The sequence below is a fragment of the Podarcis liolepis genome (assembly GCF_965112155.1).
Source record: "Podarcis liolepis genome assembly, chromosome: 16".
Classification (NCBI taxonomy): Eukaryota; Metazoa; Chordata; class Lepidosauria; order Squamata; family Lacertidae; genus Podarcis; species Podarcis liolepis.
In genome coordinates this window covers 17,022,164-17,094,252 of record NC_139567.1, presented here as the reverse complement: position 1 = coordinate 17,094,252, position 72,089 = coordinate 17,022,164, and the positions used below count along the sequence as shown (strand labels likewise).

At 45.1% G+C, this 72,089-nt stretch overlaps 1 long non-coding RNA gene across 1 annotated transcript; it reads right to left on the bottom strand.

The window, feature by feature from the left end:
- Window positions 1-44,039: 44,039 nt before the first annotated feature.
- LOC310696118 lies at window positions 44,040-69,569 on the bottom strand. The gene is made up of 3 exons (XR_014520440.1): window positions 69,505-69,569; window positions 45,411-45,480; window positions 44,040-44,150 (listed from the first exon to the last, which is right to left on the bottom strand). It is a non-coding gene; the product is annotated as an uncharacterized lncRNA (long non-coding RNA).
- Between the last annotated feature and the right edge of the window lie 2,520 nt (window positions 69,570-72,089).

Sequence of the window (72,089 nt, the reverse complement as noted above, 5' to 3'; positions counted from 1 at the left end):
GAAAACACTGCACCGTCTAACAACAACAAACGTTATACAGAGACAAAATTGCTCCTCAATTGAATGTTTTTCGCAAGGTTCTTTTCTCTTTCTTTCATGCTGTGACTGCAGTACTTTAGGATTATTCTCTGGGGTGGGTGGGGAGTGTTCATAAAAGCTGTAAAAGCATTGAATCGCTTTCACGGCCATCCTGACTACAGGCCCATTCGCAAGGAAATATATGCTAATGTTCACGCCATCATTATTCAGAAGACCTCTGCAGGAGAGTCTTTGTGTGTCTACAAAGAAAAGATTCCCCAGTCACTCCTGTTTTGCTAAAAGTTAAATAATAGGAAGCCTTGGGCTCCTCCTACAAGGAGGAAAATTCTAAACTGGGTTGGGAGAAGAAGAGTGACACAGATCTCCTGGGAAAGAAGGGAGGAAGAAGCCTCCTCTCCAAGGAGACAGTGAGATAGGTCCACTGCCGCAAGCTACCCTGCAGAGACACAAAGCCGAGCCAGTCCTTTTATTATTTATTTTATCTCCTACTTAATTTACAATCTTCTGCACATGCATCTCTAGGCAATGTCCAGGGTACTTACATAAACAGCTAAAAAACAACAACCCCAGTTTAAAACAGCAAAAGAATTAGCAGAAAATTAATTAAACAACAAACATGATATATGGCCCATTCACCCAGCTGGGGAGGCCTGAAACAGAATGGGTCTTCTGTTGTTTCTGAAAAGTGTAGATAGTGATTGCCTCTCGTATTTCAGGAGGAATACTATCCCACAGAACAGGGGAAGCCACAAATAATAATAATAATTTTGCATTGTTTTTATGTGATGATGAAGAGGGGCTGAAGAAAAGGTGAGTTTGGAGCTAAGCAAGGTTAGAGCATAAGGATTTTGGTTTGAAGTAGGAGTTAGGATATTTGATCAGAGGAACTGACTTTTCATTCTATTCTATTATTTTATTCATTCATTCATTCATTCCCCACCTTTTTCCCTGACAGGGACTCAAGGTGGCTTACAGATTAAAAATAAAACAGCTAAAAACATAGGGGGGGGACCATTTAAAAACAATTAAACACTGATAGAATTAAACCATGCAAGACTACTTATAAAAAGAGATCCCTGAAACTGGAATTAGCTATCATTACATTCTGCCATCGGACACGGGTGGCGCTGTGGGTTAAACCACAGAGCCTAGGACTTGCCAGTCAGAAGGTTGCTGCTTCGAATCCCCGCGAAGGGGTGAGCTCCTTTGCTCAGTCCCTGCTCCTGACAACCTAGCAGTTCCAAAGCACAAAGTGCAAGCAGATAAATAGGTACCACTCTGGCAGGAAGGTAAACGGCATTTCTGTGTGCTGCTCTGGTTCGCCAGAAGTGGTTTAGTCATGCTGGCCTCATGACCCAGAAGCTGTACATCGGCTCCCTTGGCCAATAAAGCGAGATGAGCGCCACAACCCCAGAGTCGGCCACGACTGGATCTATTGGTCAGGGGTCCCTTTACCTTTACATTCTGCCATACAAGTTCTGAATAAAGGCTTATACATATTATTTTACTATATATGACTCTTGATCTTTTTACTATTATTCCTATCTCCTGCTGATATATTTTTGTTTGAAGAGAAAAAATTGCAGAGGAAATGTCTACTGAAGACTACTAGCCATGATGGCTGTGCTCTGCTTCCACAGCTGGAAGAAGCAATGCTTCTGAACAGTGGCGTAGCGTGGGGGGTGCCAGCCGCACCGGGCGCAACATCTGGGGGGCGCACGCTTGCACTCGCAGCTCTCTGCCCCTACCTGGCTCACTCACTCTCTCTCACTGCAGTGCTGGCTGTGCGAATCTGATCCGAGCCGCTGGGTCGCCGCCCACTGTGGAGGGGGTAGGTGCCAGGCGTGCGGTGCGGAGAGAGAGCGAGGGACTATCTGGGGGAGGGACAGTGCAGCGGCCGCCCAGCGCAGTGCTGAGCGCGGGAGAGAACCACACGAGACCAGACCAGGCAGCAGCAAGAAGAAGCTGGCAGCGGCGGCAGGTTAGGGGTTAGGGGGCGCAAATTACTTGCCTTGCCCCGGGTGCTGACAACCCACGCTACGCCACTGCTTCTGAATACCAGTTGCTGGAAGCCACAGGAGGGAGAGTGGCTCTTGTGTTCGAATCCTGCTTGTGGGTTTTGCACAGGCATCTGGGGGCCCCTGTGAGAACAAGATGCTGGAATAGAACGGCCATGGGCTAGATCCAACAGGCTCTTCTTATGTTCTTGTGAAGAATCCCAAACCTTCTGTCGCTCAGGTCTGCTATGTAAAGAGACATTCTTTCATGGGGAAGGCTTCTACAGCTTTTGTTAAATCTGAGAGACATCTTGTTTTATTTGTGGGGTGGGAGAGGGGGCTCTCAAGTCCCAGCATCAGGTTTTTAGCCTTCCTGGTGAGTTCTGGCACCTCTTTTTCTAGGAAAATAGCATTGATTAACACTTTTCGCAATACGCTAAAAGACAAGCTAATCTTCACAAAGAATAATGAAAAGAAAAGAAAATAGAAGAGATAGAAGAATATAGAATCTTCTCTCGCAAATAAATTTTAACTTTGGTCCCGTACAGAGAAAGGTGTGTCTTGCCAGCTGTCACCTAGGGACACCCCTCTCTTCTCCTAGCCTCTCACCCTGAGAGATCTCTCCTTCCCTGTCTCTCACCAGGGTCCTTTATTCATCGGCATATTGATGATGTATGTCTAAATTAAGTACAATTTAGCAAGTAGCTTGTCTGGTAAAACAACGTAACTTGATTTTAAGTGGTGCACTGATGTGTGGCTAATGAAATATGTACCCAAAAACGAATTTTAATAAAATCATGACCAAATAGTTCAACACAATCACGTTCTCCTTTCTTGAGTCAGGGAGTGAGGGGTGATTTCCATATTTGATGAATTTTCACAAGTCCCTATTGATTTTTATTTATTTATTTTTAAATTCGACGCAGAGGGACCCTTTCAAAAACAGAACACAGTTAACTTGCCACAGTGATTATCACATGATTTAAAAATAAAAACCTAAATCCTAGTATTACCAATGCTAATATTGTATATGTGTGGGTGAGAGGGAAATTAATTACAGTCATACCTCGGGTTGAAGTAGCTTTGGCATAAGTATTTTTGGGTTGCGTGCTGCGGCGACCTGGAAGTAACGGAGTGCATGCGGAGACGGTCAAAATGACGTCATTGCGGACGCGGGTTGTGTTCGCTTCTGGATGCGTTTGCGTTCACCTCTGGATGCAAACGGGGCTCCAGAACGAATCCTGTTCGCATCCAGAGGTACCACTGTAGAGAACTATCCAGACCCAATTCACAATGCTAGATCTTACATTTAAAACCCTAGATGGTTGGGGCTTGGATACCTTGAGGATCATTAGCTCCCTCAGCTTATTGTCATAGCATATGCTTTCATAGAATCACAGAACTGTAGAGCATAGCTGTCAACGTTTCCCTTTTTTTAAGGGAAATTCCCTTATTCCGAATAGGATTCCTCACAAGAAAAGGGAAAATTTGACAGCTATGTTGTAGAGTTGGAAGGAACTATAAGAATCATCTAGTCCAACACCCTGCAATGCAGGAGTTTTGGTTTTTTCTCCCCAAATCCGGGGCTCGAACCCACAACCCTCAGATTAAGAGGTTCATGACTGGATAGCTCAGTTGGTTAGAGCATGGTGGTGACAATGCCAAGGTCGCAAGTTCGATCCCCATATGGGTCAGCTGCATATTCCTGCGTTGCATTGGGTTGGACTAGATGATCCCCAGGGTCCCTTCCAATTCTACAATTCTATGATTCTGTGCTCTACCGCAGGCATAGGCAAACTCGACCCTCCATATGTTTTGGGACTACAACTCCCATCATCCGTGACCACTGGTCCTGTTAGCTAGGGATGATGAGAGTTGTAGTCCCAAAACATCTGGAGGGCCGAGTTTGCCTACGCCTGCTCTACCGACTAAGCTATCCATCCCAGGCAGAATGTTCCAGGATCAATTCCAGTAGCATTTCTGGGTAGAGCCGGGAATGTCTCCTGCCTGAAACTCCAAAGAACTCCAAAACCTCTAAACTGCTAATATTGAGCTAAATGGACCAAGGGTCTGCCCGTGTCTCATCTCATTCCCAACAGGAAAGTTCTGGAGATGGAGGATTAATTAGAGGAAGAAACAGTGTGATTTAATAACACGAGGAGGGCAGAAGGAGGAGGGGGAGAGGCAAAGATGACTCCCCCTACAGAGACATAAACATACACAAAAGGATGCTGTGATCCTTCCGAGATAACTGCCCGTCTCTCAGAGGGAATGAGATGTCTGGGGTAGGAAAGGACTGAGCAGCATGTCAAATGGCAGAGAAACAGACAAATGCTCTTGCTTTTCAAACAGATCCCCATGTAAAAGGCCTTTCCAAGAATGTCGTGGCTTGCAACAAGCTCGTGATCACAGAAGCAAGCTGCTGGAGGGAGGCGTTTGTAATGTAATGTACCACCTGTGGGCTGCAAGAGCCCTTGAAAGATGGATTCAAAAACCCTGGGAGCTTCGGGACCCTTGCCTTTCATTCTGGCAAGGAAGAAGTAAGGCGGAGGAGTGAAGACTTCTGCGGGGAGCAGCCGGCTCTCAGATCCCCCTTTCCGGGGCAAAAATATCTGTAGCAGGCAAGGATGAGAGGAGAACTATCGATTCCCCCCTTTGCCTTTTGCTTCCGCTTGTGAAACAACAGCTTGGAGGTGTGTTTTCTCTGGCTTTCTCTGTACGTGTGAAAATGTCCAAAGTTTTTCCAGCCATCCCTAAGGATCAGCATGGTGGCAATAACCACCCTCCCCCTCCTCAAATGAGAGGATGCGTTTTCTCGGGGCCAGAAATCCTAGTGCAGAAACATTGGGAGCTGTTGAAGTGTTTTCTCAATCCCTGTGCACGAAGCAAGGGAAAGAGATGCTCTTTGAAAAGGTTGCAGTGCAACCCCCTTTGGCAATGTCCATGAACATTCCATCACCACCACCTCTGAGGACTGCAGGAGAGGTGGTGGTGATGGATCTCAATGGATCTTGCAATGTGCCATAAGAAAGGCCGTGAAAAGCTAGCCCAGGAGAGGTGCCCTCAGATCCCTTAGTCAAAGCTGGAACTAATCTGGTACGGTAACTGAGCAGGAGGAACCAGCTGAATCTGTGCCTGAGATCACATGCCCCTCAAATGTCCCGGTAAAAATGGACCATCCTCTTTGTTTTTACTCTTGAGACCACATCAACCATTTTGGGCACCGTGATGTCATGCAATTTTGCACTGCAATTTCACTCCGAAAATGTGCTTTTGGGGGCTACAAACTTGCATGGCATCTCAAAATGTGTGTTTTGGGGCACATAAAGCACTTTTTCGGGGTGGGGGGGTGGGATCATAGGACAAAATCATATGAGACCATAGTGCCTAAAATGGCTGCCTCGCTCTCAAGAGTAAAAATGGGAAGGTAGCACCCCAGAAGATGGCCTCCTGGTTTTTCCCTTCAACGTGTTGGGGGGGGGTATGTGATCAGTCTGCACTAGGCCATACGAAGACAAGACCTAGGCCAGAGTGACTGTTCATTAATTACAAGTTTTCTTTTCTGTAGTGGCCCGTGTGATGCCAACTGTCTCATCATTTCAACACCAGGCAACATTGCTTTTGTTTTCCTGAGAATTTGGCTAGGGTTTTTTTTTATTTTTGGTAACCCTATGTTTTAATATGTTTATTTTTATCATGTGGCAGCTAGACTGGTGACTGGGAGCTGCCAAGACCATATAACACCAGTCCTGAAAGACTTACATTGGCTCGCAGTACGTTTCCGAGCACAATTCAAAGTGCTGGTGCTGACCTTTAAAGTCCTAAATGGCCTCAGCCTAGTATAACTGAAGGAGCATCTCCACCTCCATTGTTCAGCCTGGACACTGAGGTCCAGCTCTGAGGGCCTTTTGGCAGTTCCCTCACTGCGAGAAGTGAGGTTACAGGGAACCAGACAGAGGGCCTTCTTGGTAGTGGCGCCAGCCTTCCCATCAGATGTCAAGGAAATAAACAAGTATCTGACTTTTAGAAAACATCTGAAGGGAGCCCTCTTTAGGGAAGTGTTTAATGTTTGATGTTCTATTGTGCTTTTAATTCTGTTGGGAGCCACCCAGAGTGGCTGGGGAAACCCAGCCAGATGGGTGGTGCAGAAATAAAATATCATCATCATCATCATTGCATTTATTCTTTTTGCAAATCTCTTCAGGACTTTTGTTGTGGAAAGCAACACATAAATCCAATAAAATGAACCTCTCAATTACCTTTTTTAAAAATCCCACTCTTTCCCTAAGGAGTCAGGAGTGGTGTTTTGGCCCTGTAACAACTCCGTGCAAGAGCAACTTGCAAAAGTCTATCCATTGCTGGAGTCCCCATATCCATACCCAACATTTTAGCCAGCAACTAACCTAGGCTAACTCATCCTACCAGAAAACCTTTTACCATCACCAGACTGGTCTAATTTGCTCCTTAGGCATTTGAGCATGTGGACTCTGCATCCTAGCCTTCTTGGAATTCTCAAGCTAGCAGAGTCAGGAGAATGAAGCCCCCAGCCTATTGCACTATGTCCCTCACGGGCCTCCCCAAATGTCTAAGCACTTCCTCAGCCTGCTGCCCTCCAGCTAGCTTTGCTGGCTGGGGCTGATGAGAACTGCTGTCCAGAGTATCGGAAGGGCATCAGGTTAGGGAAGGCTGAGCTAGATGAAGTTACCCAGCAAGTATTGATTTTTGTTTAACTTCTCATTTGTTAAAATGCTCCAGATAGAGATTAACTTTCTTTGCTGTGTATTTATTGTTTTGCCTGCCCTGAGATGGGAATAGAGAGGCACTTTGATAAATGGATGGAGAAATTTGTCTGGCTTTGACTCGGCAAGCAAAGTCAGAAGCAAGAAAAGGACAGTCCCCTGTATTGCAGGAGGAGTGGATGGATCTGTACGCAGCAAACCACATCCAAAATAGGGGAACCCTATTTTGCACGTGCACAAACAAATTGGGAATATTCAAGCATGCTCCTTAGGCATCACCACCTTTTTCTCTGCCTAGGAATAAGTCAGAGACCCAGGGAAGAGGCACTCACCTTCAGTTTTCATTTAAGGGCTCTCCCAGTCAAAACGATGGAATCAGATGAATGTGAATAAACAGGACCCTGGGTGAACAATGTAGGATGTAACCTAAGCAGTCAAATACAACATTTCCTGTTTGCCTAGAGTGGACATGCAGGGGAATGTAGGTCCAGCCAGTTGAACTTCCTGTTAAACCTGGTCTGGAGTATCCTTCCTTTGCATGTGACCAAGTAGGTGGGCATCACCCTTCCAGACTCCATACAAATGGTCCAGTCACGCAGCCACCTTCCTCTTTTGATGCCTTTTCTTCTCTTGGACTGCACTGTTGGCTCTTAGCCAGCAGCATGTGAGATGAGTTCCCATATGGGATGAACTCAAAACCTCTTCTGTAACTCTAAGCTAAAGCCTGCCTTCAGGGGTCCAACTGTGAACTGAATGTGAGTAAACTACTTATTACTTTTAAAAGAAGACTATTGTGTCTTTATTCTTTTAGGAAGGAATCAAAGGGGTCTTACCAGGAATAATAGAACTTAGGAGATTCTAACGAATCTGCATCTAGCTTCCTGATGTGTAAAAGGGGGAATGTACTCTGCTGTATGAATAAACTCACTAGCATGAGTTAGGAAGGAGAATATTTAATCAATATATCCTCTCCTGCTGCCCACAACATTCCCACAAACAATTCATTTGCTCTGGGTTAGTTTCATTTCCCCTGTTCCCCTGTAACATACAGCTTGGCCCATTTGCTTGAGCCATTGGGAGCTCTTTGCTCCACAAGCATCTTCTCCAGGGCTTCTGCATTCTCCTCTTGGCTCACTGTATTATGGATTCCATAAACTGACAGGCTTGGCGATGGTTATTCTGAAGGGAGGAGGCTTCAGCAACCTCCAAACTAGGCTACTGTAATGCGCTTCAAATGGACCTGCCCTTGAAAAGTGTCTGGAAAAAACGCATTGGTCCAGAATACCACAACCAGGCCTTTCAGCTGGAGCGTATAACCCATATACCATTTGTCAGGGGTTCAGGAGCAGAGACGCAGAGAAGGGAGGAGACAGAGAGCGAGGGGGAGGAATACGAAGGAAGGATGAGTGGGGATGACGACCCGAGATCACCGAGCCTGTCTAGCGAGTCCGAGGATTCCCAGAAGGGAGCGCCAGCAGCCAGAGCAAGGGGGGAGAGCAGGGGGACACCCCAGGAAGAAGGGTCCAGAGAGGAATCAGAAAGCAGCAGTTGGAGATCGGGACCCACGTTCCCAGCCGGGAGCAGCGGGGAGAAAGGGGACCAGATATCGGGCTCCGGAGACTTTCAGAAGGAGGGAGGGCATGAGTCAGGAGTAGTCACGCCCACCTCGGGGAGCGAGGAAACGATCAAGAGGAAAGTGGAGAGTTGGGCGCGCGCGCCAAGTTCAAATGTAACGGAAGCTGGCGCAGTCAGCAGCCCAGAGAGTGAACCGGGTCCCAAAGCCCGCCGCAAGGAGGCGGAAGGGTCAGGGGGGTCCGCGTCAGAAGAGAGTAGGAAGGGAGAGACCCAGGGGGGCAGGAGGACCCAGAGACGGAAGGAAAGGCGCAGGAGGTGGAGCAAGGCTAGGGTATTAAGCTGGTGCGCTAGAGGCGGAGACTCAGACGGGTCTTCGTCGTTCTGACCTAGAAGAAGTAGGGCTGCACGTTGCAGTTTGGAAATGGAACCTGTAATCCAATAAAGACTCTTTGAAACTGAACGCTGGCTGACTTGGTCCTATGTGAGCTGGGACTGGGCGGCAGCCCTGACACCATTTAATCTCCATTGGTTGGCTACCTGCTTGTTTTCAGATGGTAGTTCTTATCTTAATAAGCCTTAGATGGCTTAAGACCTGCATACCTTGAGGATTACAAGCTCCAATATGCCCTCTGCCATGCACTCAAGTCAATCAACACCAGGGGTCCTGTTCCGGGTCTCTCCTCCAATTGAGTGCAGCAGATGAAGCATTGAGGGGCTCATTCAGGCACGGTGCTCTGATTCTGGAATGATCCTTCCCCACTTGAGAATCCCCACATTGAAATTCACTTAGTCACCAGGTTAAATCAAGGGGGGGTCGGAGGGGAGGGTGGTACTGGGGGAAGCAGACTGCCACAGCATTTTTCCTGCGGCCATTCTGGGGAGCGGGGCATGCTCCACTTTTTTTGCCAATTGGTTTAACATTTTTCTGCTGCTACTGCTATATTTTCCTTCCGTTTGGGTTTTATTGATGTGTTGTTGTTAGCTGCCTTGAATTTCCTGAAGAGAAATCCCCTGAAGATGGGGGAGAAAAACTTTAAAACAATGTAACCAAACAAACACAATCCGCATTAGGCTGGTGGCTAGTTCAGCACCCCTGGCATTGCGGTGCTTTGAAACTCACATTCGAATATCTATATCTGTATCCATCCATAGACATCTATAGATATATTCAATAGATCATGGCCATTTTCTTGGGCGTACAAGAGGGTTCATAGTGCCATTAGGAATTCACTACAAGTGAGCCCAGCCAATGTGTGATGGAAGTGACTAATAAAGACTGTTGTTCCCCCCAAAAGGAAGTTGTTCCCAAAACAATATTCGCAAGTGCTGTACCTCTAATATTTTGAAAGGCAACCAAGTCATTCCCTAAAGAAAGAAAGAAAGAGTAGCTTGAAAGGGCAATTAATAGCTTCCAGCTCCCTCTACACAAAAAATGAGATCTCCACCCATCATTAGCTGTCAACTTTCCCCTTTATTTGCGAGGAATCCTATTCGGAATAAGGGAATTTCCCTTTAAAAAAGGAAAGCATTGACAGCTATGCCACCCACCCTACCTCCCCGTGTGGCTGTCTTCCCTTTTTCTCTGCAGTGTCCCTGATCGCAGAACAGGTCCTGAGGCATAGGGCACTCCAGGAGACTTCAGATTTTCAAGCTGAGAATGGGGGCTTCCCCGTGACTCACTCAATCACAAAAGCAGCCGAGAAGAAAGCCCAAGAAAAAGACGGCGGTGTCTCTTCTCCGCAATGGTTCATGCGTTGAAGTCAAATCATTAATATGCATTTCCGCGTCGTACTGGAAGTCACTTGTGGAGAAAAGAGCTGTAGCTAATTGATTTGAGATGCATCTGCCGAGCCACACGACCCAGTCCGCGTGTCTAATGCATCACGGCAGGAAAGAGAGGAATTACTCTTGACACCGGGATTGTACTTCTGCCAAAAGATTCAATCCAATATGTGTTACTTCAGATACGGAGGGGGTGATACAGCCCTGGTCTTGTGGGACCAGTGAAATGGTGAGCACAAATGAGGGGCAGATCACAACTTCTGGATTCAAAGTTAAGACCAACTATTCCAAATTATGATCATTATTTGCAATGAAATTACATTTAGAAGCAAACCCTAAACTTGAGCATGCAATAAAAAGAGATATCTGGCATTCAGATGATAATTCTTAAATGCAACATCTGTGTATTTTGAATAGCTAAACTGAATGACAGCAATAACTACCCTGCTTCTTTTTTCAAAGTTGATAGAGACACAGAGATAGAGGGACCTTTCTAAGTCAAACTCCTGCTTGGTGCAGAAAATTGAGAACCAGAAGACCCTCAATATATGACCATCCAGCCTCAGCTGCAAGGACTCTGGCAAGGAAGAGGTCTGTTCCTTCCAGTACAAAGCAAACACTTTCCAGCAATCTTAAGTGCCATCCCATTTAATTGCTTCGTTTTGTTTTTATAATGTGTCGGTTTATATATTCATACTGTCTGCAACATTTTCTTTTTTCCATCTGTCAATTGAGGGCACTTCCTGTTGTTTCTAGTGTCTGGTTCCAGTATCTTTACAGTAACTAACATTTCCAGTTAAGTTGTAATGTTTTTCCCAGCTAGGTCTTTTATATTCTGTGTTGAGGGTCCATCAGAAATGCCATATCACATCTCAAGAATCTATATCCACCCCTCTAGCCAGATGTAACAAAGCCAATGTAATGTTGTGCTTAAGAAATGAAACTGGGTTCAAATGTCCCCTCTGCCTTTGTACTGCCTGAATAATCATACTGAGCTATATTACAAGGCTGTGGCAAGAATGATCACAATGCTTTACATGCACTAAGAAAAAGTAAGACATGCATGTCTCTGTGTTTGTGTGGAGAATTTAATGGTGGAGAGGTCTGTAAGTTGCTACAAATATAGTTGACTATGCAATTTCCATCTCAGAATTACCAATGACTGGGGAGCATCAGCAGTGGAAAGCTCTTGCACTCATGACCTGCTTCAACCATGGTGAGAAGCAGGATGGTTGGTGTGCAGAAGCAGGACTCATTGTGTTATTAATTTAAGCAAAAGCTTCCTAAAGCACGTGAAGGAATGAGAAAGACAAGGATGACTGAACATGTGCAGAGTCCCCTTTCCTCACCAATGACATACGCATGGCCCTTGTTTTATCAAGATCTTCCATCATGTTAAATTGGGCAGAATATTAAGAGCTATGCATAAACTGCTATCTTATTACGGGGGCAGCAGCAAATGATAAGTTTTTATAGAGCTGTTCCTGTCATGGCACCTGACCAACGGCACCAAAACAAAGACGAGATATGGGCTGCTGCACTCAGAAACACCTTCTCCTGCACCTTCCTAGCCTGAGGATGTGGCCCTTCTGCCTTCCTCCCCAGCAACATCTCCCTCATCAAAGCCAGCAGTTACAGAACCAGGAAAGAGCCCTTTACAAAGCACAGCCAGTTCTTCCAGGGAGGCAGGGCCAGCTGCAGAATGGGCCTCACCCGCCTTCAGAAGGCTCCAGCTCTCTGCTGAGGCAACAGTCCTCTGTTAGCTGTTTACAAGAGGAGGAAAGCTACAGCCAAAGATGCTCACTGGGAGCTCTCCGTGGTCCTGATAAGGTATGCCTCCATTTAAACCTGCTCTGCCATGCCAGCTCTACTTGACCTTATCTGATGTGACCTTACCTAAGTCTATCACTTCCCCTGTGTGCTCCAAGCCTCAGCAGTATTTCTGTGTATATGAAATTCAGCATTTGCTCGCCCTCTGGGTATCGGGTGCAAGATGGCATTTTCCAATACAGAACTGAGCCCCTTTCCTTTAGAACAGTGTTCCCCAAACTTGGATCTCCAGCTGTTTCTGGACTACAACTCCCTAGCTAGCAAGACCAGTGGTCAAGGATGATGGGAATTGTAGTCCAAAAGCAGTTTGAGACCCGAGTTTGCGAAACACTGCAAAGTAAGCATAGCCTCCTAGCCCTTTCTCCATCTAAAAGTTGGTCTTCCATTCCTCAGGAAACTACCACTTACTTGCTTCTGCTGCTTGCATGGACTGCTCTGTGAGCATGTTGTTTCTGTTTGGGGCCCCAGGCTGCTAGAAATTAGTGAGCTCCAAAGTGCCTCCTCTTTCTCCACCCCATCCCAAGCTGGCAACTTGCCTCTGTGTGATATAATGAATTGTTTTGACCTAGTCATTCTGTAAAGCACAGGTCATGCGAGAGAAATTGATACCGAACTAGCTCTGCAAAAATCTTTCGGTAACTATAAATTTTGTTGGCATCAGGAGCAGACCTCTTCACGGTGGGGTGAAGGAAGGGCACATTTTGGCTGCAGATAAGCTTTTAGGAGAGATTCATGGGGCTCGGCCCTGTCTGCTGAGAAGAGGAGAAGGCAGGCAGGCGGGACAGAGAGAAAACAAGGTGGTGTGTATCCACCATCTGTGGAGATTATCTTTGGGATTGCCAAATAGAAGCTTCTGAGGAGGAGCTCTTGGGGTAACGCCACATGCATGAGAGGAAGATTAGCTGAGAGACAGCTTGAAATTGATTGGCGAGTGAACCTTTGATGTGTGTGCAAGGGGGAGGGAGTACCATTTCAAAACCCAGGATTTTGTTTCCCTCCCACCCTCTCTCCTGCAAAATTACACTGATAGTCTTGCAGTTGCAAAGGGAGATGCTTAAGATACTGGTTTTCATTTTTGCTGAAACAATGTCAGGCCAAAACCTCGTCCCTCAAATTATGTTTCCAGGTGATGGCAAACTGATTGGCACCTGCCAGTCTTAGGAGCACAGCCATTCCAACTGTGGTAAGGTGGAAGGGAGTGAGTCAAGCCTGTGTGTCAGAATCAATGCCAAGCCAACACATTTCAGCCTGGAGATGCTGCAGAACCTGGGCTTGCAGTTGTCTCTTGGTGGCCTGGATGTTTAAGGGTCACATAAAAGATGGTCTTGCTCCAAGGGAAGGGGAGAAGACACCGTTACAGCATCTCCCAAACAAACATTCATCTTTCAGTTTTACTGTATCATTTTTAAAAAAATCAATGCTTCTTGTAATAAAATTGCCATGTGAGGTCTGCATAGAAAGTGAAACGTCAGTGTGGTATATTGGTTAGAGTGTCAGACTTGGACCTGGGAGACCAAAGTTCAAATCCCAATTCAGCCATGAAGTTCACTTTAAGCTAAACACTGTCTCTCAGCCTAACCTATCTCACAAGGTTGTAGTAAATGAGAAGGACCTCCTTGGAGAAAAGAGCGTGTGTGTGTGTCTTCAATAAGCAAATAAACTGTGCAAATCCAGATGACCATGATCACTGCAATTACCACATCTCATCTTAGCCATTTGAACCTTGATGGAGGACTGATTCACACATACCTAACTCAGTCTCACTACACTTGGACGCTGGCAGCTGAATGTGTGAGCAGATTGTGTGAGACCACGACCCAGAAAAGCAGTCCATATGAGGTGGTATAGAAATTCTTCAAACGGTGTTGGTGCACCACATGAAGATGGCACATTTGCACAAAGAGGGCATCGCCGAATGCTGCAGTCATCATGTGATGATTGAGCATGCATGCATGGATCAGACCACCATTGTTTTATATCCTCAGCACAGTTGGAGAAGGAAACTTTTCAGCGATAGGGATGGAGTGAACATAGGAGTATCAGAACTAGAAAGCTGCTTATATGAAATCAGACCATTGGTTCATCTAGCTCACTGTTACCCACACTGACTGGCAACAGCTCTCCAGGATAGCTCTCTCAGCAGGACCTGCTCCCAGCCGTAGCTGAAGATGCTTAGGATTGAAGCTGGAATCTTCTCCATGCAAAACATGGCCCTTCCAAAGGCCTAATTCCATTGAATTATAATTTCACGGGTGCTCCATTATAGATTGTTCCATCCTATTTTGTGCAATTTTTTAAAAAGAATGCTGACCACTGGATCTTTGTGAGGCTTCCACATCAGGTCTCTCTCTCACACTTTCTTTCTCTGTTCCAAAGCCTTGTGCGTGAGAGAGTGGGGGTGTTGTTGCAGGGAAGATCTCAGATGAACTCCTCTGGCTTGATCAGCTCAGCCAAGTGCCACGCTAGCAAGTTGCAAGTCAATTTCTTTCTTTCCTTTTTGTCCTCCCCCCTAGCAGACTGAAATCACCGAAGAATATGCATGACATCCGTAGTCTTTGCTGGCCTCTGGCCGACCCATTATCTGAAGTGGATTTCTGCTTCCAGGCTCCAAGACAGCAGCACAGTGTTGCTGCTGCTGCTGCTCTTTCTCCCTTCCTAGTGGCATTTTGCCCAGTGCCGGAAGCCCAGTGTGGATTTGAGAGCAGCTATGGGTTGCCTGCAGCAGCAGACTTAATCCCGGAGTCCCTTTCTGAGCAGGCTCAGTGCCAGCTTCTCGAACAACCTGGAAAAGTGCCCAGCAGGTGGTTGTTACTTCATGGCTGGGAGGGAGGTTGGCAGCAAAACTCTGCAAAGTGTAGAACTATGACTTTAGATGCAAGAACTTCTAGCCCTCATGGTTTCCAGTTTGGTGGGTGGGTGGGTGAGGGAGACTCTGAAAATTCTCAGAACCCATAAGAAGAACCCTGCTGGTTCACAACATGAAAAGCCTGTTTCATCCAGCATGCAGTTGTTTCGCCTTTCTATAACTCTTCTTTCTTTCTTTCTTTCTTTCTTTCTTTCTTTCTTTCTTTCTTTCTTTCTTTCTTTCTTCCCTCCCTCCCTCCCTCCCTCCCTCCCTCCCTTCGTTTTCCAAAGGTCAATCAGTGTCAAACTGAGATGGTTGCTGGCTGGTGCAGACAACATTGTCCGTTGTCTTCTATAAGGCAGCTTTACATGCACAAGCAATGGCAAAGTTATGGGCTGCTTTTCCTGATCTCATTGTTAACACCAAGGGGATAATAATAATAATGATGATGATGATGATGATGATGAAAACCTCCTTATGATTACAAGTTTCATCAGTTAACTCCCTCCTTGACCAACTGTTTGATGCACAAATATTTTGCTTTGTGGCCTACGTTGCAAAGGCCATATTGTTTCAGAAAGTTCAAATTTAAATGCTCTAAATGTGAATGGAATCTAATTTCTCTCCCATCCCTACCCCAGTCTGAAGTGGGCAGTTTTCCAAAATGCCAAACCAAGGTTCAAACCAAATCTTGTGGCTGGTGAGGGGGTCACTAGGGGGCGCATTGGAAGATGGCCGACAATGCCATCTCTCCGACCCACATGGGGTAATTAAGAGGCTGTTATGGGAGTAGGCAGCCTCCCTTGTTGCCCCAAGGAAATGGGGAACACTGCCCTTGCCTGCTGTGCCCATAAATCACCCCCTAATTCAAAAGAAGGGGGTGAGGGCCCTAGGCAGAATGCCCCCGTGTGGACCTTGGCTCTCCTGGGCGCTGTCTCTGATTGCGCACTAGCTGCAGCAATTTGGAATAATTAATTACAAAAGAAGCAAATGCATATATTTCAAGTGAAGAAGGGGAGTGAAGTCTGCTAATTTAAGTGACCTCTGCGAAAGAAGACGATGGGTTGGAGAAACAGGAATATTTTACGATGAAGATACACCAAAGGCTGGGTATGTTGACAACGGGACTGAATGGGGGGGGGAACCTTTTTTACTTTCCTTCTATGTGATTTACAAGAACCCCTCCTCATTAGAATCGTCGGTTGAACTGACCCAAGCAGGATGATTAAGGTCTGTGTGGAGATAAACTTTAACCAAAGGTATGCTTTATGGAGATCGAGAAGCAATAAGAGCTTTTGGAATGGTGCAGCAATTAATTCGGAGTCGCCATCTTGCCAAAGGATTTATAGCTGGGAGGAAGAACGGACTTGTTTTCAGACTGCATTCCTGGTGAATCTCCTCAGAGGTTTTGAGAAAGGAGGCAGATTGGTGAAGATTAATGACGCTAAGACTGTTTTGATGTATGGAAGTGATGTTATATGGAAAACGTCTGGATATGGCTACTGGATAAAAAATAATAATATCCACGCAGGATTACAAAATGTTCTAACCAGCTTGTGGAGACTATCAAAGGTCACAAAGAGAAAGGAAAAATATATGAAAATAACAACAAGAGATGTGGAAAAACAATAAGAAAGGACTGGATAGTACTGTGAACATCATAAGGTTAGATTTGTGGACATTAAAACAGCAGTAAGAAGCAAGAAGTTGATTGGATCCCCTTCGGAACTTGAAATATGGGTACCCCCAACAAAAAATTAAAATTCGGCTGTGTAATTTGGAATTTATGTAATTTGGTTTGATTTGATGTGATTGGTTGGTTAATAAAAAATTATTCTTAAAAAAAAAATCTTGTGGCTGATGAATACTGGATATTACCCAATATAGCAAATTAGGCACATGGAAAGGGGAAACAGGAGTTAATTGCTTTCCTTGTGGCATTGAATACACTGCCTGTAATACTGAGAAATGTCAAGGGGTTTTAGGGCAAGTTTGGGACCGAGACAGCACAACAGATAGTGTCTGTGTACTGGGAATTGTTACATCATTGCTGCTGGAGGCTCCTTCTAAAAAAGTCCACCAGCATCATCTAGAGACTGCCGTTATCCTAAGAGCAACCCACGGTCTATTTGTTTTCATGCTTCTGCCAGCGGTCGCCAGGCATACATTTTTTAAACAAGATGAAACCAGATTCAAGACATTCAAGGAACCTGAGATTGAAACCATGGAGAGAAGCAGCCTCGCCCTCCGTTTGATCAATCTTGTCAAAACACAATCATTCAATTCCTTATAAATAAAAAGAAGATGTGATTTAGAATGTCATCCTTTGGGTCTACATGCTGGATTCCTATAAATCAATCACTCCAGGTAAACTGCAGTTATTTAGAAGCCATCTGACAGCAGACAAGTTAAAAACATAATTTTAAACGTATGCGCTGCATGGCGTTGTGATATAGAGCCTGTTGATCAACACACTCGGTTCCTTTGCATCGCAGATATCTGCTTCTTTTGCAAAGGTTCTGCCAGGCATTCACACAGCGAGGTGTGGTCCCCGCCTTGGAACGGAAAGGTCTGTGTGAGGGTGGAAACACAGAGAAAGATTCTACATCTCAGAGGAAACTTTCAGGCAGACGTAAATAGGCATAGTGTGTTTTCCCCTAATTATTCAGTTCTATGCACACGCCAAAAATGTGAGTGGTTGTTGTTTGAATTGCAGATTTAGCCAAAATAGAAATGGGTTTTATTCAGTTAAAATGTTTATAATCCTTACTCCCTCACTTCTCCTGCTTTTTGAGGATGGTGACAACATCACTGAACTACAACAGTAATAAATAATGAATATATATATATATATATATATATATATATATATATATATATATGTTGTTGTTGTTCAGTCGTTTAGTCATGTCCGACTCTTCATGACCCCATGGACCAGAGCACACCAGGCACTTCTGTCTTCCACTGCCTCCCGCAGTTTGGTCAAACTCATGCTGGTAGCTTCGAGAACACTGTCCAACCATCTCGTCCTCTGTCGTCCCCTTCTCCTTGTGCCCTCAATCTTTCCCAACATCAGGGTCTTTTCCAGGGAGTCTTCTCTTCTCATGAGGTGGCCACAGTACTGGAGCCTCAGCTTCAGGATCTGTCCTTCCAATGAGCACTCAGGGCTGATTTCCTTAAGAATGGATAGGTTTGATCTTCTTGCAGTCCATGGGACTCTAAAAAGTCTCCTCCAGCACCATAATTCAAAAGCATCAATTCTTTGGTGATCAGCCTTCTTTATGGTCCAGCTTTCACTTCCATACATCACTACTGGGAAAACCATAGCTTTAACTATACGGATCTTTGTTGGCAAGGTGATGTCTCTACTTTTTAAGATGCTATCTAGGTTTTCATTGCTTTTCTCCCAAGAAGCAGGCGTCTTTTAATTTTGTGGCTGCTGTCACCATCTGCAGTGATCATGGAGCCCAAGGAAGTAGAATCTCTCACTGCCTCCATTTCTTCCCCTTCTTTTTGCCAGGAGGTGATGGGACCAGTGGCCATGATCTTCGTTTTTTTATGTTTAGCTATATATTCTATCTAAAGTCAGTATTGATACCTACATCGTGCAGGCTAAATCTGCCTCCAGGACAACATCACCTGTCCTCCACTTTTCGTAGCCCTGCTAGGTTTTAGCTGAGAAAGAAGACACACCCAACCATTTCAACCTGGAGTTGCCACAGTAAGACCTGTCATTTTAGATCTCCTGCTCAGCTAGCAAATGCCTGCAATTGGGATAACCTGCTTTCCTTTTCCTTCCTTAACAAAATATGTACACATAGCTGAGAATTTGTGCCAAAGCCTCTACTTTGAACAGCTACAACCCAAACTAACTTGGGGGATGGGAGCGAGGGGTCATCAGTTCTTCATGCACACAAATCTTGACCACGATGCATAATATCAAAGAAAGAGAAACCAACATCATGGAATCCCACCTAAGTATCCAATCATGTGGTCCCGGAAACTCAGACTTTGCAGTACTTTGCCATCACACCTGTAAACACAACTTAGGACACCATAACTGTGGTGGACAAAGGTTACATTTGTTTAATCTATATTTAGTATAGAACAGGGTTCCTCAAACTCAGCCCTCCAGATGTTTTTGGCCTACAACTCCCATGATCCCTAAGCTAGCAGGACCAGTGGTCAGGGATAATGGGAACTGTAGTCTCAAAACATCTGGAGGGCTGAGTTTGAGGAAGCCTGATATAGAAGATATGGCTTGGAATCAATTTGATCCCCTTCCCCTCTTTCCTTTTTCCTTTCTCCTTCTGTGATGGAACTATTTAAGGACTCCCCTGGCTTTTTTCTGGTCCACGTAGGACCAGTCTGGATAGTTGGCCTTGGTGAAGATTTGATGTTTTCATCCCCAAAAAGTTTTTGATTTGAGTTTCTGCTGAAATGAGGCTGCATTTTAATGTAGTATTTTAATCTTGTTTTAAAGTTGTATTTTAATCAATTATTTTTATGCCTGGTGTTAGTCGCCCTGAGCCCGGTCTTGACTGGGGAGGGCAGGGTATGAATAATATTTATTATTATTATTATTATTATTATTATTATTATTATTATTATACAACCAATTAATCAGGATTCCCTAAGAAGAGAGGGGTCAACTTCCTCCAATCTCCTGGGTACATTTACCAGTGCCACCTGTGGCTCCATAGCAAAGGATGGAAGGAATTACTCTTCCTTGCTATGAGAGTCTTGGGTATGTGAACCCGGCAAGTGAGCCATGGCCCCATCAGTCAGTGTCGTCCCCCCCATGTTTATACCAAGCCTGAAGGGCACCCACAGGGTGTAGGGTGACCAGAGAGTGTCCTTAACCCATTACAGTTTCAGGAATTCACTCCACGAGATCTTAATTTTTTTTATTTCCTGCCCAGATTGAAGGCCAGATTAAACCACATTGCAACACCACTCCAATGAATGGATGCTCAACAGAGAGAAATCACTAGCCAATCGGGGCATCACCAAAAAAATAACCCACTCACCCCCAAACAGGCAACCAGCAAAGCTCACACTGCAAAGGGAGGAAGGTAGGGGAGGTGCTGTAGAGAAGAGTGGAGACTTTGGGGAGGAGCCAACTCTGGCTTCTTCCCCTTCCCGATTGGTCCGTTGGCCAGCACATGCCTACCTGAGCTCCTCCCCTGGGTCAAACCAACTTGACTCTTCTTCTTGGGGGAGTTGGGGAAAATTGGCCTCCACTCGAGGTTGGGAACAGTATACACCTGCAAGTTGGGGAAAGGTGCATACGTCAAAGGGAAGGTGGATTTCAAAAAACCAAGCAAGCCAAGCTGACAGGGTTGACAATGGACAGGGATTGGTTGGGATCTGTATTGGTTCTGAAGGTGCTTGTATTTAAAGCAATTTGTTAGGCACCGTGATTTACTGCCAAGGTGGAAAATGGGGCAGAGTATTGATTCTCGTCCTTCTTTCTATTGCAAATGAGTGTAATGTTTTATAGTATGTCAGAATAATACCGGCAGCCACTTCATCAATGTCAAATGTTAAAAATGATTGGCTATTGTGATGTAGGAGATTAAATATGAAAGCTTGATGGGTATATAAAAATGAAAGGGTGATGATAAAAAGAGTTTTTATGTCCAAGTTGCTGCTCTCCTGGCTCTACCTGGGAAGCCTTTAGAAGCGGTTATGCAATCGGTGCTGTTTCACAGATTCATGGAAGATAAGGTTATCAATGGCGAATGGTCATTCTCCAGAAGAAGCAGCTGGTTGGCCAATGAGGGGGAAAAGATGCTGGACTAAGTGGGTCCTCTTTAGTCTGACCCAGCAGTCAGTCTCTTCTTATCAGGGATTCACAGTCTTGGATTTGCCTTTGTTCTGCTCCCCGTTGGCTTCACCTCCCAAACTGAGACCTGATAGTTTTGAGTGGGGTGGTCTTTCCCACAAACATATGTTGCTGATCCCACATTAGAATGTATTGCGTGTAAGCTATGGCCTTTCCATAGGCCTAATTCCAATTGAATTTTAATTTCATTGAGGAAATTAATTTGATAATAATAATAATAAATAATAAATTTTATTTATACCCCGCCTTCCCCAACCAAGACCGGGCTCAGGGCAGCTAACACCCGATATAAAAACAAATTGATTGAAATACAACTTAAAAACAAGATTAAAATACAACATTAAAACATTAAAATACAGCCTCATTTCAATGGAAGCCATGGAATTTAATTCTGCTGCATTTTAGATTGTTCTTTTTTTAAAAATGCAGTTTTATTGAAGTTATACACAAAAACAGACATATAAGAAAATACAGAGAAAAAATTACAAAGAAAAAAGAGGGGGGGAAAGCAAAAAAAGAAAAACCACACATCCGTTTTTCTTTTTTCGCATTTTAGATTGTTCTATCCTATTTTGTGCAATTTTTAAAGGTGTGCTAACTACTGGATTTTGTGAGGTTTCCACAGTAGGTCCCCCCCTCTCTTTCTGTGTGTGTGTGTGTGTGTGTGTGTGTCATTTGCCATGACAACAGTCACCCTGGAGCATGGGTAGGCAAACTAAGGCCCAGGGGCTGGATCCGGCCCAATCGCCTTCTAATTCCAGCTTGCAGGCAGTCCAGGAATCAGCGTGTTTTTACATGTGTAGAATGTGTCCTTTTATTTAAAATTCATCTCTGGGTTATTTGTGGGGCCTTCTTGGTGTATTTACATGAGTAGAATGTGTCCTTTTATTTAAAAAGCATCTCTGGCTTATTTGTGGGGCATAGGAATTCCTTCTTCTTCTTCTTTTTTCAAAATATAGTCTGGCCCCCACAAGGTCTGAGGGACAGTGGACCGGCCCCCTGCTGAAAAAGTTTGCTGACCGCTGGGCCTGGAGTATCACCCACCAGAACAGAATTTCACATCTCTGATTGCTAACCTAGCCATCAGGGTAGTTTAGGTCCCTGAACCTCTGGCATGTTCTGGAGACACCAGCAGGTCGAAACTCCTGCCCAATGATCAGTTCTACCTGAGTGCTTGGTGCACCAGACTCTTAACCTGCCATCCCTGCTTCCTGGTCTGTAAGACTGTCTTCAGACTCTTCTACTTCTCTACCGCTGTTGGGATTTTTCCCTCCTCTAGTGTGCTGCTTTTGTGGCGATTGGTTAAATGCTGTGCAAATAAGCTTTGACTTCTAACAGTATTGTGGAAGACGGGTTCAATGGCAGAAGGTCCGAGCTCTGAGCAAATCAGCATTGCTTGCAAGTGTCTCCCATTATAAGCAAGGCCATCTTTGCAAGTCCTACTTGAAACTTGGGAGGCAAGACAGGCCTTGTATCAAAACTCTGTATTAAACTCACCGCTGTTCGTGCAAGAACATGTCTGTTGTGGAGACTGGTGTGCACTCCAAATGCTGTCACCCAGGGCAGTTATCAAAGGGGGAATGTTTGACTGGGGGTATATTTTAAATGCTGATTTCCGGCTGAGTGACAGCTTTCTGAGCTGGAAATGAAGTATGACTCCCACTTTCTCAGCTTTGCAGTTGTGAAAAAAAGGGGGGGGAATACTCACACAAACAGGTTTGGCACTGACACATCACCCGTAGACAGAAGATAAATCCCAAAGGGAACCTCTTGTAGCTCCTGCAGGGAGAGAGATCTCTCTTTGCTATTCAGTCTCCCCCTGGAGACTCTCGTTTCATTCACTACCCTTTGAACAGCAGAGAGTGGAAACAAAAAACTTTTAAAACTTGTTTTATCCCTCTTGATAGTTTTAATAAATTCCACACATGCTTCCTTAATGCTGGGTTTCATTAAAAAAAAAATACAGTACCAATAACTCTTGGAGGCCTTAGACTAATTATTTCCCTTTTAATTGTTGCAAGGAAGACTTAAAAAAAAATACAAGGCAGGACAAATGTTCTTTTAATTAGCCAAGGACTTTATTAGCTGGCACTAATTAAAGTATTTCTTCAAGTCTGAAAAATGTCTAGAATTATCCCATCTAGCATACTGTTGAGTCTCGAGTAATTTATTGACGCAAAGTTGATTCAAACATTTCATATGTTTCTCTCTCTGTGTGTGTCTCTTTTCTTCCTGCTAGAGATAGATGGACAGGAACAATCTGACAATGATTACTTACAGGGTGATATCATAGCCTGGGAGGCATTGACTGCCTTTCAAGGGTCCAGGCCCTAGGCAGAAGCTTTAAAAAAAGGAAAAGTTATTTTCCACTTAGGTAGGGTTGCCATATTTCAAAAAGTAAAAACCAGGACCCCTGAGTTGAGCTTTTCGTAGACAAATCCCCCCCAGATGTCAATTCTGCCTTTGAAATCCCTGTAATATCTGGGAAACTCCAGACATCTGGCAGGCTTACGGACTATGAATCAGGAACCTGATCTGAGGACTAAGATTTATTTGCTGGCCCAGTGCTACACAAAGGGGAGGGGGGATAATTGAGGAATGCATCCTCTTAGACCTTCCTTGCCAACAAAGGTCCGTATAGTTAAAGCCATGGTTTTCCCAGTAGTGATGTATGGAAGTGAGAGCTGGACCATCAAGAAGGCTGATCGCCGAAGAATTGATGCTTTTGAATTATGGTGCTGGAGGAGACTCTTGAGAGTCCCATGGACTGCAAGAAGATCAAACGTATCCATTCTTAAGGAAATCAGCCCTGAGTGCTCACTGGAAGGACAGATCGTGAAGCTGAGGCTCCAATACTTTGGCCACCTCATGAGAAGATAAGACTCCCTGGAAAAGACCCTGATGTTGGGAAAGATGGAGGGCACAAGGAGAAGGGGACAACAGAGGACGAGATGGCTGGATAGTGTTTGCGAAACTACAAACATGAGCCTGACCAAACTGCAGGAGGCAGTGGAAGACAGGAGTGCCTGGCATGCTCTAGTCCATGGGGACATGAAGAGTCGGACACGACTAAACAACTAAACAACAACAAGACCTTCATGACTAGCCTTCATTAGTGGAACTCACTACTGCTGCCTTGTAGTACGTCTTACAGGACTTTCAATGTGAGGCTGTCCAGAATGCTGCCTGAGGGGTTCTGAAGAGCTTTAGTCATTGTTAAGGCAAAGCAATGTAGGATTCATTGTTATTATTATTTTTAAAAAAACTTAGATGAAGCTTTAAACTTTTGTTTGTGTGTGTGTGCTTAACAACAAAAAGCCAAAGCTTTCGAGTGCTCTGCAGACCTTTTACCAACCCCATGAGAAACACAGAGATAAACAAAAAAAACAGATAGCTACTCTGTACCAAAGATTACATGAAGAGCAGCAGAGTACTCTGTGACTTTGTGGGGGTCCTGATTCAATTTGGAGTGATTCAACATCCCGTTTCAACATGGAAAGCAGGACAAGACCCCTAAATCGACCCCACAATGAGAAATATCCTTAGGAACAGGGAAATCAAAAGGCTTACCTAAACACCAACTTCACGCCCGTCCTTGTGTGGGTCTAGACTGGAGACATGGACTCCATGCTTTGGGTTAAATTAACCATTAATAAGGTTTTCAGACTGAGGTACAGAGACATTATTCATATTCTGAAATCGTACAAAGCAGGGCGAAAAGAAATTCAAAATTGGACCCTTGCAATATTAAAATATTTTCTTCTAAATTGGACAAAAGGTTGCAAGGTTGACAGGAATCCAGGAATTTGTGCCCCTACCTTTTTATTTTATGGAGCAAAACAAGACTCCTGCTCCTTACAACTGGGGGTTGGGGGGAGGGGCAGGCAATGGATTTTTGAGGGAAATAGGTGTGTGGGGTTACGGGGTCGCTGTTGCCTCCTCTGCTGATTCACCAATAAGCTGAAAGCTACAGAGACCATATCAGAAGTGCAACCTGACAACCTGAAATGGCAAGCCTTCCTGATATGAAAAAGATGTTGAAATATACATTTTTTAAAAAACCAGAAGCATTTTTACTTGGTATTGTAAGAGAGGATACCAATAGACAGGATAACAAACAGTTCTTATATGCAATAACAGCAGCAAGAGTATCATTGGCACAGAAATGGAAACAAGAAGAATTACCGATGAAAGAAGAATGGTAGATGAAATTAATGGACTATGCAGAATTAGACAAGATGACAGGAGGGATTCGAAACCTGCAAGACCAGAGATTCTCAGAGGACTGGAATAAATATGTGAACTATTTGAAAAGCAATTGTAATCAACAGATTACACTAGTAGGATTACAAGAAGTTTTGTAAGTAGGAATATATGAAATATTGCAAGGAAGATTATGAAGAGAGTTATTAGTTAAGATAATTAAAAGTAATAATATATATATATATTTTAAAAGGGCAAGTCTTCCACCATAGGACCCTGTATTGCACCCAGCAGCATGCTTGATTGCCCAGGATGCTTCATAAGAGATGGCTGTTCCTACCCCACATTTCATTTGCCAGGGTGGAGGAGTGGCTCAGAGCATCAAAGGAGCACTGGACTTGATCACTGCACCACTCCTCTTGCTAAAAGCACTTCAGAGTGTTTCATGCCAAGCAGCCTCTGCAGTCGACAAAGGTTTTGCCGGCCACTGACTCATGCCGAGCAAAATCATTGCGCTGCTCTTTGGGTTTGGAAAGAGCTGCCTGCCCCCTGCAAGAGCCGCAGTTGAGGTTTGCACATACAGAAGAACCGAGTGGGTGGGAGAGAAGCTTCCTCTTCACGCCTCCTCCCTCCAGAGGGAGGAAGAGTCCCAGCGGTTTCTTTTGATGAGCAACTAGGTCACCAAGACTTATTTGTAGCTCACTTCCAACAACTTCATTCAGATTTGCACACAAAAAAGGCCAAGGCACTTGGAGTCTCCTTGCAGCTGCAGATTTCCCCCCCAACCAGTGTTCCCAGAACATTTTCCACCCATAAAGCAGGTAGAATTGTGTACCATTCCACTCACTGCTGCATTTCCAGTTCTGCAAACTTGCTGGATCTAGGGTTGCCATACATCCTCTTTTTCCAGGACACGCCCTCTTTTTCAGGGGTGAAATTTCAGTCCAGGTAGATTTTTTAAAATTTGCCAAAATGTCTTTGGCTATACTTTTTGGATGAGACATAGACATAACTGGTGGCTGATGACTTGTTTTCCTCTTCTCTTCTCTTCACCTGCCCCCCCCCCTTCAGCAATATACCAGTCGCGGGGATTCGAACCGCCGACCTTCTGATCAGCAAGTCAAGTCCTAGGCTCTGTGGTTTAACCCACAGCGCCACCTGCGCCCCAAACCTCTTACTATTATGCAATAGTAAGAACCTCTTACTATTATGCAATTCGATCTCCCTCAGATTGAATTGTATGTTCCCGGTAAGATTCCCTTTTTAAATCCCTCCTAAAAGAATAAAGACATCACAGTCTTATTCATAAGCAATAAAAAGGAAGTTTACTCATGATCAGGCAGAGCACAGTGTGATCGCTGAAGGCAGGCTTTAGGCTTAAAGTTACAAACTTATACTAACAGGTTTATCCCATAAGGGAGATGACCTGTGGGACTGGTTGGCTGGCAGCCAGCAATTCATAACAGGAAGTTCGCAGGACAAAAAGAAGATGGAAAAGAGAGAAAGAGGCAGCATGCCTTGACCTTTTTCCAGGTCTTTAAAAGTCACGCCCACCCGCTAGTCACATGCAAGGAAGGATGCTCCAGGCCAGGAGGAACAGGAAGTTTTGACTGGCTGGACCGAATATTCGCTTGCATGTCCACTCTAGCAAAACAAGGAATGTTGTATTTGACTGCTCCCAGTGGATTAAATCTCATACCGTGTCCCAGGAAAATGTGGAAACTCATTGTAGCTCCCCCCCCCTTAAGTCAAAAAACCACAAGATTACGTGAGATTACGGCCATAGAGTGCAAACAAGCTTACCCAAAACTCAAAAGGTTTTTGGCTGTTTCACGAATGCAAAACATTTGATTACTGTACAGTAGATGACTGGAAGCTGAATGTGTGACCTGAGTCCTCTGAAGAATGTGTCATTCTGAGCTGACATGAAAATCCTCTCCTTATAACTGCAATGGCTCATTCACACAAGCAGCTCATCCGTGGCTGCTGCCACCATCCAGGGAACTACTTCAGTCGATGGAGAGACTGCCTTGCTGCAAATGATGGAGAGCAGAATCCTGGTCTCTCAGGTCTCCAGCACATCAACCAAATTACTTTTCCAGAACAGAAAATGGGCACCGTAGATCTGATACCTGAACGATTATATGCCTCCTACCTCTGCGTGGCTTTCACCCTCCTAATTGGCATTGCTTTGTGCTTTTCGTCAATGGGTTGGAAGACGCCATCACTCTCTTTTCTCTTTCTTTTTCTCTCTCTCTCACACTTTTCTTTAAAATGAGCTGAGCAAGGCCCTTGAAGCATCCGCTCGCTTTGGAGGTTAAAGGGGGGGGGGAGGAGGTTTGACAGCTATGCTAATGCTCCGCTCTTTAGAATGGGGAGGATGACATGAAAGGGTCCTGGTTCAAGGCACAACTTGGTGTCGGAGCAATTTAATGAGGTGTGACATGGATCTTGACCTTTGTAAGGGGAGCGTGATAAAGGGGACCATTGCCAGCTGCCCTGGACATTCAGCTCGACATCAAGAGAGCTTGCCAATGTCACCGAGGGGCCTGGTCATACCAGCCACAAACACCATTCGGAATTTATTTGTTTATTTTTAAATTGCTCAGGGAAAGGGACTTGGCAGGATGAAAGCCTCAACATACACAGCTACCAAACACGCCTACAAAATGAATCTCATGCTTGGTTTTGCCTTCCATGTTATCCTGGGGAACGTGGACAACAGCAGAGGATGTGGGACAAAGAAGAGCTCTGATGCAGAGTCTGCAACATGCCCCCTTCAGGTCCAGAGGACCTGTACAAAATGGATTTGTGAACATCTCCATGTTGAAGATGGTCAGGTTACAGCAAGCCAAAAAGCACAAAAGACTTAGCTAAAGAACCTGACTGTGGCTATTTATAGACTTCCTCATTCCTTGGAATCTCTCACTGCTCGGATATTGGGGTGGCGTGTGATAATATTCTGTAAGGAGCTGGCTATATTCGTGGCTGTGATGGCTGGTTGTTCTGGAAGGGCACATCTGGTATGTCAACCGACAACTGGTAAAGCAAACTGTTGAAGTGTGTTGGAGAAACTTACACAATATCAACGAGTGCCCCCGAGGTCAATTGCAAGTAGACTCATATATATTTTTTGAAACCTGGAAAAGCTGATTTTATTCATGAACAGGACTGCCATAGGCGGACACTTTCCCTCCCCAGTATGAACGCATTTGGAAGGCTCAAAGGAAATGGTTGCACTCTGATAATTCCACACACAGAGTACTTCCTGGTGACTTGTAGTCTACTCTGTGAACATGATACCTGTTGTCATATGCTACTGATGTATCCTAAGTGTGTCTGTTATGATGTATCAAACTGTTGGCATTCTTCTAGGTTCCGCCAAATGAACAAAACAGGCTGCTCCCCACCATAATGTCTTGCCACCAAGTTAAAACATTTCCATTTAATTTCATTCTCTCTTTTCTTCCTCCATTTATTATCTTATTTATTCATTTATTTACATCCCATCATTTTCTCCATGGAGCTCAATGGGGTTGTACATTAGTCCCCGCCTGCTCATTTAAACCTCGCAACAACCCAGAGAGATAGGCTTGATTGGAAGGCAGTGATGGGCCCAGAGTCACTCAATGATCATCATACCCAAGAGCAGATTTCAACCCTGATCTCCCAGGTCTTTAGTCCAACAGTCTAACCGTTACACTACACTGGCTTGCATAAGGTGATCTGTGTTATTGCCAGGAGGAGACAGATAGACAGACAGACAGACAGACAAGCAGGCAGGGAGGGAGTGAGGGAAGCAGACAGATGGTGTTCCACCAGGCTGACATTTTCCCGCTTTCCTCATTTAACACCTCCTCCTCCCCCCACCCTTCTTTTTTATGACTGCTTGGGTTTGCTTTGTTTCATTAGGGAATTTCTCCCTTCTCACACATTTCTTCTTTTATAATAGGACATTTTCCTCTAGACAAAGCCGGTGATTTTTTCACCAGTTAAAATAATGTGTGGATTTAAAGCATTTAGAAAGTTTAAGGATCCCACTGATGGGCATATAAATCTGCCTTCATTCCCGCCAGAGTCCTTGTGTCAAACTGAACTCTTTCCCGCCCCGCCCCCCCACTGTCTCCGGCTAGAAAGACAAAAGGGAGAGAAGAAAAGGGAGAGAGGATGGCATATTTTTAACTCATTTAAAAGTCGAAAGAACCCAAACTGTCAATTCTCTAAGTAATTTATTAGCATCTGCTCACACTTCCCCAGTGCGTTATGTGCCTTATGCCAGTGTTAGACAGTACATGCAATTCTTCAAGCATGTACCAGTTTAATAGAAAATAAAGTGGTGGTTGATTTGGTTCATTGTTATTTACTACATAAAAATCAGACTCTGCTCAGACATTGGAATAAATGCGTTGTGGCAGTTTCCAGTAATGCATCTGTGAATTACCCCTTCCCCCTTCCAAGAAAGGACTGATAATATAGGGAAGTCTATTACCCAAGTGCCGTGTGGTCTGAGCTTGATCATGCCATGGTGTCCTGAGGGAAGAGGGCCATAGTTTGGTGGCATGCAGGAGGTCACAGGTTCAACTCCCAGCATCCCTTCATCCCCTCCAGAATAAGATCTCAAACAACAGGGCTGATCATGACCCTGAAAAGTCATCAGCTGCTTGATGGATGTTCTCAAACAGCTTAGCATGAAGATTTGTATTAGAGATGAGGAAGGGCACTGCATGTTCAAGGTGCTGTCTTCAAGTCCTGAACATCTCCCACCAAAAAAAGAGCTTAGATGACAAAGCTAGCAGAGCTTGAAGAGGTCTGTTGGCCATGGAAAGCAACACAGAGACAAAGCCTAGCATAAGGCAGCTCTATATAGCCATAACATGTGGTCCATGGAGAGCTCACACAATGGTGAGGGCCAGTATGATCTCATAGAGGAGAAGGTGTTAGACTTGCTGCCCCAAGATCAGACACCTCCTCAGCCAGGGATTTACCACCTCTCAACCTCAGTTTCCCCATCTGTAAACAGGGCAAAAACAAGATTCAGTCACAGCTTTCTCACCGCAGTTCACTGACTTAGGACCAAACCAGAGAAGACAGAAGAAGTTAACTGGGAAAGAAATAGGTTGCTGAAAGAGAGAAGGGCTTCTTCCTGATGTTGCACCCTTAAATAATACTATTATCTTTCTCATCAGTCCAACAGTGGCAGCAGAGTCTTGCGTCACCTCAAAGACTGAACAGATTTATTACAGCATCTGTTTCCATGGACTAGAGTCCCCTTCATCAGCCAAAGGATAACAATCAAGTTGTCTCCAATGTAGAGCTAAGTTAAATTCATGTACTGAAATATTTGTTGCACCAGCAAGATGTTGCTGCATAAGGGAAAACATAAAAGATGGTTGTGCAATGGATTGCACAACTCTTGCATTAGTGAACATTGGGTTTGGCCCATGGTGATTTGCATAAAGACAAGTATGTTTGCCCCAGGAATGGATAAAGTGAATAGGGAAAAAAAGGTTTTCTCCCTCTCTCAAGGGACACTGGTCCCTTTCTCCTCTGGTCAAGGGACACTGGGGTTCTCAATTGCCATGCAGTCATCCTCTGTCACTATGCACTGGGGACAGAGAAGTGGCTATCTGCAGCTTACACATTGTACCTCCCAAATGTCCTTTCCGAATGCCCCTAAACATCTTCAGAACCTCATTTCTCCTAGTCCTGTTCTGTGGGGGCCTCTCTCCTTCCTTCTCTTTGCAAAGTTGTTCCCTTACATAAGATCACGTAACAAATCAAAGAAGGGACAGGACCTATTGTTTGGAAAGAAGAAAGGGGAGAAAGTAATCAAGAAAGCCAGACACTTTAAAAGGAGCAGAATTATTTCTCCAATAAAAAGAACATTCTTTTCTTTTCTTTTCTTTCTTTTTTTTTAAAAAAATAAACCTAACATGCCTTATCGCTACTGAGAACAAGGCTCTGTGCAAATGTGTGTGGGCCGGTGACTGACACACAGGTTGTTTTGAATAGACATATGACATTGTCAAAGAACCTGCTATTGTGTTAGCAAAAGGCACTCACAACACTGCATAGAAATCAGGCTCTCGTGTCACCCTGAGATGAAGCAAAAACTGCGCTGATTTCCACCCCTTCAGGAAATGTCACCAGAATAAGACCTTTAGTACCAAATAAAGCTCAGCTCTAAAAGGGAGGGAGGAGAAAAGGGCAAAAAATCAAAGCTTCTAGGCAAAGAAAGTATGGGAACATTTTGTAAAATCATCCCTTTGCATTCATTTGACCTTATCTCTGATCCATTTGAAAAGCACTGGCAGGACTGTGCAAACTTAGCAGACATTAGCCCATCCTCCTTCAACGATCCATTGGCTTCTGTCAATGATTCCTTGAGATCGTGGAATGCTCCTGAACATTCGAACCACTCAGGCACACATGTCAGCTACAGAATGTTGACAGTCAGTCAGTGCAGGGAAGTGAAAGATCAGCTCGGCTGGGGAAAACTTTACATGGGGTCTAGGAGGAAGTGTGCACTAGAGGAGTGAAGAGTGAACAGAGAGATGAGCTGCTGAGCAGTCATGTTACAGAGACCTTTGAAGATTTTGGTGGTAAGAGAAACGGGCTCTGAATCAGGCTGAATGGTACCAGAGGAAAGAGCTTTGCTACCAGTCTGTCACTTATCATATAGGCCAGACAATGTTTCACTTACATGTCTGATTGACCCTTCCAAGCTCTTTCCAGACAGCCTAGCTCTAGGTTGCTTTCTCCTGCGAAGTTCAGAGGAAGCATCCCTTTTCTCAGTCCTAGTTATTACTCTATTGTTTTGGAATTTAGATAAGATGTCATTTTACTATGTTATTGTTGTAACAAACAGGTTTTTAAATGGCCCTTTTTATACAGTTACACTGCATTTGCTTTTTGTCAAGCTTTGTGATATAGAGCATTGAACATCATGCATTTTGAAAAGCTTTGGACAAATCAAGTGACTACGACTATGATTATCGCTGGGGAGAATTAGGGAGTTATTGAGGAACACTGGAAGCTGTTTGATGCTGAGTTAGGCCACTGGATGATGTAGTCTCCACCTTGACTGGCAGTAATTTTGGTGGCAGGGTTTCAGGTGGGGAGCCTTCTTTCCCAGCCCTACCTGAAGATGTCATTGGGGATTAGACCAGGAGCCCTCTGGATGCAAAACACGTACTCTGTCACTGAATTAAAGCCCTTCCCTAATGGGGAAAGTGGTCGGAGGAGTCCAGGAATGAAATCAATGAGAAAAGTGGGTGTTGTGCAAGCCTTTACGGGGTGCAGCTGCCTGCAGATTGCATGCAATGACAGGGGTTATCGTTTGTATAGAGCAGTCAGCCAAAAATGGCGAAGAGTTCTGCAAATGCTACATATACAGGTATGGAATGAACCTTGGGAAGGTGAGCAATTGGGATTTGATTTTGCTACAAAGTCCCGAAGCTTGATCTGCAGTACAACAGGGTCTTTCGGGACATCACATGGTTGCCACCCAAACTCCCCCCTCCTCAGTCAGAGGTTGACGGGTGGTCCTGTCCCCTCCTGTCAAAAGAAACAAGGCACTCAGATCCATTGTGCACCCCAATTGTTATTCCATCTTGCCTAATAGCATTTTTGACAGCTCGGTGAAAGCACAAAATTATTATTTTCCCTTCTTTAATAGTAACAAAAAAGAGAGATTGCATATGTTCTCACAGGCCTCCTTTTATGTTCAGTGCTTTTTAATTAGGCTTCCATAAAATAGTTATAAGTGTGAATCATATATCCATTGTGCTTTTGATAGTTAATCCTACACACTGGCTCGCGTTTTTGACTAGGGAGTTGTTATTTATCTTCTCTTCTCAACCCCTCCTCCACCTTTTCTTTTCTTTTGGCAATACAAGAATCGCTGCATGAGTGAAGAAATGAAAAAGAAAAACTGCTGTGCTTTCCTCACAAAGAAAACAGACAAGCAGAGCTGCTGATGGGACAGCTCTAAAGGGTTGGGCATACTGTGGATGAATCCCATCTTTACAAACTCCAGGTTGCGATGGATTCTGGATCCCTTCAATGAGACACAGAGTGAAATGTCCGGATCTGGTGGGTTTTCCCTGGCTTGAGAGAACATAAGAACATGAGAAGAGCCTGCTAGATGAGGCCAAAGGGGCCCATCTATCCCAGCATCCTGGTCTGACAGGGGCAAACCCAATGCCTGTGAGAAACCTACAAGCAGGATCCGGGCACAAGAGGACTCTCTCCTCTTGTGCTTTCCAACAACTGGTATTCAGAAACCTTACTTTCTCCAACTGTGGAGGCAGAGCACAGCCATCACGGCTAATAGCCATCAATAGCTTTATCCTCCTTGAATTTGTCCAGTCCTCTTTTAAAGCCATCTACGTTGCAGAAAGTGAGGAGGAATTAAAGAAACTTTTAATGAGGGTGAAAGAAGAGAGAGCAAAATATGGTCTGAAGCTCAACATCAAAAAGCCGAAGATCCTGGCCACTGGTCCCATCACTTCCTGGCAAATAGGTGGTGAAGAAATGGAGGCAGTGAGAGATTTTACTTTCTTGGACTCCAGGATCACTGCAGATGGTGACAGCCGTCATGAAATTAAAAGACGCCTGCTTCTTGGGAGAAAAGCAGTGACAAACCTAGACAGCATCTTCAAAAGCAGAGACATCACCTTGCCAACAAAGGTCCATATGGTTAAAGCTATGGTTTTCCGAGTAGTGATATATGGAAGTGAAAGCTGGACAATAAAGAAGGCTGATCGCCAAAGAATTGATGCTTTTGAATTATGGTGCTGGAGGAGACTCTTGAGAGTCCCATGGACTGCAAGAAGACCAAACCTATCCATTCTGAAGGAAATCAGCCCTGAGTGCTCACTGAAGAACAGATCCTGAAGCTGAGGCTCTAATACTTTGGCCACCTCATGAGAAGACTCCTTGGAAAAGACCCTGATGTTGGGAAAGATTGAGGGCACACGGAGAAGGGGACGACAGAGGACAAGATGGTTGGACAGTGTTCTCAAAGCTACCAGCATGAGTTTGACCAAACTGTGGGAGGCAGTGGAAGACAGGAGTGCCTGGCGTGCTCTGGTCCATGGGGTCACGAAGAGTCGGACACGACTAAACGACTAAACAACAACAACAAGTTGGTGGCCACCCCTGCCTGCTGTGAGAGCAAGTTCCATAGCTTAACTAGGTGCTGTGTGAAGGACTAGCTTTCATCTGTCCTACATCCAGCGGCAGAGGAAGACGCTCGGGTGCCTGGGGTGGAGCACCCAGGGGCAGGATGAGCCTCCCATAAGGTGGGGCACACTGGAGGGGGGGCTCCAGAATCTGCCTGCCTCCTCCCACTCAGCTGCCCTACAGCTGGGGGGGGGAGCAGCGGGTGTAGTGTTCAAGAGCAGTGGACTCGTAATCTGAGGAACTGGGTTCACTTCCCCGCTCCTCCACCTGCAGCTGCTGGGTGACCTTGGGCTAGTCACACTTCTTTGAAGTCTCTCAGCCTCACTCACCTCACAGAGTGTTGTGGGGGAGGTAGGGAAAGGAGAATGTTAGCCATTTTGAGACTCCTTTGGGTAGTGATAAAGCCGGATATCAAATCCAAACTACTACTACTACTACTACTACTACTCTTCTTCTTCTTCTTCTTCTTCTTCTTCTTCTCCAGCCACTGTGTCTCTCCCAGGAGAGACGCATGGCTCGGGCGCGCTGCAGGCCCCATGGTGAGTGCCGTCCAGCATTTTGTCACACACCCCCCTCAGTGATGACACCCAGGGCAGCCCACACCTACCACACACCCCTTCCTCTGCCCCTGCCTCCGTCTGCCAACATTCAGCCTTATACTGGATGTCTATGATGTCTACTATTCCGAGATAGGAAGAAAACACTCTCTATCCACTTTCTCTATGACATCTATAATCACATGCACCTCTATCATGTCACCTTTTATTCACCCTTTCTCTAAACCAAGCATAGACAAACTTGGCCCTCCAGCTGTTTTGGGATTACAACTCCCATCATCCTTGACTACTGGTCCTGTTAGCTAGGGATGATGGGAGATGTAGTCCCAAAACAGCAGGAGGGCCGAGTTTGCCTATGCCTGCTCTAAACTAAAGAAAAGCCCCAAATGTTGCAACATTTCCTTATAAGGGAGTTGTTCCATTGCCTTCATCATTTTGGTTTCTCTTTTCTGAACTTTTTCCAACTCTACAATATCCTTTTTGAGGTGAGGTGGCCAGAGAGGCTGGCTTCAGCTGTCCTGGAAGATGACTGCTGTCGGCAAACCAAGTTGATGGACTATGCTGAAATGGCAAAATTAACTGGGAAGCTCAAAAATCAAGTAGACAAGAAATTTAATAAGGAAAGGGGAAAAAAAATTAATTTATTTACGAGACCACTGTAAGCAGGTTAAAACATTAGCAGGATTTTAACCGCACTTGTAAAGTAATGGAAAGTATGGATAATTTAGAAGGATAAAAAAATTGCATAAGTATTGATATGCAGTTGTAAATAATATCATTAGGACCCATGGAAGGGATGGGGCAAGTCAGGAGATTCAGAGTAATCTCAGTATTTGGATTTGGAACTGTTTTTGATTGTATGTTTATATTTTTTAAAAATCAAATAAAAAATAATATAATAAAAAAGGAAGGTGACTGCTGTCCAGACTGTAGGAATCAAGTCTAACTTCCCACTTGGGATACTGGAAGGGGGTAAATTTGAGAGACAACCCCTTGTTCGCTAATGTCTGAAGCTTCCCTGTCTAGGGAAATCTGTCCACAAGGCATCGCTCTTGTGAAGGCATCATGCTGATTACCATTTATTTTACTTTGGATTTTTTCATATCTTGCTTTTCCAAATATCACTCAAACCAGCCTACATAAATACACAAAATGTCAAACACACTGACAAATGTTGACCTGCCACTGAGAATATCATGGAACGCCAAACCCTGATGTTGAATACTGAATATTCTTTGGATATTTGCATTTCTTAGAGCATAGTCGGAGAATGACCACTACCGAGATTTGCAAAGGAAAACATATTGTTACACACTACCCCAGTGGCAAGAGACTCCAGGGGTTTCTGTGCTTACTTGGGATTTGGTTTCCTTGGAAGGAAGGTAAATTGAAACTGTGGTTTATTTTATGATATATATGGTTTTATTTACACATATATACAACCTGAGCATAGGACGGAGGGGCTCACAGCATTAACACTCCCATAGAACTTGCTTCCCCATTTGGTTTCCACACATCCAAAGTCCTGCACAGAAACAGACATGCCACTGTGTCTCCAGCTTCCAGCATCAGTCAACTCACACTCAAAACTCACACATACACAGACCACCACTTGGCCAACTGTTTTTCAGTCCAAGACAATGTGGCGCCCAGTTATTTGCCCACCTATTCTGTTGAGAGCACTTACCTGGGCATCTATGGCCATTACCTTGACAAAGGAAGCGGGTTACTGGTTTCTTCTTAGAGATTCAGGGAGCGGGAATATGAATCTCTGTGACCCATGTATTTGGAACCAATAACCAAAGAATCAGCTGAGGGCCTAGATTCAAAATGTGGGGCTAAATTCACTCCCCAGCAGGAGAGAGACCTGCTTGTAAGTTTAAACTCACAAGAAGTTCAGTGAAGTTTGAGGAATGTAAGCTGCTAAACCTTTTGCATACAGGTGGTCACCATTTTGTGCATGTTCGATAGCTGCATGTCAGCTGATGTGCATGCCATTTTCAGCCTTGGAAGCGGGTCGGGTGGACTTATATCCACCAACACGTGTGATAACCCTGAACACAACCCCTGTGCAAATGGGAAGTTGCCTGTATCTCATTTTGTCTGCTTGGAAAGCGCTGCCCTCTTTCTACCCCTCTTGCAATGGACAGACCACACACTGTTGAGTAAGTTTAAAATGTTTTACTTACAAAACATCCCTCTCATAGAATCATAGAATTGGAAGGGACCATGGGGAGTCACCTAGTCCAACCCTCTGAAATGCAGAGAGGTTTTTTTTTGCCCAACTTGGGGCTTGAACCCATGATCTTGAGAGTCTTATGCACTACCAACTGAGCTATCACACAGGTCAAAGGTCAGATTCAAGCAGCAGCAAGACCACAGGCAGAATGCTCTTGGGTAGAAAATACAGAGAGATAGCTTCAGACACATGCTCTAAGCTTGGAGCTTGTTTAGTCTTCCTTGGTCTGTTACATAGAGACAGTGAGAAAGGAAGAGAAGCATCATTACTTCCTCCCTCACAGAGGTATGGGGGCATGACCTAGCTGAGCCTAGCAATACAACTCTATGGTCTTAACCCCTTTATGCACTAACTAGTACTCATGCATAATGATCTTTGTCTACAATTTCCCACAGATTCTACCCCACATACACAGGATTACATGTTTGGAAGGGACCCAAGGTATCCTCCAGACTGCCCCCCCCCCCTCAAATTCATAGCAACATATATTTTGCAGGGACGGGGCAAATAATTTCAGCTATATCCATATCAAAAAACCTAGTGTGCCAGAATTTCAAATGGAAAGGGATTTGCTGCTGCGACAGAGTCAAAAGCTCTACCTTTCTTGCAGCTTTAGCAGCCAATTCAAGCGGCTAGAGAGAACAATCCTTTTTTTTCCCAAAGAGAGGGGGGTTGAGAAGGTGTGGTGGGGCGTAGAGGGACCCAAAATTGCTAAGAGGAAAAGGTGCTCACATAAATGGTACAGACAAAGCCAGCAGCCTGGGCTCTCTCCGGCGCTCCGAATTGCCAGGGGGGAGTGCAAGGAAGTGTCTCATTGTCTCCAACTGTCATCCTTCACTCTGACGAGCACTCAGGAGAGCGTGACCCCTTTCAGCAGCTCCACGCAGGCAATCAGCTCCGCACATCGGTCACTGCGGTTTGCCTGCTGCATCTCCAGCTTATTATAGGGATGCGTTCAGAGAAGAGTATTATATAATAGAGAAACAGTGCATGTGGGTGGGCTGTGGCTGTCTGGGCTGTTCCAGGTGGGGCGGAGAGTGTTACTACCTTTACTGAAAGCCCCTTGCACAAATGATATATCTCCTCCACAGTGGGAGGGGAGAGAGCGTCGTGGGGATGTGGGAAAGGCCATGCATGTGTGTGCCTTGTTTTCCCCCAAACAGGATCTGAGCTCTCCGTAGAGGATGGTAGGTGGTTGCATGACTGACAGATGGCTTTTGCATAATGCTGCTCATAAGCGCCACATATGGACATGCTACTCCTTGCATGTGCAATCTGCATATGAAACTTGCAATTTGCAACTCTTTATTTTCAGTTGGACAACAAAACTCTGAGGCCATCATACTCGTTGGACATATGAGGTCTATCTAGCCATATCCTGTCTACAACAGCTGTCAGGGATTAGAGGCAGGAGTCTTTCCCAGTCCTACCTTAAGATGTTTCCAGGTGTGAGATATCCAAAATGCAATCAAACCAACAATTCGTTTTTTGCTAGATAGGCACATGTTAGGAGCTGAAGCTCACAGATTTTTTCTGTAGGTTTGCTAGAGAGGGCTCTGTGAGACACACTCCCACTGTGCCCCAACAGGGGTGGGGGGCTAGCTATATATTTTCCTACCTGCCTAGGCACACCCTCTTCCACTTTCCCTTTTTCCCAGCAATATGAGAGCATCTGCAAAGTCTGAGCTCCATGCTCATACTACATTTTAAGCTGGACTTAAGCAGGGCTTCTTCTTTGCCCCCCAGCGGGAACTCAGTTCTGGCACTTCTCAGGTTGGTGCCATTATAACAGAACAAGGGCGGCATTCATGGTGAGTTCCAGCACCTCTTTTTTTAGGGGAAAAAAAGCACAGGACTTAAGTATGTCTTTGTAACTGAATTACCATTTAAAGCCTGCATGAACAAAGCTGTTGTATTGGTTACTCTTCAAGAAGCATACTGAAGGGGTACATGCCGTTTTTACCTATTACAAGAATTTTTGTGTGTGATTGTTATTTTAGGGGGGAGAAAAGGGGGTAATACTAGGAAAATGCAGTATGCCTTGAAGCATTCTGGATTACTTACACTAAAAGATGAATGCTAGCCTATCTAAGCTCCCCTTTAAGCTGCACTCTGCTGAACTCACAAACGTGAGGAAGAAAGGATAATATCTAATAGATATAGCCTTTCCTGGCATCTCTTCACATCCCAACACCGGGGACCGAACCTGGTACCTTCTGCATTCAGAGCAGGTGCTCCACCATTGAGCTATCCCCGCAAATCTATTTAATATCCTTAGGGTTAACATATATTATTAGTAAATGTAAAGAAAGGTGAAGGACCCCTGGACGGTTAATTCCAGTCAAAGGGGTTGTGTCACTCATCTCACTTTCAGGCTGAGGCAGCTGGTGTTTGTCCACAGACAGCTTTCCGAGTCATGTGGCCAGCATGACTAAACTGCTTCTGGCGCAATAGAGCACCATGACAGAAACCAGAGTGCAAGGAAACACCCTTTACCTTCCCGCCACAGTGGTACCTATTTATCTACTTGCACTCGTGTGCTTTTAAACTGCTGGCTGGCAGGAGCTGGGACAGAGCAACAGGAGCTCACCCTGTCATGGGGATTCGAACCGCCGACCTTCTGATCAGCAAGCCCAAGAAGCTCTGGTTTAGACCACAGCGCCACCTGTGTCCCATATTATTAGTATGATTACTTGGCACATATAGAGTAGTGCATTCCAAGTGTCCGAGACATGTGCTTCAGTAATCATTACAACAGCTCTTTGAGGTAGCTCCAGGGATTATTAGGCCAATACTACCTTGAGACCAAGGCAAGACTGAACCAGGGGCTTCTCTTTGCCTCTGTAGTCCATCAGAAGCATATTTCTGTGCTCTCTCAACAAGGTGACTGCCTTACTTCGATGCTTTGACCTTGTCTTGTAATCATCAGCCACCCTTTTTCCAAATTATGCAGAGCATTCAGCATATTATCCAAAATGGCAGCCCATGTTGTACCCAGGTTCCAGGCTACCACAGCAGGAAAGCCAACCAGGCATTTCTTAGGGTTGGCACGTGGCAGGATCTAAATTTGGCTTGATAGGGCACAGCTCAGCAGTAGAGGATCTGACTTTGCATACAAATGGTCACAGTTTCAATTTCTGCATCTTCAGCCAGAGCTGGAAGGAGCCCCTGTCTGATATCCTGGGCAGCTGCTTCCAGTCAGTGCAGACACTGCTGAACCAGACGGACCAAGAGTCTGACTCAGTTATGTGGCAGCTTCGTAAGAAATCAGTGCTTTCTTTAAAGTGTCACTCAAGTGAGCCTGTCTTATTGGGAAGAGCAATCTGGTGTGCTTTCCACCGCCATCCCCCAATTGCAACAACGACCAATTCCTTTGTGAAGTTGGTGCAACAAAAAATACATCACCTTATCTGTGTTTTTCTCCTTCAGCAGTGACACACACATGTTTTTCACAATGACAGATGATTCCCAGGCACGGAGCGTCTGAATGAATGAGTTTGTCATGGAACAGCGAACTGGGATCATTAACATTCGGGGAAAGAACAGCTCCAGTTGTGCATTGTGCTCATTTGGCTTTGTTTCCTGCACCCCAAATACTATTTTTCACACTGAGCACTCACTCATTCTGCTGGGCTATTTGCTTATGGTGAACAGCCAGCACAGAACAGGAAATATTTCACTGGAATAACATCTAACATAATTAACCCCAGAAAGATTCTGCACTGTACTCTGAAGTTAAGATACAATGTTGATTTATTCAAGATAATAGCAAGTTGTTTAAAACATTAATTAAAAAAAAGGAAGATCGAGAACTGCCCTACACTGAGTGAGACTATTTGGTCCATCTAGTTCAGTCATATTGCAGTTTGCAAACACTGCCCCTACCCCCCACTTGGAGGCAATTCGAATCTCAATACAGACAAGTGACTATTATTTACAAGCCAGCTCTAGAATAACTCAACTCAACAATTTACGCACAGTCAGACCATCTAGGTCAGTATTGCTTACACAGACTGGCAGCAGCTCTCCATGATTTCAGGCAGGAGGTCTATCCCAGCACAACCTGAAGGTGGTGGTGGTGATTTGATTCACTGGAAGGTCCAAGGGTGAGTCACAGCAATGCAAAATACAGCATTAAAAACAGTTTAAAACAAATGTTAATCACAACTATAGCATGTCAAAGGACCAGGGTACATAGGTGCATCTTCAGCATATGATGAAAGCTATACACCAAGGATTGGACCTAGGGCTTTCTGCATGTAAAACAGATGCTGTACCCAATAATTAAACATCTATTAAAAACACCAAAGACAACAGTGATAGAAAGCATTTAAGGATGCCACAGCCTTAGACTGGCCAAATACTTACATAATCAACATTCTGGTGTACATATGTTGATTTGCAAGTGAGTACAAATAGAAAAGTTGGTGTACAACTCCCACCCAAAGCTGGTTGTGCACAAATGACACTTATGCACTGAAATTTCAAAACAGCCTTCCTTCTTCAGCTATTTCTCAACTGCTTTTCTCACCAGGTACCTGTAACATTGCCGGTATTCAAAAGAAACACTCTTTGATTCCATTGTCGCTGCAGGCTTTCCTTTTGTAAACTATAGCATGCCCACAAATTTTTAAAGCCCTGTTTACTTTTTAAAAACCCTGCTATGTCTAGTTTTGGAAATGCCAGCACATTTTGAAGACCCTCTTCAAATGTACCAATATCATTTTCCTATTTCAGCAGCTGAACTAGAGCGGAAATGTGTTTCTGAAGCAGTGATGTGTTATGCTATATGGAGGGCTCATCCAGACTTCCTTTTGCACCACGTTTTGTAGGTCCATGTTTTACAGCTCCACAAAAGCCCACTCTTGACTGCTGAATCGGAGCAAATGGCAATTCACGGAGAACCCATTGCCATTGTTCTGATTCAGCATTAAAGAGCAGGTTTTCTTGCAGAAAGGGACGCGGGTGGCACTGTAGGTTAAACCACAGAGCCTAGGACTTGCCGATCAGAAGGTTGGCGGTTCGAATCCCCACGACGGGGTGAGCTCCCGTTGCTCGGTCCCTGCTCCTGCCAACCTAGCAGTTCGAAAGCACGTCAAAAGTGCAAGTAGATAAATAGGTACCGCTCCGGCGGGAACGTAAACAGTGTTTCCGTGCGCTGCTCTGGTTCACCAGAAGTGGCTTAGTCATGCTGGCCACATGACCCGGAAGCTGTACGCCGGCTCCCTCAGCCAATAAAGCGAGATGAGTGCCGCAATCCCAGAGCCGGCCACGACTGGACCTAATGGTCTGGGGTCCCTTTACCTTTACCTTTCTTGCAGAAAGTGGTGAAGGGGGGGGGAGTGTTTAGATGTGGACTGGGAAATCACAGACCTGTGGTTAGTAAGCACAGGGTGGGGGAAGGTAAGTGTGGATGAGCCCTCAGTTTACTTTGAATGGTCCTGGCTCCATTCTTTAGTCTTTTTTTGTGAGCAAACTTTAAAAGGGGAGAACATAAGAACCACCTGCTGGATCAGAACAATGGCCTGTCTAGTCCAGCATTCTGTTCTCACTGCAGTCAACCAGGTGCCCATGGCAAGCATGCAAGCAGGACCTGAACACAAGAACACTTTCCCATTCTGTGGTTTCAAGTAACTGGCACCCAGAAGCATACTGCCTCTGACTATCATAGCTGTCGTGGTTAGTAAACCATTGGCAGCCTTCTACTCTATGAATTTTTGTAATCCTCTTTTAAAGCCTCCAAGTTGCTGGCCATCACTGTCTCCTGTGGGGGTGAGTTCCACAGTTTATTTGGGCACTGCCTTAATAACTAGGGGAGAAGGCTGTGTGCTTCACAAAGGCATCTGGGTGACCACTGTGGGATGCAGTAGCTTGGCCTGGACTGATATAGTCTGATCTTATATGTCCCCTCTTATTCTTCTCAAGCTCCATGCCACACCATGGCCAACTTCATTTAACTTTCATGAGACTCCTTACCAGTTTTTGCAGTCCAGGCTGCTCACACATTGCATTGCACAAGGAAAAACATTGGTCAGTTGGGCAAGGTTTGGATGGGCAAGGTGATCCACTATGCCTAAGCATCAGTTGTCATTCCTCAGTTTTGAATGCCCTGCATTCAGGGTTGAGGGAGGATTTGCAAAGGATCTGTGCCAGCAAGAGAGGTTCAAGTCTGGGTTTACTATGATAGAAGATTACTCTTATTATCCTTGGTTGATTTTCTGCTGGTGATTGCCAGGAGAGGATTCCTCTTCTGTGTCATCTCTCGCAAGCAAAAATGACCCACTCCATGGTAATTCTTGCTGTTCATTCCAAGCCAATCTGTTGCTATGGCATCCTCCTCCCCATCTCCCTTTCCTCCTCCCCTTAGCCAAAAATATCAGAACAAAGGAAGCTGCCTTATCTTGAGTCAGACAATTGGTTCCATCTAGCTTTGGGTTGTCTACACTCACTGACCATGGCTCTCTATGGGGTTTAGAAGAGGAGGATCTTCTTGTCTTACCTGGAGATGCAATTGGAGGTGAACATAGGACCTCTTGTACACAAGGCTCTGCCACTGAGCTATGGCTCTTCCTAGTCCTAGCTTTGCCAGCTTCTCTCAAAGGAGGCAAGATATGCTCCAACTTCCATTTATGTACATTTTGCTGCATATTCATTCAGTGTCGCTTGCTTGCTGCATTATTTAATGGGACTGATGGTGTAATTAAGGCACAGGCAGGCATCAACTACCAGGCCGTGGCAGAGTATCAGGATCCAATACTGCTCCGCTCCTTGGTTTTTCTAGACAGTGTTGCATTGTGTGATCAACGCTCTCACTGAAGGGTTAAGAGAGTGCAGGTGACTCTATCGGCACAGACAGAATGCAAAAGCCAGCCATCTCAATCAATGCAAGGCCTTCCCAGAAGGGCTTCCTCATGTCTCCTCTTCCCTTGGTTTGTTTTAATCTCGCTCACTTGCCTTCATGCTCTTTGGCCTGAGGTCGATTCCACAATTGCAGTTCACGCTGCAACTCCTCAGAGTAAAGCAAAGTCCAAGTCTGGACAAATTGCAGTGGGCTGCAGGGGCGGGGGGAGAAAGCAGGGGAGGTTCAGAAAAACTCCCCAGTCTTTTTGGGGGGTGGGGGTGGGGTAACACCGATGGCCATTTCACTGCAGGTTTACACCAGAGCCCCATTAAGGCTGATGGCAGAGAAGTGGCGAGGTGGCATCTGGGATACAGTCCAATTATTCGTATGACTTGCATCGCGCCAAATGTGCAGGAGTGTCATAATAACAAAAGAAGACAGCAGGTCTCTGTCTTGAGGAGTTTTCAGTCTAAATGTCAACAAAACAGGAGAGAAGGGAATGGGGAGGTTAAGGGGACACCACCAGGGATGTGTCTGAGCAAGCCCATTTACACCGGAGTAGGTCTCATTTTGACTGGGGTCAGAGGCAGGAGCCCTTTCCCACACTGGTTTAGTTCCCGATCATTTTTTAGGGTGGTGGGGTTTTGAGATCAGCTGCCCTCCAGGCTAGATGCACCCCTCCAGGCCTCCCCTCTCTCTTTTCAGCCTCTGGGATCCTCTGCAGGTCACACTCCTCACCTGCCCTGCTCTGCTTGAGTGTTTTTGCCTGGCTGGAATCATGCCTCTGGCTTGCCTGAAGGGAGAGGCGTGTATGTAACAGGGAGCACACAATGTCCGTGGTACAGCAGCTCCACACACTACCAGTCTGTTTCCAGGCTCAATTCAAAGTGCGGGTTATGACTTATAAATTTCTAGATGGCTTGGAGACAGGCTAACTGAGTGACTGTATTCTCCCATATGAATGTGCCCGGGCTCTGAGATCTTCAGGGAAGACCCTTCTCTCTGCTCCGCCCATTTCTGTTGACCCACCCACTTTTGCCTTTGGCGGCAGCAATGGCATGTGGCCCCTGGAAGGTTGCTCTAAAGGGGATGTGGCCCCTAGGGCTGAAAAGGTTCCCCCATGCCTTAGGTGAGTGGGCAGGACCTGCCCTACCCCATGGCTTCACTTCTGACTCAAGCCTGTAGGATCTGTCCCCAATGCTATCCCTTCACACACACAAAAACAAAGTTCAAGAATTGATAACCCTAATAATAATAACATGTGGAAAACACACAAAGAGAAAGAACAGGGGTGGTGAAGTTTCACACAGATAACTAAGTACCTGTAGTTATCAAATGTACATCTTAAACTTACATTTCAGCACTTCACAAGGCATGTTCTTCTGATCCACTCCACACACACACACACACACACACACACACACACACACACACACTATCCCAGGCTTCAAACAAGTGGCTCATCCGTTGATCACTTTGATGAGCTGCTACTGAGCACGAAATGTGTGTCTTTATTTCCACCTGACACCAGTTGGAGAGGCTGCTGAAGAGATCAGTTCCAGGCTCCTTATCTATCTGGCAGTATCAGCACAAAGGATCTTATCAAACGGCAATTACCCGGCCCAGCTTTGAACTAATTGGCTCACTGGAGTCCAGTCATGTTACCTCCAACCTGCATGTTGTGGGTGTTCAGAGCAGGAAGAAGAGATCAGGGAGCCAGCCCACTTACCTGCAATTGCACACCCCGGGGAACCCCAGGAGAGAGCGGGGAGCTGTGGAACGTCCCAGGCAAAGGAGACCTGCAATTCACAGAGATGGAAAAACAACTAGCTAGCTAGCTGAGAGGCCATTTTCTTGTAGCCACTGTATGACTTGGGGTGTGGGCAGCAACACCAGCAAGGGGGATGGATCCAGGAGGCTTCAAGCATTCCTATCTCCCCAGTGCCTCCAACAGACACAGGTTCTAAGGTTTCTACAGACTGGGGTCCACTGATACCACCTGTCCATAAGCATTTTTTCACTGGGTGGTGGATCTGACCCCAGAGACCTCTCTGGGGTCACTTTCCTCACCTTTGAGGAAGTGCACAGCCAGAAGTCACAGGAACTGGTGGACTTCAGCCCAGGTTTGTTCAGTACCAGCAAAATCACCAAGTATTCCCAAGGCAGTTTACTTGAAGAGTCTCTCTAGTTTTGAGATGGAATTTTCTCAGACCAACAGGAGAACCAATACCTAGAAAGTATCTTTAACCTGTAGATTGGCTGTATCTTTAGCCTATGGATCGGGTTTTATTTTGGTGATTGTCTTGGAGAACCGTTATGGTTGTGGAGCAAGATACGAGGCTGGCAAAACAAATAATTCCATGGCTCTGCAGCAAGGATGGTGGAAGAGAGACATCTATTTAAATTAAATCCTGCTTTTCCTGTAAGGGGTTCAGGGCAGTTCTTGCCCCTCCTGCATTTTATTCTTACATCAACCCCTGAGGTAAGTTGTGCTGAGAGATGGCTGAATGATTTGAACTCAGATGTCCCTCCTTCTAGTTCAATGCTCTGATGTAGACTTCCGCAACCTGGAGGCTTCTCGATGTTGTGTGACTACAGCTCCCATCATCCATGACCATTGGGCATGTTGGTTGTGGGTTACAGTCCAACAAAGGGCACTAGGTTTAGAAAGGTTGCTCTAACGTTTGGCTCCACAGTCTCTGTTTATGCAAAATTTACTACTACCATAACTGAGGAAATGCACTCACCAGTCATACTGAAGATGGCAGACCTTTCCAGGTTTGAAATGGTTAATTCACTACTGGGGTATCTATACAAGCCATGCCAAATGGAGTAAGGTATTCTCTCTTCTCTCTCCAGCAGAAACTATTAGGGGATATGGATTACAAAGACTCTGATTTATCCAAACAAAATGTTGACTTTTTTGTTCAACTTGAATATTTTCCGCCAAATTGATCATGGCATGCTGTGACATCACAGTAGCTTGGCCAATAGCTAGGGAAATCTCCCATGTGCCAGACAAAGGAAGCCTAACACCGCCATGTGGACAGACTCGTTACTACTACCAACAAGCTGTTGATTAATACTGTACCACCAAAGTGTTGTGCAGAACATAAAGGTAGCAAGACTGTTGTCTGGATGGTTTAATCATGAAAGTCCTTCGTCTCCAAAATATTATGGGCAGGAGATTACTCTCTAGATCCAACTATGCCACAATAAATGCAAGTACACAATGAGAGGAGTGGGGAGGAATGTTTGTATAAAAAGACTCCGGCCACTTTATGTGAAACAGGGTACATCACTCTGCACCCTCACCTTTAATATACAGTGGTACCTCAGGTTACATACGCTTTGGAGAACAGAAATTGTGCTCCAGCTGCACAGTGGCAGCAGGAGGCCCCATTTGCTAAAGTGGTGCTTCAGGTTAAGAACAGTTTCAGGTTAAGAACAGACCTCCAGAATGAATTAAGTACTTAACCCGAGGTACAACTGTACATACAAAAGGGATCCTGTTTGGCAAGCACAGCTCCTCACAATTGCCGCACTGAGAGGGCTACAGAATTTTTCTCCATCAGGACCAGACAGTGGTGCCATCATCACAGGACTTTAGGGCAGATGCCGGGGGAGGGGGGGCACACAACAGAATGAGCAGGAAGAACATGGCAAGACTGGCTTCCCATAATCTTAAGTAAATGAAGAAATGCATACAATATCTAAAGAGCACATACACTAGATCATTAAATCCAGAGTCAGTATCATCAGTATAAAAACACCTGGGATCACTGCCCTGTATGAACTAGGTTGCCTTCGTTTCATAACCAAGCATCCATCACCCAAAAAGATAAGTGAGGCATCTCCTTCCCACCTACTGCAATTAGTGCCTGTTTGTCTCTGTGACTTCAGATAATGTTTAGAAAGAGATTGGGACTTAGGTTCCCCCCCCCCCAAAAAAAAATGATAAAAAGGGAAGAGAGATGTAACGGAAATGCTGCTGGGCTCCTGTGGGACTTGGGTAAGTTTCTTCACTCTGCAGAATGATAAAGATATGTTGCCCTGATCAGAAGCAGATAAGCAGGCAAGCTGATTATGTAGCGTCCCAGAGGCAAGGCCTAATCTAGGAGTCTGTTTGTTAACTACCAGCCTTTTTTGTGATATTTGGTTTGCATAATGTGATAATGTAACACAAGAGCTTTTTTAAGGTGGAAAGGAACCTAGATTCAGGAGGGAAAGGCGGGGAAAACACTCCGCTTTGCTCTCGTCGTCTGTACAGATCATCGGTTCCTATCAGTACAGATTGCTTGACTTTGCAACGCGCTTTCATGTCTTCCTGGCTTCATGTCTTCCTTGCAGTGCATATACCCTTCTCAACAGCCTTGAGAGATAGGTTCCCACTTTACAGAGAAGGAACCAGGACTAAATGATAACAGCTGCCTACAGTTCACACCTAAGGGACGCGGATGGCGCTGTGGGTTAAACCACAGAACCTAGGACTTTGCCTATCAGGAGGTTGGCGGTTCGAATCCCTGTGACAGGGGGAGCTCCCGTTGCTCAGTCCCTGCTCCTGCCAACCTAGCAGTTCGAAAACATGTCAAAGTGCAAGTAGATAAATAGGTACCACTCCAGCGGGAAGGTAAACGGCGTTTCCTTGCACTGCTCTGGTTCACCAGAAGCTGCTTAGTCATGCTGGCCACATGACCCGGAAGCTGTATGCTGGCTCCCTCTGCCAATAAAGCGAGATGAGCGCCGCAACCCCAGAGTCGGTCACGACTGGACCTAATGGTCAGGGGTCCCTTTACCTTTTCCAGTTCACACCATATACAAAAATCACAGGTGAGCTTTAAACACAGGTATCCTGGCTCCACTCTCTGGGTGCTGGACCACCTGGGCCCCACCAAAGGTAAGAGCACCAAAAATCTAGCTAGCAGATCTGCTATGGTTTAAACCATGGGTAGGCAAACTAAGGCCCAGGGGCCAGATCTGGCCCAATCACCTTCTAAATCCGGCCTGCGGACGGTCCGGGAATTAGCGTGTTTTTACATGAGTATAATGTGTGCTTTTATTTAAAATGCATCTCTGGGTTATTCGTGGGGCATAGGAATTTGTTCATTCTCCCCCTCAAAATATAGTCCAGCCCCCCACAAGGTCTGAGGGACAGTGGACCAGCCCCCTGCTGAAAAAGTTTGCTGACCCCTGGTTTAAACTATGGGTAGGCAAACTAAGGCCCAGGAGCCGGAGACGGCCCAATCGCCTTCTAAATCTGACCCACAGAAGGTCCAGTCAGCATGTTTTCACATGAGTAGAATGTGTCCTTTTATTTAAAATGCATCTCCTGCTGAAAGCGTTTGCTGACCCCTGGTTTAAACTGTCTGGAGGGCTTAGCTATTCCTTCCATGGAATAACCTTTACCTTTACCTTTACCTTTTTTTTATTATTCCTTCCCTATTGGTCAGTGGGCTTCGCTTGTAAACAGCCGCTCAGCTGTTGGCTCTGAGGAGTCTGGAGATTGTTCTCCACAGGCAAGATGAGCTTTACGAAAGTTGGCTCTTTAGTCCCATTCAAGGCCAGAAAATACTAGCCTGGGATCATAGGTTTTCTGCAGCTGCTAATGTAAGCAAAAGGATTTTTCCCCCCCCAGGTTCTTGCAATAGCAGATACTCTGCCCTGCACTGTATGATTTTAGCCAGCCAGTTGCTACCACCCTTTGCCCGTCTGCCCCCTCTCCACCCCATCGTCCCTCTGTCCCTGTTCTTCATCCCATCCATTCCACCACTGGGACTGGATTTTCAGTTATATTCATATAAATTCTTGCCCATCTCTATATTCTAGAGCAGCCTTCGCTGCCCCTCTCCACAGTTTTGAACTACAGTACATCTTCCACCAGCCCTGTCCAACCTGGGGGGAGGGGGCGCAATTTGAGGGCACCAGGTTGTTAGATTAAACAGCCTTGGCTTATCCTTGACATTGGTCATTTCTCCACCTCCAGAATGGCCCTCCCAGGTAATGACTAACCTCTATCTGCCCCACCAGGCTAAGACACCTTCCTCCTCATCCAGTGATCAACAGAGGTCAAACACAAGTAAGTTGGTGGATCCCCTTTTACTCTTTGTTAGGTAGGAACTGGAAAAGAGATTAAGAACAAAATGCCAAAATGAACTGCTTTTGAATTTATTTTTTAATTGGGATGGGGGGAATGAAAAAGTTACATATGTGGGTGGTGTTAATTATAATTGTTACCTACCTGTTTCATATATGTTACCTTATCATTATATCACTTGTACAGAGCTTGCTTTTTGCCATATGGGGGAAGGAAAATATTGCTGAAGCTGCTAATAGCAACAAATTGAATTAGGCAGTGGGGATGTGGCTGCAGGGAGAAATCCAGGAATTGGCCTTGGAGTCTGGTGTTTCTCTCCACTAAACAGGTGCAGGAGGAGACAAAACATGTCTAGCGTGTGTGTGTGTGTGTGTGTGTGTGCGCGCACACACACACACACACACACAAAGTGCCCCAGGCAGATTTGCTTACATGGTTTTGCTATCTCACTTGCAACTTCTGCAAACTTAAAACCAAAAAGTGGTGGTGGGAGGGAGGGAGAGCCATACATGAGAAACCGGAATACAATTTGATATTCCAAATACAGACAGCATTACCACTTCCAACACAGCAGACATTCAGGCCAGCTCCGATTCTGCCAAAACAGAATAAATACTGCAATATTACCTTTGATTTAGGTCATTTAAAGCAGTGCTTTATGCAAAAAAAGGGGAGGAGCCAATCTAAAATTCCAACAGCATGAGACCTGATCCCTTGCATATTTACTCAGGAGTAAGCCCTCTGGTCTGCTTTCTTCTGTCAATCTAAACAATAGGTATATGTCTCCAACCGCTGCCTGTAAGTCTGAACTCGGAATCTGCTGTTATACAGTGGTACCTTGGGTTACATACGCTTCAGGTTACATATGCTTCAGGTTACAGACTCCACTAACCCAGAAATAGTACCTCGGGTTAAGAACTTTGCTTCAGGATGAGAACAGAAATTGTGCTCCAGCGGCGCAGCGGCAGCGGGAAGCCCCATTAGCTAAAGTGGTGCTTCAGGTTAAGAACAGTTTCAGGTTAAATACGGACCTCCAGAACGAATTAAGTACTTAACCCGAGGTACCACTGTACGCACTTGCATGTTCTGGATCTGAGACATCTAGCACTCAATTTAGCCATTTGCAAATCACAATAAAAGAAACTAGTGAGATTCTGCTGTATTTGATTACGGTAAGTCTCAAGAGCTGAATACTTACTGACAATGAATTAATAAATAAATGACAAATATTGCTGGGCCCAAACAAAAGGGCTCTCCAGCACAACTCCCCTTTTCAAGCTCACTAGCTCACAGCAGACTTAGGCAGTTTTACCGACAGGGGTCCTTAGGAGTCAAAGCACTTAAGCTGGCATGCAAAACACTTTGCTTTCACCAAGCAAGCCCAGCCCTTGCCAACCATTGCATGGTTTGGAATCTTCAAAGGCATTAGCTGACCAGAACATCAAGGAAATTTGGGAAATATTTAGGATTTCACAATGGCAGGGAGGAAGGCCATTCTTAAAAACAGGAGTCTCCTGCTCAGCTTATTACGGAGTTCATCTGATGGCCCTCAGCATCCTTCATTCATGGATCTGAAGCTGAAATTGACAACTGATAATTTTAGTTTCAGCCACTTTTTTCTATACAGTATAATTAATATTCCCTCCAGCCTTTTCCCTTTCCTTTTTCTTCAGAACATAATTGCAATGAAGAAGAGTTGTTGTATAACAGAGGATCAACGAAAGATCTTCTACATCAGGGATGGGAAATATGAAGCTGCCCAGATGTTGTTGGACTTCCAGTGATGATACAATGGGCTAAAGGTTTTGGATATAATACTCAGTTAGAATCTTGGGAAAGGTTGTGGAATTTACTGCATGCAGTGCACTTAAAGAAAATATTGTGAAAATGATGTATAGATGGTATTTAACACCAGCTAAATTGGCTGAAATGTACAAGTGTTGGACAAGTGTTCCAACAATGAGTGTTGGAAATGTAAAGAAAGGGATGGTATCTTCTACCACATGTGGTGAGCTTGTAAAGAGCTAAAGGATTTCTGGGAAATGGTATATAATGAGTTAAAGAAAATGTTTAAAAATACTTTTGTTAAAAAACCAGCAGCCTCTCCATTGGGGATAATGGGTGAAGAGAGACCAAGGGAAGATAAAAGACTGTTTCTGTATGCAACAACTGCGGCAATAATTCTTTTAGCCCAAAAATGGAAACAACAAGAAGTACCAACGAAAGAAGAGTGGCAGATGAAGATGATGGACTTTGCAAAACTGGTGAAGCTGACAGGAAAAATCCAGAACCAGCATGATCAAGCATTTCAAAAGGACTGGAGAATTTTTTTTACGATATTTGAAAGATTATTGTAAGCAATTAACATCACTAGCAGAGTTGTCTGAAGACCTGTAATGAGAAATTTTGAGTTATTTTGTAATAAGTGTAATTAGAATTGGAAAACACAGTGCAATGATATAAGTGTTAATTTTGATAGCCATGAGGCGGGAGGGAAGGGAGCTGATAGGCTCTAAAGAGCCAAGGTGATAGAGTGGATAATGATGATGTGAATGTATATAATTAAATGGAAAGTAAATATATATATATATATATATATATATATATATATATATATATATATATATTATATAATATATTATATTATATATATATATATGATTTATATATGATGTTGTTGGACTTCCAACTCCCCTCAGTTCCAGCTGAAGTTCAATCACATCTGGAGGGTCATGGGTTCTCCACGCCTCTTATGCAGGGAGGCCATTACCACACCCCATTACCACACCTCTTCTTTTCCAATTTTTTAATCAGCATCTGATTATTCATTTCTTTACAGTCAAATCCTGGTTGTCGAATATACAGTGGTGCCTCAGGTTAAGTACTTAATTCGTCCCAGAGGTCCATTCTTAACCTGAAACTGTTCTTAACCTGAAGCACCACTTTAGCTAATAGGGCCTCCTGCCGCCACGCCTCCTGCCGCCACGCCTCCGGAGCACAATTTCTGTTCTCACCCTGAAGCAAAGTTCTTAACCTGAAGCACTATTTCTGGTAAGCGGAGTCTGTAACCTGAAGCGTATGTAACCTGAAGCGTATGTAACCTGAGGTACCACTGTAATCTGTTCTGGAAGTCCATTCAGCTTCCGAAATGTTTGACAGCATCCTGCACTCAAGCAGAAGCCATGTCGGATGGTCGGCTTCTGAAAAAACTTTTGGAAATCAGAGCATTTACTTCCGGGTTTTCGGCGTTCGGGAGCCGAAACGTTCCAAAATGGAGTGTTCGGGAGCTGAGGTTTGACTGCATTCATGTTCATTTCGTCATGGGCATGTGTGCTGCTCATGTATCGTATATTGTCAAATTTCGGCCACAGGAGTGGAGGCAGGGAATGGGGTTCTGTATGGGATGGAGGAGGAGCACTCTCTGTCTTGAGGGGGTGGGGGAAACCTGGATGAGGACCAAGGGAAAATGATGAAACCAAGAGATTGTGCTCTGCTTTAAAAAGGAATTCATTATACTACTTCTCACCCCAAAGCACCTCTTCTTATCTACCTTGTTCAGAGATGTGTATATATATATATATATATATATATATATATATATATATTCGACCTCGTCGAAACGTCGCCTAGACACCCCAACTTTTACACGGGAAGACACCCGAGGACACCAAAACCTGCATTCCTGTACCCGTGAAAATCTACGAAAACAAATATATATATATATATATATATATATATATATATTCATACCTGCAGGTGGATAGGGGAGACTCTTTGATCAACTGGGATTACAGCAGCATTACGAGCTTTCAAACAACAGTAGGTGCCTGGGATACAAAACTGGGTCACGTACAGTTTGGTGCAAGAGAAATTCTTTGATGCATAACGAGGGAGGAGGGCAAAGCGAGAGAGAGAAAAGAGGACCAAGGAATTCCCTGTTGTCTAGGACTTTCTGGATACTTGGGAGGAGATGTCCTTCCTTGTGCATGATGGATCCTGCCCCTGAGTTGTTCAGAGCTGCTTGTCCCGCCACACAGCTGAATACTATAGGGCAGGGGTGGCCAACTCCTAAAACACTGCAATCTACTCGCAGAGTAGTTAAAAACTGGCAGTGATCTCCTCACCTTTTTAGGGGTTCAGGTCAAAGTTGTTGAACTTTTTTAGGGAGGAGGAAAGCCTCGGTTTTGGGGGTGTGGGGAAAACAACTTGGGCTTTTTTTAAGGCGTGCCAAAGTTGTTGAGCTTCTTTGGAGGGGAGCCAGTGATATGCCAGTGATCCACCACAGACGTCCAGTGATCTGCCGGTAGATCACGATCTACCTGTTGGGCGTGCCTGAACAGCAGCATGTCACCAGCAGCAGAAGAAGAACAGCAAGGCCTAAATCAGTGTATATCACCAAGAAACAACGCCTGCGGCACCCAGGGGGGCTGCTGCAGCTCAGTGAAAAAACACTTGGTTTGCATGCAAATGGTCCCAGGATGGATCCCGGGCAGCCCAGACAGAGCTGGGAATGTCCTCTGCCTGAAACCCTGGAGAACCATTGCTGCCAGCCATTGTAGAAAATACTGGAACAGATAGGCCAATGGAAGCTTCCTGTTTTTGCAAGGTGAGGGGAAGTCCTGCTGCGTGCTTTATTGAGAAGAGCTTTTTGTCAAATTCAGGACTCATCAATGCTTTGGTATTTTTCTTCTCCCAAGTAAGGTTGAGGGATGTTAGGCCATAAAACAGCCAAATGACAGCATGGTTTGAAAATCATATGGATTTTAATGAGGATCACAGCAGCATTTTAAACAAAGCAAAAATAATAAAAAAATCACAGCAACAGCAACAAAAAGTTCCTCAGACTACACTAAATTAGCCCCAGAGGTGATTTTTGGCCCACACCAAAAGGCTGGTAAAAAAGAAGACAGGTAGATCCACTCTCCATATCTCACAAGCTGTTTCTTTGCTTTTGGTCCAAGCTGGAAGTACTGCTGGAAGCACAAGAAGAGTCTGACAGGATCAGACCAAATGCCCCCCACCCATGTATTCTGTGTCCACCAGTAGCCATTTTAGAAGCTTCCAGAAAGCAGAAAGCAGGAGGCATGGAGATAACAGCTCTCTCCTCATTGTTTGCCTCCAGTACCTGGTATTCAAAAGCAAACTGCCATCTAGTTATCATGAGTGGTAGCCATCTCCACCTGGAATTTGTCTAAGCTATCTTTCAAAGCTATCTTAACCTATCCATTCTTAAGGAAATCAGCCCTGAGTGCTCACAGGAAGGACAGATCCTGAAGCTAAGGCTCCAATACTTTGGCCACCTCATGAGAAGAGAAGACTCCCTGAAAAAGACCCTGATGTTGGGAAAGATGGAGGGCACAAGGAGAAGGGGACGACAGAGGATGAGATGGTTGGATAGTGTTCTCAAAGCTACCAGCATAAGTTTGACCAAACTGTGGGAGGCAGTGGAAGACAGGAGTGCCTGGCGTGCTCTGGTCCATGGGGTCATGAGGAGTCAGACACAACTAAACAACAACAAGATAGTGGCCATCATCACATGTTTGGGGAAGCAAATTTCAAACACTGTCTGGTGACATTGTACTTTTTTGTGTCCATCCAGCATTGCTGCCAATTAATTCCATTGGGTAAGCTTGAGTTGTAGGAGGGGTGTTATCAGGGAGGGAGGAGGTCTCTTTCTTCATCTTTTCCACACTGTCCCCAGTTTGCTTGCCAGGAGCAGCATGGGAATTTTGCAGCAGGGCCACCAAAAGCTACTTCATGCCAACAAAGGGCAACTTTCCTGCCCCCTCTCTGTGCTTCAAAGATATTCAAGCCCAGCTGTACCCCTCTCCAATTAACCTGAGCTAACAAAATGAGTTCAAAGATCTCATTCAGGTACTTAAACAGCCGCCTTATATTTGAGCTCCGATTCTGCTCAAAGCATGACTGGGCTACCCTTGAGAAATGAGAGTCCCTTCCACATGCTCTGCCTCCTTTTTTGTATTTCCCCCATCTCTTTCTCTGTTGGCAACAAATCAAAAACACGACACCCTCATTTGTTAATAATAATTACACAAAAGAAATTTTAAAAGGCATTTCTCTCTTGATATTTCAAATCGTCTCTCTTTTTAAAAAGTCCCATAATTATAAAGCCTCTCCCTTGCCCTCCCCCGCCTCCACATTCCCTCGGGACACTTCAGAGAGTTATTCCCACCCACTGGCTTTTTTTTGTCTTTAGACTCTAAGTTTAGAGCGAGGTTCTGACAGGCTCCCAGTGACTCTGGAAAAGCAATGGTATCAGATGGCTCCTTATAGGGGACTCCGAGAAAGGCAGGAAGGTGGAAGGTCAAACACAAGAGATCTTTCTGACTTGAGAAGGAACCAACAAGGCGCTAATTGGTCTGAGGAGGAGGCAGCAAGTCCAAAGCACAAAGCGGGGAGAAACAGCCTCTGGAACAAACATTCTGAAAAAGCAAAACTTTGAGGATAGCCACAGTCTCCAGAGCTGGCAAGAGACATAAAAGGCAGTGCAACCTCATTGCGGGCTCATTGATATGCAGAGGAGATTGGCAGAGGGCTTTGGAAGATGAAAGAGGGACACAGCTGCCTTGGGATAAGGACAGTTTCCAAACACCCAGTTTCATGGCCAGTCTCCACCCAAGGGATGATGTAGCCAACAGGAGGTGGCAGGTTTCAGAGTTGCCATTTTTCAGGATTCTCACTCAAAGTCTAGTATCTAAAGGTGTTTCATTAGCCTTCCAGCTGCTAGATCTCTGATCTGTTGAGCTGTCATTAAAGAAGCAAGTCTCCTGGTTTTGTAGCAGGAAGGAAGACGTGACAGAGAATGGAGTCCACATCTTTTGACACCAGTCGACACTCCCCACCCCTCTTGAAAGAGTTACTATGCCCTCCAACTTTTAGCAGAGGAAAACTGGAAGAGAAGGAGCACCAGACCAAGAACGCTTAGCTGATTACATACTTTTGTTATTGTTCTATATATTCTTAATATGCTGCCTTTCATCCAATGGATGCCCTTAAACTGGCTCACAAAGTAACATGCAAATGGAAAATGCAAATGAAACTTTTGCTACCACCCTTTGCCCTTTGAAAATTCAAGACAACTTCTTAACCCTAAAAAACAACCCTATAAAATAAAATAAAAAGTTGTAAATACAACTTTGATTAACACAACGAGAAACAATATTATGGAGAGAAGATTGCACATGGGTGAAGGGAAGCAATGGGTCGGAGGGAGGAAGGCATAGGGAGGAAGGCATAGGGCAATACTTGGAAAATTGTTAAGGATACATAGGTGATTTAAGAGGCTAAGAACAAGGAGTTAAAAGAAGAAGACTAACATTAAAGATAGAAAAACAAGGGAATTTGAGAAGAATTTGGTACAAATGAAAATATGTGAGCCATGTTTTTGCTTGTATTCTGGTTTATTTTGGATGTAAAGTCTTCTGTTGAAAAGACTGTACATAATAAAATTAAAATAATTAAAAATAAAATAAAATAAAACACTGATGTTGGGAAAGATTGAGGGCACAAGGAGAAGGGGATGACAGAGGATGAGATGGTTGGACAGTGTTCTCAAAGCTACCAGCATGAGTTTGACCAAACTGCAGGAGGCAGTGGAAGACAGGAGTGCCTGGCGTGCTCTGGTCCATGGGGTCACGAAGAGTCAGACACGACTAAACGACTAAACAACAACCACAACAAAATAAAATGAGCAGGAATTCCCACATGTCTCAAAAGGACTGGTCCAGGACATGTTGCTGATCGAGGCAAAGCAGAATATGCCCTCCACATTCTCCTCCTTTGCCTCAATGCCACCACCTGTCCTACAGTGACTAGAGGTGGCCTGGGGAAACCCCAGCAGGCCGATGGAGACCGAGGAACAGGTGGCAGGGGTAGGGCAGAGGAGGTGGAGAAGGAAAAGATGAACAACAAGTACAGGAGGCAGTGAGCTGCTCCTCAGGGTGTGGATCTGCCACCCCACCTAACTGTCCCCAGCCTGCTACATGAGGCAGGCTGGTCCTGCACCTTGACTGCTCCATTGGGCAAGTGGTATAGCTGGGTCCAGAGGAAGAGTTAAGCAAATAGACAATCTGGCCCAATCTGTAATCAGCACTAGGGCGGAAACAGTTGGAAGAACTCCAGTGCCTGTGTGTGTGTGTGTACACACATACATGAGACATCTTCCAAAGCAACTACTCCAATCCAAACTTAAAAATGGCAAATCTTTTAAAAATGTAGTACCGTGGTACATACACTTCAGGTTACAGACTCCTCTAACTCAGAAATAGTGCTTCAGGTTAAGAACTTTGCTTCAGGATGAGAACAGAAATTGTGCTCCGGCGGCACGGCAGCAGCAGGAGGCCCCATTAGCTAAAGTGGTGCTTCAGGTTAAGAACAGTTTCAGGTTAAGTACGGACCTCTGGAACGAATTAAGTACTTAACCCGAGGTACCACTGTATAAACACCGACAACTGGGAAACACTTGCCTGTGGGCGCTCCAATTGAAGAACAGCCTTTACCAAAGATGTCATGGATTTTGAAGACACACAAACTCAGGACGAAAGGGAGAAATGTGCTAAGAGGAAGGCACACTTGGCAAACCCTCACTGTGACCAACTCCCACCCAGAAACCTATGTCCCCACTGTGGAAAGAGGTGCGGAACCAGAATTGGCCTCCACAATCACTTATGGACTCACTGTTAAAACCATGTTCATTGAAGACAATCTTACTCAGCTACGAGTGATCACCAAAGAAGCAGCAGCAGCATACATACATGGGACAGTGGCCTACAGGGATGAGAAATAGGGCTTGCCCCAGGTAAATAGGGCCAGCAGTAGGGTAGAAGTTACTGATTTCTCTGTGCTAAAGGCAGCGGTCAGTAATCCATATTCTGTAGGTGGGGATGCTTCAGATGAAAGAGCCACATTTCTGTGGGTCTGTTTTTTATTTTGATGGCAGCTGTTTCTATTCTTGCAGATCCTATTAACTGCACTCGTAATTCAAGAGAGAAATCATGCAGAGATCTCACATCTGTATGCAGCACCATTTAGCTCCATGGAGGGAAGAGAGCCACACATACCAAAAAATGAGTATGTACACAGATCTGTACAATGGCTGTGTACACTGTATGTACCCTGAATAGGGCCATGCGATAAATCGCCCTATCGTTGAATACCAGTATTGAAATAACATCGTGATAAGTGTTTCAACAAGGCAATATACCGGGTAAACAAAAGGTGGAGACTTGACAGCTTCCCAGGGGGTAGCTCAGTTGGATTGATACTTTACATATACTTTGCAGATAATTTGCAGGCACCGGGTGTCTCCTGATAAGAAATGAGGATAAGCCCTCTCGCAAACCAGCAAACTCTTTCAGCTTCATAGGTATCTTTCCATTTAGAGCTCAGCTAATTATGCAGAGCCTGCTAACAATCCAGGAGGAACTGCCCATGACTAGACAATCAAAGATCCAGAGGCAAACAAAGAGTAAACAAACAATGTAAACAAAGAACTGGAAAGCACTTACCGTATTTTTCGCTCTATAACATGCACCCGACCATAACACGCACGTAGTTTTTTAGAGGAGGAAAATCCGTAGGCATGCCACCCGTAGGCATTCCCTCCATAACACACACAGACATTTCCCCTTACTCTTTAGGAGGAAAAAAGTGAGTGTTATGGTGCAAAAAATACGGTATTTCTTCTCTCACACTCACCCCCTCCAGTGAAAAAAAGAGGGGGAGAGAATTTTATTATTATTATTTTCTGGTGGTTTTTATGTTGTTGGTTCCCCCTAAATAGCTTTCCTCTATATCAAAAAAGGTTAAAAAAGACTTTTTAAGGATCTATCTTTTTGCTTGCTTGCTTGCTTGCCCTCCCTTCCTCCCTTTGATAAAAAGGGAGAGATTGGTTGGATGAGGGCTGGGGGCTTCGGGGGGGGGTGGAGGCGAGAGGTTTTAGCTAGCTGCCATGCTATGGGCGGCATTTAGAAGGCAATTGGGCCGGATCCGGCCCCTGGGCCTTAGCTTGCCTACCCATGCTCTATAGCCATGGTGTGGCTTTATTTTCCCCCTCATCCCACCCATCCCTTTGCATGCCCCCCTCCAGCTACTCTCCAGTATTAACTCCAGACATATGGTGGAGCTTGAAATCTCTTCCTCGCCACCCTCCCCTTTCCCTGTTTCTCAAACGAACTCCTTCAAGAAACGAATCTTTCCTTTGCTGCTACACAAACACTGAAATTTCACAGGATCTCCCCGGGGATGAGACTCTGCCGAGTGAGCACAAGCCGCTTTCATGTCTCCAAGTGTATTTAATGTAGGGGACTCTCCGCAGTTCAAGGACATTCATATTTTTCAAGATGGGGGGAAAGAAGCAAAAAAAAAAAAAAGTATATATGGTTTGAAACAAAGTTTTGATCCCTAAAAGAAACAGACTCTTAAACAGACCTGATTGATAAAACATCACACTTCTGCCGATTAAAGCTGGAGGCTCAGAAGTTTTCGGGAAGAAAGCAGCCATTGATTTTGGTGCAGAGTTTCCATTACATTGCTGGAATAAGAGTTGGCTGTGGCTTTAAATATTTATGATTTAGAGGGGCGGGGGCAGCAACTTGTTGGTGGGGGGCAGAGGAGTGGGAACGGTAAGAAAGGAGGCTGCTCTTGCTGATCCCACCATCCAGGGCATCCATTTTACAGAAACAGCTTGGCCGCTTTGATGGCTTTGGAACCTGGTGGGATTTCCAGAACAAAACGGACCTTTGATCGATTTTGGCCTTCACTGCACCCAGGGCAAATGCAAGCATGCTCCAAAGGAGCTCTGTGCGTTCCCAGAATGCATCTTGCCTGGGGAGCAATGCAGGGACTGTGTTGTCTGGGCTCTTCTTCCTCTGCTTTGCGAATTGTGCTCCAAAATGGTGGCCGACTTGTGGGGAGTATAAGAGAGTTCATTCCCCTGCCTGCCTGTGGGAATGCCTGGAGACTGGGTGGGATGTGGGCATTGTTGCTAACACAGTCCCTGATTGGTAGGGTTTCCAGGGAAACGGGTAGGTGAAATATCTCTTTGTTATGAATTTTGCATTTTCAAGACTTTCCCCTCCACTCCTGGGTGGAATAGGCATAGAATAAGGGAGCAGCTCTGCAATGGATAAAGGAGCAGCTCTGTTGAGCAATATCCCACTCACCCAGTGAGTAGGCAACTGGGGTACTCTGGGGTAGGCAACTGGGGTACTCTAGATGAAGAAGAAGAAGAAGAGTTTGGATTTGATATCCCGCCTTTCACTCCCTTTAAGGAGTCTCAAAGCGGCTAACATTCTCCTTTCCCTTCCTCCCCCACAACAAACACTCTGTGAGGTGAGTGGGGCTGAGAGACTTCAAAGAAGTGTGACTGGCCCAAGGTCACCCAGCAGCTGCATGTGGAGGAGCGGAGACGCGAACCCGGTTCCCCAGATTACGAGACTACCGCTCTTAACCACTACACCACACTGGCTGATGATGCTGGACTATGGCGCCTAGAATCCTTGACCACCGGCCACATCAGTTGCTGGTACAGATGGGAGTTGTAGTCCAACAACACTGGGAAATCACAACTGTAGATAACCCAGAGTACCAAACTGTCCTGCTGCAACAAGCGGTTGTGATGACTAATAAGACTGCCACGCATATCCCAAAAATGGTGGTGTGCCATATATTATTTTATCATTACTACCTGCCCTGGAGGCCAGGTGGGAAAATGGAAAGCAATCACTGCAAGACGTTTTTAAAAAGTCCCAAAGCCCATAATCAAAGACTAATCCTAAAAGCTTTCTTTTAACATTTTATTATGCTTCCAGAGCTGTTTTTTTCCTTTCATCTAAGACTCTGCCATTTAGTTATTCTAGGATTATGGAAGCCATCAGGCTATGAAAGAAAGCAAAAAAGATTCAATTAATGAGCACGTAAGCAGGTGTCACCCCCCCCCCAATCTATCCTTCCTTCCTTCTATAATTTTTTTTCTGAGTTAATTTGGAAGGCAGAGTCTATAACATTAGCTCTTTGGCAGGCTGGGATGCTCATTTTCCTTCTTAAATCAATCTTTTTTTCCTAAATGAAGTTGAGATCCAATTTGCATAGATACATTTAACTATTGTCCAGGGTGCTCACATGTGTAAGGGAAAGTGTTTGAAAATGAGCAAATGCTCATAAACTTGCTCTTTTATGCTTTAGCGCCTTATTGCTATGCAGAGGTTCTTTCACAGTGGTCTAAGAACATTTGATTCCCTCCTTCCCTCAGTCATTTTGCACACTACACTCTGCAGGTGATGGAACTGTGGAGTGGAAACATTACTCATAGTAGGTGACCACCCCTTCCTCCCAGGAATTAAATTTATCTCTCCTTTGATCAATGCTAACAAAGAATCTTGCAGCACCTTAAAGACTAATCCGAAATTTACACTGGCACAGGGTTTCATGAATGGAAGTCCAACAGATGTATTGGATGAAGTTGTACTCTAGTCCACTAAGGTGCATGAAATAATAAAAAGAGAAAATGTTGGTTCACAAGAAAAAAAGAAAAACAAAGTGAACTAACTATACTACATATAACTGTGTGTCATGTTGTAAAGGTATGGCTCCATCATAGATTATGGGGTTGATGATATTTGGTTGTGTATAAAAAATGTAGTTTGGACTTCTTTTTTAACCTATTTTTTACTAAAGATTTCTTGGTTTACAAAAGTATGTGCAATGCCTCTTTTTTTCAAGTTACATTTTCTACAGATCAGTTTCATTTGTTGAGGCACTAGTGTTACATTAGGAAGAAAAGGGGGAAAGAGGTGGAGGGGGCATGATGAGTTGGGGTGGGGTTAGGTGGCAATGTTTCTATTTTACTTATTGTTTGTGTGGGGTTTTGTGTCAGCGTCACTTGTGCAGGTTCTCTTTACTATTCGCTTGTGTTCCTTTGGTGGTGAGAGAGGTTGGGTTGATCTAGGGCAGGCACGGCCAAACTTGGCCCTCCAGATGTTCTGGGACTACAACTCCCATCATCCCTGACCACTGGTCCAGTTAGCTAGGGATGATGGGAGTTGGAGTCCCAAAACATCTGGAGGGCCAAGTTTGGCCATGCCTGACCTAGGGTGTGGTTGACTTTTGAGACCGTCAAGAACTCAGCTTCACATTGCCTCTTCCTAGGTCGTGATCCACTTTCCACCTTAGTCCCAAACCTGTCAAGCCTCTTTTTCAGTCACAGGGGTACCTACCTGAATCTGGGGCTGGTTCTGTAAAGTAAGAGCTCATCTGCGTTTGCTCCCAATCACAGTCTCCCATAACACTGGAACTTGGGAACATGCAATGAAGCTGAGGCTTAGAAGAGTCAAGATGGACAAAAACAAGTTCTTCACACAACACACATAGTTAAACGATGGGATTTGCTCCTGCAGGAGTCAGTGATAGCCACCAACTTTGTTGGCTTTAAAAGAGGATTAGACAAATTAATGAAGAAGGATCCTGAAGGAGCGTCTCCACCCCCATCATTCTGCCCGGACACTGAGGTCCAGCGCCGAGGGCCTTCTGGTGGTTCCCTCACTGCGAGAAGCCAAGTTACAGGGAACCAGGCAGAGGGCGTTCTCGGTAGTGGCACCCACCCTGTGGAACGCCCTCCCACCAGATGTCAAAGAGAAGAACAACTACCAGACTTTTAGAAGACATCTGAAGGCAGCCCTCTTTAGGGAAGCTTTTAATGTTTAACAGAACATTGTATTTTAATACTCTGTTGGAAGCCGCCCAGAGTGGCTGGGGAAACCCAGCCAGATGGGCGGGGTATAAATAATAAATTCTATTCTGTTCTATTCTTATCAGTGGCTACTAACTGCAGTGGCTATGTTCTACCTCTGAATATGAATTATACAGGGACGTCAGTGGGGCGAGTGCTCTTGTGCTCAGGTCCTATTTTTGGACTTCCCATAGGTATCTGGTTAGAATCATAGAATCATAGAGTTGGAAGAGACCACAAGGGCCATTGAGTCCAACCCCCTGCCAAGCAGGAAACACCATCAGAGCACTCCTGACATATGATTGTCAAGCCTCTGCTTAAAGACCTCCAAAGAAGGAGACTCCACCACACTCCTTGGCAGCAAATTCCACTGTCGAACAGCTCTTACTGTCAGGAAGTTCTTCCTAATGTTTAGGTGGAATCTTCTTTCTTGTAGTTTGGATCCATTGCTCCATGTCCGCTTCTCTGGAGCAGCAGAAAACAACCTTTCTCCCTCCTCTATATGACATCCTTTTATATATTTGAACATGGCTATCATATCACCCCTTAACCTCCTCTTCTCCAGGCTAAACATGCCCAGCTCCCTTAGCCGTTCCTCATAAGGCATCGTTTCCAGGCCTTTGACCATTTTGGTTGCTCTCCTCTGGACACATTCCAGTTTGTCAGTGTCCTTCTTGAATTGTGGTGCCGAGAACTGGACACAGTACTCCAGGTGAGGTCTGACCAGAGCAGAATACAGTGGCACTATTACTTCACTTGATCTAGATGCTATACTCCTATTGATGCAGCCCAGAATTGCATTGGCTTTTTTAGCTGGCGCGTCACACTGTTGGTTGCTGCTGTGATAATTGGGTGCTGGACCAGGTGGTCCACTGCCTCTTCTTACATTCTTCTAGCTCCATCCTTCACAAATTCCCAAGAGGAGTTCAACATGATGCACCATCCTGGTAGGAGGAACTGCTTTGGGTGTTGTTTGTAGACTGAAGGATATACATTGAAACAAGCAAAAAACTTTTAAATTCCAGTGTTGGGTTTTCTTTATGTTAAGGTGGTCATGGTGCTACTCAGAGGTGTATGTTTGCAGTTTGACCTACTTAGCTGCACACCTGTGTTCTCCTGACTATTTGACTAATTAAAAGGGGAGTTACTTTCTGCACCAGATGCAGGAAGGGATGTGATAGGATAATTGATTATTTGAAAACTGTATTTAAGTTGATTAAATGTTTTGTAAGCTGCTGGTGAGGAGGAGTGATGGCTTGCAGCTTTTGACTGTTATGTTTTTGAAAATAAAAAGAAGCAAAGATATTGAGGACAGCCTTTTATTTCTTCGCCCCAGTCATTGCGCACACTCTGTGTCAGTGCTAAAGTCCAACACCCAGAACATTTGAAGGGTGGGGAAATGAGAAGCACAAGTGGGGGTTACTGAGGTGGGCGCTAATTTGTTTCTTTCACCATGTCCAGGAATTGTGCTGCATCTGAGGCATTTCAGGGAAAGCAAAGTGAGGGCTGCATAAATTTGAGTGTCCCTGCCTCAGCCCTGCTGGCGAAACATAGGAGATGAAGTGGGGGAGGGGAGCCAAAGGTAGATTGAGTGTCAAAATGACATGCTAGTGAACACCTAATGGGGAAAAAACGGATTTTGCCAAGCACAACACTAGCCGAATGAGGCTTCTGGCGGAAAAATAAAAGAGGAATCTCCATCATGTCCCATCTGGTTCTTCCAGAGCAGAAGATACGACTTTACCAGAGTCATCCGATCCAGAGGCCTGTCTCTCAGTGCAGGCCATTGTCATAAATTATTCACTGATTGTTGAATAAAGCAATGGCCCTTTAAGAACTGCAGGGAGCAGAGCCAAAGAACCACAAGGCTAACCAAATTTTATAAGGTCTCCGAAGGCTTTGGCACATCATTGAAGCAGCAGCTCTTCTTGCCATAAGGGTCCTTTGCCAAAGGCCAAGTAAGGGGAATTTGTGAGCCCTGAGGAAGTGGTGCTGATTGGGCCATGAAGGTTGTTAGATTTTCCCCACACTGATTGGCTGGCATTGAAATGCAAGTATTTAAGTTCCATTGCTGAAGAATTTCAGCATTGTGGGTGTTCCTTCTAACAACCTGAAGGCACATACTACCTCCCAACCCCCAATCTTCTTTGTGTTTGCCTTTCTGGCTCTGATGTTGGGGGTTTGGTGCCAGGAAGGAGGCAAGCTGCACTTTCTGCCTTCCCCAGGGCTGGGGCCAAGAGAGAGAGAGAAAGCAATTTGAATTTGGCTAATGCTTATTTTTCATCCCAACTTGGCAGCTGGAGGAAGAGCCAGTTAGAAATTGAAATGGAGTGGGGAATATCAGATTTGGCAGGTAGGAGAGGTTAGGACAGCTTGCTGAACTCTCATTGCTTTGACATCATGGCGTGAGAGAGAGAGAGGGCTGGATGGCATAGCTGGGTGGATGCTCAACGGCTGTCATTTTCCTTCGGGCATGGTTGCTGGCTTTGCCAACAGCGGCATCAGGATAACACAGGTTCTCCTCCATCATCACCCTCGTTTGCTTATTTAAATGTTACGGCAATTTTAAAATATGCACAGCGATGGTATTAATAAGTCTGTGGCCTATTCCAATCCAGCCATTGTGGCTTGTCTGTGCATCATCCTTGCAAGTGAGAAGCCATGGTCCTGATCTGATTCCACCCTGGTTCTGCTCTATTAGCTTTGCCTGGACCTTGCAGACCAAGAATCACGAACCATTCTGCTCACACTTACTTCCATTTTACCTACTAGAACCTAGACCTCAGGAACATGGCTCTACCGCACAGGCCACTATGCCACTTGCCCCAACTTCATCTCGCCTCCTGGGATGATCAGAGGACAGTGTCAGAGACTGGCAGGAGCCCAAGGAGTGGGGGGGGGTGATGTGTGGGCCAAGGAGACAGGTTGGGAGGAGGATGATTCTGGGGAAGGGGACCAGGAGCAGGAGACCATGCAGCCAGAGACAGGGGTGCAGGGGGCAAGAGAAGAGCTACAGAAGGTTCCAGGGCCAGGAGAACCTATGGAGCTCCAGGAGAGAGGGTGGGGCTTGAAGCAAAAGAAATAGCTAGAGCAACCTCTAAAGTGGAGCCATTAGTTGCTTCAGCACACCACATCATCCATGGAGTGTTAAGAAGATATTGGGGTGTGAAGCTAGACTGTTGCCCCAACTGTCTGAGATGTGGTACAGGTTTGCAGTCAGGCGTCCTGGCCAACAAGACCTCAGAATGGGGAAGGGTGCACTCAAGGTCCCTCCCCAGTGAATGTAGTGGGCGGTCAGTTTCACACAATGCATCCTGGTGCTGAGCCATTTAGGGCTTTGAAGGCCTTCAATCTTATGCCTGGACTTAGGCTCTGTAAGAATTAGATTTACCTGCCTTCAGAGGGAGTCCTTCCCTTGTGTTTCTGCGTGAGTCACTGATATGGGCATGCCTCTCATACTGAGAGGCGACAGGCACATCCTATATTGAAGGCAGATCAACCGGCTGAATTACCTGCAATATCCAATGGCAGACGATTAGAAGGAAGGGCAGGTCAGAGCAGCAAAGTACTCAGAGAGGCATCAGATAGCCTCTTCTAAGGCCTTGGAAAGCCTGTGTAAGTATTTATTTCCTCGGCCTACCATTACCTCTCCAAAAGAGCATGGTTTGAGAATGGCTGTCCTAATAAGATCAGGGTGGTCTGGGAGCCCACCCACAGCCCTGGCAGTCTTTGACGTGATCATCAGGTGCTTTCTCGCGAGGGTGGCTGTTCTTTCATGCAGAGGAGAGCTGAAGCATCAAATCAATGAAGCGTTCAGATGGAGAGAAAGCTGAGCTGGGCGCCGCATGTGATTTATGATTTCACAGGCTGTCTGAAATGCTGTGATCGAGTTTCTTATTGTAATGGTCTCTCGGTGAGCAGTATCCAATTAGGTGACCCCCCCGGGTCTCTCCTATCGATTTTGTGCAGGGTGGGGAGAATTGGCCCATTGTTTTCTCATTACTCTTCTTTCTCTGGTAGTTGCGCTATCTTCACAGGGATGAGATGATGCTTTGCGAGGCACTGCAGGTGACCCCACAAGGAGTCAGAGAGAAAGTGCAGGAGGCTTCGGGATCTGGGAGAGGATAACTCATTGTCTGGCAGGAGTGGAAGTAATCACTGCAGTGGGACGGGGGGGGGGTGAGGAGGCAATACAAATGCCATCTTGCCATCTTCCTTCCTGGGTTTCTTTTTCATTATTATTATTTAATTATGTGACTCTCAATTAGCAAAGCTGTGTTTATCTGGCCAAGGATGCAGGGGCAAGAAGAACCAAAGCTGTTGGGTCTTTGTAGCCAAGACCATCAAGGGAATACTCTCCCATGAGTTCTCTGAAGACACAAGGCTAGTGGAGAAGCATGTTGGTGAAGCTTTGAATTCTGCCATCTGTGGTTTCCAACAAATGCTATTCACAAACATGCTTTCTCCAGTTGTGGAGGCAGAACATAGTCATCATGGCTAGTAGCCATTGATAGCTTTACCCTCTGTAAATTTATTCAATCCTTGTCAAAGCCACCTGAATTGATGGCTACCACTGCCTCCATAGTTTAACCATGTGCTGTGTAAAGTGGTACTTTCTTTAATTTGTCCCGAATCTTCCAGGATTCAGCTACATTGAATGTCCATGATTTCTAGTGCTATAAGTGATGGAGAAAAACATGCTTTTTCCTGTCCACTTTCTCCATACCATGCATAATATTATACACTTATATCATGTCACCTGCTACTCTCCTTTTCTCTAAAGTAAGGAGTCCACAATGCTTCCACTTGAAAGTAACTTCAGGTCAAGCTTTCAGAACTCATTCAGATGGGCCTTTAGCTCCCTAACAATTAATCAATGAAGACAATGATAACCAGTGCTATTTTTCTAGAAAAAGAGTTGCCGGAACTCAGCATGAACACCTCTCTCATTCTCTTCAAATAGCACCCACCTGAAAGGTGCCAGAACAGAGTTCCAGCAAGTTCCAGCTGAAAAAGTGCCTTATAATAATGTAGGGTTAAAAGATACTGGGATGCACCTCCTTAACAACAATACTGTTGCTAGAACCAGTACTGCACCATTGTTGTTCTATAGAGCCCTGCAAAGAATTCTAATTGCCATCCCTGACCTCCTGCAGGGGAGTAAAGGAAAGCCTTTCCCTAATTAGGGAACCAAATGTTCATCGTAGGCTTTCCTGAATGCACTTTCTGTACATTTCAAACCATATGCTGTGGTGGTGGAAGGAAGTGGAAGGGGGATATTAAGTAAGACTTCAGAAGCCATCGCAGGTTGATTAAATAATCATGGACTACCCACTGCTGCTTAGTACAGAACAAACATGTAATAAAAAAACAAGGCTGCAATTGATTCACATAATTCCTTACAGGAAAGGTTTTCTATCAGGCTCGTGTCTGAAAAACTAAAAAGGGAAAAGGGGGTTTCCAGGGAGGAGAACCTGAATGAGATGGGTGCAGAAGGACATCGTCACTATGGGTCCTGTGGAGTTGCTCACAAGCAGGTCAGTTGTTGCAAAGCCACAGAGAGCTCCTAATGAGCCAATTGCTCCAAAAAGGGCAAGATGTGAATGGAGCCCCTTTGATTATCTACCAGCAGGCCACCTTTCCAAGACTCTTCACCCCTTTGAAGAACTAGGGCCTCTTAAATGGTGAACCTTCTGGTCTGAATATGGGTAGTTCTCCTACGCTCCTTGGCCTGGGGAGACCTGTGGCACTTTCTGAGTTTTTGGATTGGTGAGGTGTTGGGGGGTATAGAAGCCAACTCCTAGTGGCTGAGGTCCCTTCACCCCCCAATAAAATATTTGAGGGGACTGCCCCCCAAAGTTGATGGGCATTGCCAATCAAATGTTCTGCATGTGTCACATCTTGTGGCTGATTATGTTGGGTGGGGCTTACCTGCCCCCCTATATTTTATTCAAGTTGGCACCCCTGATCTCAGAAAGGCACCTGTGAGGATGCAGAATTGAGACTGTAGCCTCTGTCTTGGAGTCCTGGTAACTGCTGGGCTCTGAGGTTGTGATACATCTGTCCAGCCAATCCAGCACCACCATTCCTTTGGGAGAGGTGACCACCATTCTAGGACCGATCAAATCTGACACTTTAAAAGGTTTTACTCTACCATTTCACCCAAAGTGCAAGTTGTTTGAACCAAGGAACCAGCATGATTAGGGTACTTTGCACACCACAAACTTCTGCAAGTGAGATTGGACAGTCAAACAAGATCTCTCCAAGTTGAGCTACATGTGCACTTTTGTCAATGCTGCCTAATGCCAAGTCATGTTAAGTCCAGCATATGGGAGAACTGGATCCTCTCTCCCTCTCTCCAAGGCACAAAGATCCAGAGTAGAAGTTTGCAGCTGCTGCTTTCGCTGCAGCAGAAGCTTTTTCCTTCCCAGTTGATCTGTGTCCTTCTTGGACTGAGGTGCCCTAAACTGAGAATGCTGTGCAGTTCTTGAAAAAGTAATGCTTCTTGATACCACCTAAAGGGGAAGGGGCTTCTTCGGAGGCTGCTGTGGGATGATGGCACCTTCTAGGTTTCTTTACTAAGCCCCCCCCCCCAGATAATTTTTTTGACTCATGTTTGAAGGATGCCTCCCCTCTCTGTGCCACAGCCTGAAAATGGTATAAAGGGGAAATTTGGGTAAAGAATTGCAGCTGGTGAGAAGATGTCCCAGCAGCCCACCACCCACACTAGCCACTCTCACTAGCCTTCATCATCTCAGATATATTAATTCTATTCTTACTTAAGACTAATTACCACTTAACCCAGAGAAGGGCTGCATCTATCCAAAGGGTCTTGTCGTAGCTCAATAGATTCACCACCAAATAGCTCTAGTGGCTGCTAATTAAAAACCTCCAGAGCTAAAGGATTCTTTGGCCTCCCTGAAAACCTTGCAAGGAAACTATTATTGAGTTTTGTTCTGTTCTGCAGAGCAAGGCCTTAAGAGAAGAAGCCAGCTGGCATTCCGGCTCCCATTACATTGGGGACCTTCTCCTGCTCTAGGGGGAACAACAGAAAAGTGAAATTCTCACTTACCCAAATGATTCAGTGACAGGTCCATCCTGTCTCTCCAGTGTGCATATCTTGCCACCTTGAGACCAACTTTCTCTCATCAGATCTTGCTTCCAAGTGCTTTTCCTGCAACACTCCCACCCCTGCTGCCCACAGGACAAAAACCGCCTGGGTCCTTTTGGCAGAAGGATTGGCCCCCAGGAGTCCAGTAATTGCATTCCACTTCCTCCCAAGGCCACCCATCGTCTTCCATTTGACTCAGCCAATCTCCAAAAGCATGGACAAGCAGGTATTCAATCATAAACAGAACCTCCAATTAATGGTGAGTTACACAAACCGTCCCTTGTCTTTCCAAAAAGGCCCATTTCAGATTATTTCCCTTTGCTGTTGCTTGGAAATCTTTCCCTTTGAATAACTCTTATGCACTGGACTAAGTTTTGAAGGGTTGCTTCCTGCTTTGAGAAGCTCGGTGCATGCAGAACCCTGGGAGAGAACACAGAGTCCCTTTCCCTACTTGAGACAGCCAATTTAAGACATCTTATTTATGTGACACTCTGGAGACTCGGTACGATGAACTTAGAACCTAGTCACTTTTCTTTCTCCTCCTTTCCTCTCTCCCCCCAATCTTTCACACATGGGGGGGGGGGAGCCACTGAACAAATAATACTGAAAAGCTCCCAAATCGACCCTCACAGTTCAATCTCCTGCAGTGGGGCAGGATTTTCACAGCCTAACACATACCACATGATTTCTTTTCCAGTCCAGGCATGATCCAAGCTCTCTCCCTGGAGGAGGGAGTTTTGCATCTGCTATCAACTGCCTGTTCTTTTGTTGTTCTACTGAGCCAGTTTGATTTACATCCCAGTAATTTCAAGTCATTCCTTGCTCCTTCGCCTATTCTCTGAAAGCGGGGCAACCAGTTTCCTTCTGAAAGACATTCATACATGCACTGGATTTTATCTCAACTGGAAGCCCTGGAGACATGGACAATTCTAGGCCACATGGTCCAGGAGACTCTGTCCTGGAATGAGAGTTTCTTGTGTGCCTTCATTGATAACTTTGATAGCCTTTTTTCAATACAGATTCAAGATCTGGATCCTGTACTACAAACACACACACACACACACACACACACACACTTATTTTCCTTTAAAAAGGATGAGATCTGAATGGTCCGAACATAAGAAGAGCCTGTCAGTGTCCTGTCTCTGAGATATTTACAATGCAGTCTAGGGTTGCCATATTTTGAAGAGCAAAAAGGAGGACGCTATGACAACTCTAATTTTAAATACCCCTCTACTATATGTAGGCTATAGAAGCTGTGATATATTGCTGAAGAGGCCGGAGAAGAGAAGAGGAAAGCAAGTCTTCAACCACCAGTTATGTCTCTGTACCATCCAGAAAGTATAGTCAGAGACATTTTGGCAAATCCACCCGGACAGAAATTTTGCCCTTGAAAAAGAGGACGTTCCCTGGAAAAAGAGGACACATGGCAACCCTGATGCAGTCAAACCAACAA